The sequence below is a fragment of the Peromyscus eremicus genome, chromosome 15 (assembly GCF_949786415.1).
Source record: "Peromyscus eremicus chromosome 15, PerEre_H2_v1, whole genome shotgun sequence".
Taxonomy (NCBI): domain Eukaryota; kingdom Metazoa; phylum Chordata; class Mammalia; order Rodentia; family Cricetidae; genus Peromyscus; species Peromyscus eremicus.
Genome location: NC_081431.1, coordinates 29671837 through 29743925, shown reverse-complemented (window position 1 = coordinate 29743925; position 72089 = coordinate 29671837). Strand labels below are relative to the sequence as shown.

At 43.1% G+C, this 72089-nt stretch overlaps 1 long non-coding RNA gene across 1 annotated transcript; it reads right to left on the bottom strand.

The window, feature by feature from the left end:
- Positions 1-13746: 13746 nt before the first annotated feature.
- Positions 13747-65148, bottom strand: LOC131925476 (uncharacterized). The gene is made up of 3 exons (XR_009383261.1): positions 65011-65148; positions 31067-31153; positions 13747-13830 (listed from the first exon to the last, which is right to left on the bottom strand). It is a non-coding gene; the product is annotated as an uncharacterized LOC131925476 (long non-coding RNA).
- Between the last annotated feature and the right edge of the window lie 6941 nt (positions 65149-72089).

Genomic DNA, 72089 nt, shown 5'->3' with positions numbered 1-72089 from the left:
TGGCAAATCTCCCCCCAATGGAAGAAGTTCTAAGTAGAGACTAATTCCTCCTTGATATGCAGGCCACAGAGATGTGCAACATCTTTGGTTTCCAAAATACATCTGAGACTCCATGACACTGTTCTAGGACATTCTGTTTAGGTTTAGTAGCTGAATCATAATTGAATTTGTGCCATATTGTAAATATGGACCCACCCAGACCACTGATACTTGAGCATCTTATTTCTTCTTTCTCACATCAGTATAAGATGTGAGATGTCTCAAGAACACTTGCCCCTCTGTGGAGAACAACATATGAGCTGTTACTGTTCATATATGAATCTAAATGTGGTCTAAACAATCACAGAAAGGCAATGAAAAGCATTGAATATTGTTTCCATTTTCAAGTGTAAAGGCATGGTAGGTTCCAGAGCAACATAGTGTTCAGTTTGATCCAGCTCCCAGATAGTAAATAAATTATTCGTGGGTATTTAGAAAAATGAGCTCTGATTAGCATAAATAGATTAGATTCACTAAAAAAGTCACATTAACCTAGTTATATACTTCAAAGATTTTTCAGTATAGTATATAAATGTGGTTTTCAAAATGTCATATAGCCCTCAAAAGCAAGAATTTATAATGAAAATAGGAATGTTTGATTCATCTATTTTTCTTGCACTTTTATGTTGCTGTGATAAAATACCCTTACAAAACTAATTTAAGAGGAAGAGTTTTCATTTGGATCATAGTTTCAGTGTATAGTCCATCACTGGAGGGGCATTATAGTGGTAGGAGCTTGAAGAGGCAGCTGGTCATCACATCCTCAATCTAGAAGTGGAGGGAACGATGAATGCTTATGTGCAGCCCACTTTATTCTTTTTATAGAGCCCAGGATCCAAGGGAATGATCCACCCACAGTGGGCAGGTCTTTCCATCTCAATTACCTAACCTAAGTCAGGTAGTCACTCACAGGTAAGCCCAGAAATCCATCTTCCAGCTAATTCTGGAGCTCATCAAGTTGAAAAATCTCAATTTTCAACTTGAAAATCAATCTGGTCCTCAGCTCCAAAGAGAGAACTTCATTCAACTCTTCCAGCTATTTATTCTGCAATTATAACCACCTCTCCTTTTCTTTCATAGAATTAAATTTATACTGTTGTTTACCAATTTTAGTGAATTTAAGGCATCTATTGACTTGGTTTATAATTTTCTTTCCTTTTATCTTTTCTTGTAATTTTTCTTCATGCACATTGTCTTTCTAACAGAGAAATACAGATTGATTCAATAATTGCTTATGTTATTATGAGTTGTGAGCATTGGTTATAAGTCAAGTAATGTATAACTATTACGTTTCTTTGTCTGGGTTTTATTTTTCTCATATTTGTTTTGTTTTATTTTTTCTTTTGGATTCTTTTCTTTTTCTCTTGAGACAGCATCTCACTATGTAACCCAGGCAGTCCTTGAACACGCAACTCTTCTTCCTCAGCCTCCCAGATGCTAGGGTGACAGATATGTACCCCCATGCTCAGCAACTTGGAGAGATGTTATTTAGCCTAAAACCCTAGTACATTTTTTCTTTGTTTAATTAATCATTTTACCATGCATATAAGGTATCTTGATCAAATCCATCCCCATTCCTGCCCTTCTGATCCCCCTCCTGGGCCCCTACCACTTTTCCCTGTCAACTTCAAGTGCTCTCTCTCTTTTTAAAAAAAAAATCCACCAAGTCCACTGAGTACTGCCTGTACAGTTGTAGAGCCATCTATTGGGGTTCCTAATAGATCTTTCTTTTAAACTTCATGTGCCTTAATCTCTTGCAGCTAAGGCTGCACACAGCAGGTATCTAGTATGTGGAAGGTCCCTGCAGGCTTTACAGCCAACAGGGAAAACGAACCTGGTAAGGGAAGAATGAAACTCAGCTCATCCTGATTTTGTTACTGGTGCTGAACCATAACTTCTTGAGTCTGACACCAGATGGTTTACTTTATCCATATTCAAGCACAGCACATCTTTGGGGGGTGGGGAAGATTTTCTGATAACAATTAACTCAGTGAGTACTTAAGCAGAGCTTAAGACATGTTCACACTGAAATTCTTTACAAAGTACATCTTTCTTCTTTCACAAAGATGGTTACTGTTGACTCAGAGATGGTGCCCAAGATTTACAGTCTAGGGAGATTGGCTGAGATAAACATAATGCCTGTGAGTATCAGGATTGGCCTGGCCCTAAGATAGTGTAGGCTGCTGTAAAGTACAAGTGACATCACTCATAAGGATGGGTTTTATGGTCTAGAAAGAAGCAATGCTCAAGATTTAGGGGGAAAGGGTCTGGGATGAGTGAAATATAAATTCTGGAAGATGTCGGTGGAGCCTGGCTCATCAGACAGCAAAGGATCACCAAGTTGTAAATTACATCCATTCCCAGCATTCCAGGAGGAACAGGTTAAACATCTCTTTCTTTTGAAGGATGCCTGTAAGCTTAACTTCCCTGACTTTTCCGGTGCTTATCTCTGGGCACAAGGACGTTTCGCCCTCTACATACTGAATCACTCTTCTTCTGAGAGCCCTCTTCTCGGGTTATTTTAAGGCTTCCACTGCTGCTGTCTAGAGTCAAGCCCATTATTTCTTGGGGCCCACTTCTTCCTCCTTCTTAATTTATCTCTTTTGTTTTGTTGGAGCTTATCATCAAAAAGCTTTGTAAGAAAAGATTCATGAAGAGGAGGATGAAAAAAAAAAGATGTGTAGTAGCTAATTCTGAGTTCTTTTCATAGAGCATCTCTGGACTAGTGATGTAATAATTATATGCTGGGTAACAGTGCTCTGTGTGAAAAAAAGCAAAAGAAACTGTGGAGTGCTATTTGTCCCTTAAGCAATTTATTACCACGTATTACCACATGGCCACCATTCTAAGCTATCTATCTACTTTTCATATTTTTAGCATTTCTAAAACAGGAGTTAGTTTTATATTTACATTGAATGGAGGAGCATTTTTCCCCTAAAATATCCTATTAAATAGAAGCCATGGCATTGGTTTTAATTCAGAACAGAACAAAGGTGGTATTTTAATCAGACATTTGGACCCTTTGACATATAGAAGGGCTCTGAGAGTCTTCAGATCCCCCCATCATGCCAATCTCACAAGTTGCCACAGTAATGCAAACAGAAATCTGAGCTAGAAGAATGGGGAGCAGGGAAGAAGGAAAGAAGGAAGGAGGAGGGAGGGAGGGAAGGAGGAAGGGAGGGATGAAGGAAGGGAGGGAAGGAAGGAGGGAGAGAGGGAGGGAGGGAGGGAGGGAAAGAAAACACTTTGCTGGGGCAAAAAAAAAATTGGCTAAGAAGAGGCAAGGGTAGAATATAACGATCAGTGCTGATGAGGGTGCAATAATAGAAAACCTTGTAGAACTAGCCTTTAAAAGGAGTATGTTTGCTCACAGACACCCTAGGCATCTGCACCAGACAGAGAACCAGCTGATAGCAGGCCTGAAGCGATGTAGTGAGTCAGGCACTTTCTCTCTTCCCCCTTTCTCTTGCAGCAGAACAGCAGCAGCATCCTTTGCCTCACGAAGGAAGAACCACATAATATATCAGCTTCCATTCTGTGACTGAAGTCCCAGCCAGATTGGACTTGAATTTTTCTTGGGTCCACTCAGAAGTTCCTAGGAGCCAGAGAGAGTCCTGAATCAAATGCCCATTTCTGAACCAATCTGCTGCTGCCAGCAGAATGAGACTCCAACTGCTTAGCTCCAGGTCTTTGCTATTGTCAAATCTGTTTGCTAGTGCTATTACCTGGTCCACTCTGATAACCTTACCTGGTCCACTCTGATAACCTTACCTGGTCCACTCTGATGACCTTACCGGGTCCACTCTGATAACCTTACCTGGTCCACTCTGATAACCTTACTGGGTCCACTCTGATGACCTTACCTGGTCCACTCTGATGACCTTACCTGGTCCACTCTGATGACCTTACCTGGTCCACTCTGATGACCTTACCTGGTCCACTCTGATAACCTTACCTGCTCGCTTTCAGTTGTTGTCCTGCCTATGGACAACACATGAGACTGTTACTCAATGCCCAAGTTCATGACTCTTAGAGAAGTTGTCCCTTATCCCATTCAGCTCTTAATCGTGACTTATTATCTCCTTCCTTGTGGACAATCTAGGAACAGTTAAGTATTTCAAAGTTTGTGGCTATCTTCAGGAGGCAGCTGAGCATCCCTGCCATTTCTCTCACTCTTTATCAATATAATAATAATAATAATAATAATAATAATAATAATAATAATAATAATAAATAGTTCCTCTCAGCATCTAGGTTCTTTCTGGGGAATAATCTCATCAGCTCTCTTTCTCTCATTTGTTTCTGTATTTGGAATTTCTGAGTAACCACTAGTGGTAGGTTCAGAAGTACAGAGCATAAATTTTCCCCAGACAAAGCTCCCAGACCACTGATACTTCTGTCCCTCCATGACATTCAGATGCCTGAGGGCAGTGTGTTGTTTTCAGAGCCCACCTTCCAAAGCATTTCCTCTTCATGCTCAACAAAGAGGAAAGCAAAGAGCCGAAGAGGTGTATTAAGAGCACTAGCTGCTCTTCCAGAGGACCTGGGTTCAATTCCCAGCACCCACATGGTGGCTCACAGTTGTCTGTAACCCCGGTCCCAGGGGATCCAAGGGCATCAAGAACACAATGGAGACAAAACACCCACTTGCATAAGATAAATAAGTAAATGATTTTTAAAAGGTCAAAGCAGTACTTTCAATGGCCCTGCCTAGGCTAAAGTTTCCTCAGCTTAGCATGCAGCATGGCAGGAAGGTTGGTGACTCCCCCACTGACAGTCAGAGTGTTTGTGGTAGACCACCATAAAGCTGAGGTTGGGGGCGGGGTGTAGGGTGGAAATAGTTTCCGTTTTGAGTGGAGGAGAGCTAGAAGGGAAAACTCTAACCTGCTCCTTGGCCCCTGAGTTTCTCAGCGCTTCGTTGACTTAAGTCTTACTCATTACACTTTCCATGGTGGACTGCAGGGTTCCCAAGACCCTCTGTGGGACTAGCGTTTCCCCTGGGTGTGGGACCACCAGCACAGTCACTTAACTTGAAGGCTGGGGATGGGACGTGTGCCGAAGGTGGGCTTTCAAGAGAAACCAGGGGTCTGAGTGGAAAATCTGATCTCTGTTCCACTCACCACCATTCAAGGGTCACATTATGAATCTCTCTTCATGGAACTTCATTATATGGTGATGGGTTACAGCACTCTGATTCCATTTGTTTGCTAGGTAATGTATTATTTTATGGAGTGCTTATGGATAGTGACAAGAAACTCCTCTGATATTCATATGGCTTCCTGATGGATACTTTTAAAAAAAATACGATTTGTTATGTTTTTTAAATTAAATTATAATTACATCATTTCCCCAATCTCTTTCCTCTCTCCAACCTTATAACACCCCTACCCCATCCCACCCCTCTGTGTGTGTGTGTGTGTGTGTCTTTCTCAAATTCATGGCCTCTTTTTTAATTTGTGTGTGTGTGACTTGCTTAATCTGTATAATCTCACTTGTATGCATATGATTTCAGAACTGACCACTTGGTTTTGGATAAAACCAGTTGGAGGGCTTCTCCCTGGGAAGGACTGCCTCTCCCACTCTCAGAATTCCTTGGTTATCTATAGTTATTGTTTAGGGTTGGGACTCCCTTCCATGTTAGCACGTCTACTGGTGTCTTGTTCAGGTCTTGTTTAGGCAGCCATGTTTTTGAGACCTCCCTGTCATTTCTAGGAACCATATCTCACAGGAACTTCCTGTTCCTCTGGCACTTAAAATACTCTCACCCCTCTTCTGCGCTGTTTCCCTGAGCCTCGGGCGCAGCCGTTGTGTTGTGGACGGAGCAGGTGGGGCCTGGCACCACGCCATCTCTTGTTCTCTGCGTGGGATGTGCTGTGGGTTTTGGTAATGGTCTCCACCTGTCACAGTTACAAAGGGAAGTTTCTTTGGTGAGGGGCGAGAGCTACGTTTGTCCGTAGGTATAAGGACAAATGGTCAGAATGCAGTTAGGAATGATGCTGACTTAGGAGAGTGGCGGTTGTAAGTTCTCCTCCAGGTTTCCAGAACCAGCCATGAGTTCCCTCTTGCTGAGTGGGCCTTCAGTCTGACTGAAGAGCTGTTGACTACCAAGCTGGCTGCTTTTGTGTGGCCCTGAAACTGTTGCTAAAGCACCTCAGAGCTCCACTCTGAGAATATTCTTGACATACTCTTAGTACCAGGTGAGTTATGATGCTCCTTCAATCATTCAAACGACCCTGCTCTTCCCAAAGTGTACAAAGGGCTCGGGGGTCAGTGTGAGAGCCGAGGCTGTGTTTCCGGAGCTGCTGCATATTCACTGTGTGTTAAGTTCCATCCTTCACGCCACAGGCTGCATAGGCCATTGAAAGTGTGGTGTTAATCACTGTCCCACAGCTTACAATTCACTCACTCCTGGAATCAACGTTTTGTTGAGCACTTAACAGTTTTAAGCCCTGGGGCATCCCTCGGGACAAGAGATGAATCAAAACAGAACAATTTAGAAACTGCAAAAAGCAAAGAGTTTAGAGGGATAACAGAGAAGAGGCATCTCCCCGAGGAAGGATAGGATGGGAAAGGAAAGATCTTAAAGGACTGACTATTCAGACTAGTGTCAAAGGCTGGGGCAGGATTATCCAGATAAAGAAGGGAAGGGAGCACCAGGGCTCCAGATAAAGGAAGACACAAGAGCAAAGGGGGGATGGGGAGGTGACAGGTGCAGATATCGGTGGACAAACAGAACAGAGGTGGGAAGGGCTTGGGTGACAAAGGGCACCACCATCTTTTAAAGGAAGGCACAGGGAGCCAGCAGGGGTGGCATCTTAACTGTAATCCCGGGGCTCAGTAAACTGAGGCGGGGAGATCTTGAGTTCAAAACCAATCTGGGCTACATAGTAAGATCCTGACTCAAAGAAATAAAACAGAGAGGAAGGGAGGAAGAGTGAAAGCAAGAGGGGGAGAGAAAACCAACAGGTGTGCATTTTAACCTCAAAGTGTCTAGAAGCCACAGCTGACGTCTGTAAACAAAGTAGTGAAAGCAGAGGCCTGGGTAAGTGATGCTGTCACTCATCCCACCAAAACTGAGGCTCACTCCAGCTCCCTTATATCCCCCTGAGCATCAGGCTTGTGACAGAAGCCTTGTGGTGACTTGTTGATTTAAATGATTCCTGTTTGAAGGTTCAGCTTCTTTGGGCACTCCCAAAGCTTGAACATCTCGTCATCTCACTTTGTATAGAAGATTTTTAAAAGTGCTTGGACTTCTCTGTGATTCCACACATCTCCATGGTCTCTGTTAACACCTTCCCAATGGTAGGAGAAAGTGTGTTAGAAGGCAGGGCAGCTTGAACCCAGCCAGGAACATCAGCGCTGCAAAGAGCAGAGAGCAGGTTACATGATGCATGAAGGCTCCCTGCCACAGAACACATTCTCTAAAAGAGAGTTGGCAAGGGGGACCAGAAATAAAGTGTTCGATGCACTTCTACCTCATTGTCTCATCTTAGACAGATCACAACAAAGAAGTCTCAGCCTCCTTCTAAATGCTGGGAAGAATAATGTCCATGCTGCCCACCAAATGTGATTTCAAAAAGAAATGCTGCCTGAGAAAGTGCTTTGTATGCAATAAGAGATGATAAAAGGCAGCGTATGACTGTAGTTGTTTGTGGCTCTGCGTTTATAGTCAATTAAAACTGCTCATGCATGCTATAATCATATTCTGCCATCCGTAGCTTCCTTTACGAATGCTAGGCTTATCCTACCCACCCCGCAATCTGAGAGTAATGGATAGCAAATGTTCCAGACTGGCGAAAAGCACACAAACCAGGGTTAATATCACATAACCGTTCTTCCTAGTGAAACTGATTTTCCTTGTCATGGTATCAGGATTATGCATATATTGAATATTCATACAGGTTCCAACAACTCAGAGAGGTGTGTGTGTGTGTGTGTGTGTGTGTGTGTGTGTGTGTGTGTGTGTGTGACATTCTCCTCTAACAGTGGAGATCAGAATTCAGAGAGCTTTTTGTGACTAGCAGAGTCACACGGTTGTTAAATTATAACTGTTTTCACCGAGTCTATAGCAACAATTCACTGGATGTTCAAATGGGCACTTAGTAACTAGCTAAAACAGACAACTATGATGACTGCTGTTCTTTATGTCAGTGAAAACTCTGTTAGCTAAAGATTGCAATGGTTCTAATGGCTATGAATGGCAAAATTTATTCAACTTAAGAGGATAACAGAATACTTGTAAAAATGTATCTTTGGAAATGACAGGGTGGGCTAGAGTTCTGAGAAATGCTTTATCTTTACCTGTAACTTAGTTCCACCATTTTCACCATGAATATTAATTGAGGCCCATAGCATGTCATCTACTGTTTTTAAGAACAAAATGACTCCATAGCTAAATAAAACAAATCCTTTGCTGAGCAAGCATTCTGTTGGGAAGGAAAGGGAACAGGCAGGCCTGAATATAAAATATATCGGATGCCACAAAGTAGTTAAGTATTGAGGAGAAAAGATGAAGAGTGGAAGAGGAAAAATGTTGGGGAAGGAGTAAGTGAGACTTTAGATAGGCTACTTAGAAAAATAAGACTTGGCTGGAGAGATGGCTGGGTGGTTGAGAGCACTGGCTGTTCTTTCAAAGAACCCAAGTTTGATTCCAGGCACCCACACGGCAGCTCACAACTGTCTGTAACTCCAGGTCTGGGAGATTTGACGCCCTCTTCTGGCTTCCGTGAGCACTTTAAAAATGTGGCACACAGACATGCACTCAGGCACACACAGATGCACAGACATATATAAAGAAAAAAAGCCTCGTGGAGAACCCTTGCAGGGAAAAACAACTGTAGAAATGGCAGCGCTGTGCACACAGACACACACAGACAGGCTGGGGAAGAGCAATCCAGGCAGACAAAGGGAAGATACACAGGGCTCCCCTAGCAAGAGTGTACCTAGCCAGATAGCCAAAGTGGCTGGTTTGAGAAATCAAAGGAGAAGGTGATAGAAGATCAATTCAGAGAGGTGACATGGATCAAAACCTTTCTGAGCCTTAGAGACTGAGGTCAAATCATTGGCCTTTTGTCTGAGAAAGAAATCAGATCGTGGGAATGTGTCGTGATCTGACCTAGGCTTCAACAGGTCACTCTGGCTGCTAGGCAGTGCATGGATTGCAAGGTGATCAAAATAAACCCAGAAGACCATGTGGGAGACTACTGCAATAATCCCTGTGGGAGACAACAGTGGATTGGAGCAGAGTGGTACTGAGGGTTGGTGAGAAAGGATCGAGAGTTAGTTCTCTCTCAAACATAAAACTTAGGCAATGTGTGGGGAAACTGGGTGCACCATAGATATGAGAACAGCAAAGGTTTGTTATCAACGCTTTGTTTGGAGTCCCCAGAACAGTATTGCTGTTAACTGAGGTAGACAGGGAAGTATTGGAGTTTCTGGCTTGGGAGGTATGAACTCAGTTTATGACATGTTAAGTGTGAGATGATTAGTAGACACCCAAATGGGAATGTCAAGTAGGTACCTTTGGATCAGGAGTCCAGGGGAAATGTTTGGGTTAGCCATGGTCCCTTCAGAGTCTTCAGAATATGCATGGCTCTTAAAGCCATGTTATTGGGCAAAACTCATAGGTCATGAGAGGTGACAGAAAAAAGAATCCGAAAGAGAGATCTCAGGATTCTCTGAAGTCCCATGTTGGAAGCTGAGGAAGAAGCAGCAAGGGAAGAGAAGGGTAGTTAGGAGTTAGGTGGAAAACCAGCCTGGTGTGGTGTGCCGGAGACTGAGATAAGGGAATGCAGAACTGGAGTGAGCAGCTCTCTCAAATGATGTGGGGTGTCAGAAAACAGGGACTCCGAAATGACGGCTGACTTCAGCAAGGTGGGAATCACAAATGACTCAAGAGCAGGGGGTACGCTAGATTCCGGGGAGCAGAAAGCTTCGTGAAGAGGGTGCGGGAAGGAAGGCTTGGGAGACTTAGTGACAGCGTAGGCAACTGTTTGAAGGGAATATTCTAGACCAAACTCATCTTGTGTCACTGTAGAGGCTTAGAGATACAGGACCGCAGCCGAAGGAGAAAGTGGAGTCAACCAGAGGGCACTTTGATTTTTAGGTAGTGGAAATAGCGTCGAGTTTGTACACTTGTGGGGCTGGTCCAATGGGAAACTTGATAGTCAATGTCACACTTGGCACATTGACCATACCCACTGATTATCTTTCCAATGATGTGAATTCACAAATGCTTGTCCCTCAGAAAATTGTTATGTGTTCCTGGTTCTTAATACTTCCAGTCATATTACTTCTACCTAACTATTCATACAAGCAATTTGGTTTATGGTTACATTTTTTTCCTTGTATGAACAAGAGAAACAAATAACATCTTGGTAGCATCTGTAATAGTTACTGCTTCTTCAGTTAAAGTACGACTTCATTTAAGGTACCTCACAAACAGACAAGAACAGCAATTATCTACTCCTGCATTTTAACAATTGGAGGAATCACTGTTGATTCCAAAACCAAAAGGAAACTCTCCTCTGGGCGAGACTGAGTCTTCTCTACCCATTTTCAGCTGCTGCTGTTGGGTATCTGACTTGACCCTGGGTGTTCATGCAAGGAGCCATGGCTGTGGAGCTGACTTCTCGAAGCCACACACGACCATGCTTCTCCTAACGGGAGGGGCTTTAGCTTCCGAGGTGACTTAAAGCAGTGGCTCCCCTCCCCAGCAGTCACTTTCGCCAACATTAGCACTGCTGCTTGCGCACCGTGGTACCTTAGCCAATTCCTTCCAGCAACTGTCCTCTTCAAAGTCGTGGTTCCCTGCCGCTTTGCGACACAGACATAATAAACCACCCTGCAACTCTTCCTTGCTATTTCTTCCGCCTTTGTCCCAAGTCAAAAGTAGTCAAGACTCTGCTGAGTATCTGCTACTGAGTTTCCCTCTCAAGTCACGAGCCCTGCTTTCCCTCCAGGTGTCGTTACTTAGGTCACAAAGGTTTCGTGATTCTCACTCGAAGCTCTTTACTTCCTTTCTATTAAATACTCAGTACCACGCCAGTTTGCTCTTTGTACCATTGCCTCCTTGTACCCTTTTTATAGCCATTCCAGTTCCCTTTCTTAGTGAGTCTATCTCCCCTCCTGCCTGTGAGCTTTTAAAAATAATTATGCGTTTTGAACAGGAAAAAAAAAGGAATAATGTTGAACTAAGTTGCCTCACAAGGGTGAGATGCTGTCTGATAAAGGAAACTTTCCTCTCTGCCTTTCACTTACAGGTACCTATACAAGCATACCCATTTTCATGTGTTGAGCTCGGCAAACAGCTTAAAACTGCTCATGACCGTAGCTGCTTTTCTAAGCGCTCACACAGTATCTGGCAGTCTGTTGGCACCGCTGTGCATTGCCTGACTGAATTCCTCGTCGTATTACAGACAATCGGGAATGAAGGGGTGAAGGCATCTGCCCAAGGTTACACAGCTAATAAACAACTGACAGGGGTTCGAAAACAGCTGATCTGACTTCAGTGCTCCCAGAATTGACTACTCAGACAAGAGAGAGCCTCAGGGGAAATATGTAAGGGCAACACTCCCCAAACTTCTCTAGCCCAGCTTCAAAGGCAAAGAAAGTTCTTTCAAAGGTGAGATCTTGGTGGGAGAGAGTTAAAATATATCAGTGTGCAATTCTTTGAAGTCTCACAAATTACCTTAAAATTCATGACAATTTTGCATCTGTTCCATAGTATGTCCATATTACTTTCTATCAAAGGAATAGTTAATTCTCCCAAAGGATACAAACGGCATTTATGAAATAGATGACGCACGTTATAAAGAATCCACTTTCCTCCAGGTGGATATAATTTCTATGAAAAATATCCAAAGACTTTTGAGAGAAAATTTTCTGCCTCTTTCCTCCCACCAGGAATATCCAGTGAAGCAGTATGACGAAGGGTCCTGCAGAACACTGGGTTGTCTCAACTCTAGACGTTAAAGAAAGCTTGTCCAGTAAAGGAAGCATTGGACAGGTGTTTATTTGTGGAACAGTCAGAGGCATACATCTACTCTCCATCCTAAGCACCCATGTCCATCCATAAAGACCCCACTCAAAAGCTGAAGGACCAGAGAAGAGAAAGCCAGTCTCCCTTTTCCTTCCATGAAGAGGCTTGGCTTGCACATGAAGACACTTTAAGAGTTTCACTCTAGTCTCTCTCTCTCTCTCTCTCTCTCTCTCTCTCTCTCTCTCTCTCTCTCTCTGAGAAACCTAGCTCCTGTTGCTTTCATGTTTTGTATTTATTTGTTTAAATGTGATCCTATGAGAGAGACCCTAGAATTAAGAGGAAAGCCTGAGCATAGCTACATGGTGCTTGGGGGGGTATATTCTTATAGTATCGAGAACTTGGCCAGTTGTCTAGTGATGGTTTACTACAGAGCCCTTCGGCACCACAACCACTCCACTCATAGGATGCTCCCTAGAGTAATGGAAGATAAAGTGGGTATGTGTCCATTTGTTTATGAAGAGACTGGGATGGAGGCAGGATAAAGCAACTTGCCTGAATTAGTCGCTGTGGCGAAGCTATGCCTCCATGCAGGCCATCATCACCACCTCATTGATATAACACACACACACACACACACACACACACACACACACACACGGATCCTATCAGGTTGCCAGGAGGTGCTTCTATCTGCGTCAGACTGCGCAACACTAAGGGATGATCACGTGTGGCTCATTAGCTGTGGAAGAACAGCAGTGCTGCCGAGTTCTCTGAAATGCTAAAGGAATGAGAACATCAGGGAGGCCTGATGTAGTTGATGTAATTCCTAACACATTTTATACCACTTAAATTCTATCAGCGGTCTGAATCTGGACTCATTCCACCATTGGCCATCTGTGAGGCAATCAATACAGCAGAACACAAAGGGCAGGGGATGGGAAGTCTAAAGAACTAGGAAGCTATGTCCTCTAGAAAGCTGAGTTCACCTCTCCAGACACTGCCTTCTTCACCTACAAGATAAGTAAGCAGAATAATATCCAGTGTTCCATGAAGTTCTAAATTGCAAAGTCCTTTTTTACACATGGCAAATTAGATGGCTAAACATTGTGCTTTCTAAAATCCGTTCTTGTCCTAACATTTCAAAGTTTCATAAACATATTTTCTGAGTCATTTCTCTCTTAAGCTAAACATATGGTCCCTAGTTTTCCAAGAGGTCCTGTGCAGTAAACATAAGCCCCGTGGGTTGCACTGAATTGGGAGAGTGTTGTGGTCAGCAATGCCATCTGTCAGTTTCTTTCACCTTCGTGCAAATTTTAAAGTGCCGTCTCTGGACAAATTGAAGCAGGATGCCCTCCCAAAGTCCTGTAGACAGAGGGTTGACATAATAACTCCCTTACTTAATACCAGCTTCCATTTCTCTTCTCAGCTGGATACAGATACCCAGTGTTCAAGCTGACCTATGAAACAACAGTCCTGGGAAATAAAAAACAAATAAAAAGAATTTGTTTCAAGCCAAAGCCACACTTTCTGAGGAAAATACTTAAGGTCGACTCTGGTGACACACAATCTCTAAGCTATCTGAGCTGGACAAAGACCGTCCTAGGAATGGAAGGATTCCATGCTCCCAATACACACCTGCCTCTGATGGACTGTATAACACCATCAGCCTCTGGTCTGCTGCACACAATTATAAAATTGCAATCTCCGTGGTCCATGTTGTCTACAACAGTAAGCTCACCTTTAAAAGACCATGAGCTCCTCCAGGGAGTTGATGAGTGTCTCTTTCATTTTTATAGTTCCGGAACTGACCACTGTTGGGTACAAAAGAGGCATAGGTTAGATAGAAAATTATCAGTTGAAGTTGATTTGATTCAATGACCCCAAGGCTAGAAACGATGGGTATAAATGACATGGTGACGTTAATGTGGCATTGGGAAAAGTCACCCTGCAGTCCTGGTTCTCCCTGCGTTTTCTCTTTTAGACGCTGATGGCTTGTCACAGCCTTCCCTGCTCTGTGCCTCATCCCATCACATGAGGGACTTCAAAGGGCTGAAATTCTCTAAACATTAAAAGTTAAAAAGAGGCTGGGAATATAGTTTAGTGGTAGAGTACTTGCCTAACAAGCTAAAGATTCTAGGTTCAATTCTCCCCACATCCCTCAAAATTATCAGATCAGTAACTTTACACCCCCAACCCACAGTCTCCCATGAGTCACTCTTGCTCTCTGCTTGGTTCCCTCATTCTGTTCTTTATTATGGGGCCTAGAAGTTAGAGAGAACATTTTGTTGCATGAGCATGAAGCCACACCCTCCAAATCCAGGCAGTTTGTCAAAGTGTTTCTTCCAAACAAACACAGCACTCTCTCTAAAAAGAAAATTTGGCGAATGAAGTCTTTGTCTTCGGTTCATTGCACCCATATGTATGACTGATGTGGAGACAGAGTCTGAATATACAATGGAAGAGTCTTTGATAGAAGTGATTAACCCAGCCATTAATGTTCGGCTCGGCGACATTGGCGTTCCCCCTTCATATCAACATGAAAGATGGAAAAAAAAGAGAGCCCACATCATTCCATATGGAAAATCAAGAAATAGACATTATGAAGAGTGGGTTTCTTTTAAGCAAGTAAGCAACATGGTTTCCAGCCCCACTACCCCTCAGTGTTGAGGGGGTTCACAACCTGCATCATTCATCCTACCTTATTAAATAAAAGCCTTGCCCATAAAATGTCCTAAAAGGTCAACGGAAGAGAATGAGAGAGAGGCCAGCGAGAGCGTGGTGACATTTACAAGTGGCCCAAAGGCTGGGACAGTATAAAATTAGAAGCGGTTAGATGGTGTGAGAGGGAAACCCACCATGTATGGCACTGTTCCCCCCGCCCCGACTCCACTGAGATGACACACCCTGACACATGTGTACCCATTCACTCGGTTACACTCACAGCTGCCTGCTTGAAAGCCACAGAGCCTTTCACTGCAACACCTCCTGACTTCCTACACATGTTCCCTCGGTGAAGAAAGACTGGGGGGCTGTGACGTGGGACTGCTGCTAGGCTGGCACAGTAGCATCAGAAGATGAAAGCTCAGGAGGCAGTGTGAGATACAAGGGAAGGGTCACCATGCAAGATCATGTCTGTCCCCTGCCTTTGCCACAAACTTTTCATTTCTGTCCTCCTCCGGGCTTCCTGTATGGTCACCTGATCTGCTTTACCCAAGAAGCTGATAATGAAACGGTGCAGCCATAGGAAATCACACCTTTAAGGTGTGTTCCTGTGAAATATCTGCAGTCTGGAGGTTTGGAACTCATTTTACAGATAAGCTCAGATATTACATGTGTTGAGATAATATATGGTGAGAAAATTAAGTGTAACAAGTGAGAAGAAGGATAATAAAGAAGGGACAGGCTCTTGTCCCAGAAATGACTGCCTTCTTTCCTCTGCTACCTGTCCCAATCATCATGTCTCATGTGATTTTCCAAACTCCCTAAGACCAGGAGCCATGGAAGAAGAGGAGAGGGGCCACATCTATCTTTGGATGCATGGCCAGAAACAGCTTTACAAACCTTTCTTTTTAGATATGAAGCTAGTGAGTTAAGAACTTGAAGAAGAGAAGGTGGACATAAACTAGAACATGAGGATAGCTCTCAGCTTCTGGGGATGTAAGATAGTGTGACATTGATGGAGGAATGGGGAAACAGGAGTGCCGGGAACCAAGTGAACCTCTACCCAACAAGGCATTGCTGACCCACAGAGGAAGACAACACAGAATGCCACGCAGGACTCTGGCACTGCTCCTGTTTCCTGTCAAACTCTTTGAACTCCCAAAGAGGAACTTGTAATAGGTAATGTTTAAAAAATTAGATCGCATTCCAAAACTACTGAGAGTGAGGAAGAGATAAATACGTGCATGGTCACATTATCTTTAATGTTCTCATGAGCTTCATCTCAATGACTGCATCATGGAATCAGAGAGCAAAGGAGGATAGAACCCAAATTTTTAGTTTTGACTTAATGGATCTAAGAGTTTGAGTTTTTGGCTTGTGGATTTTTGAATAAAGTTGATCTATATGATATTTGGTCAGCATGGCCTCTATGATGAACTAAAATTTCAAAAATACTTCCAGGACTCTCAGCAAATAATGTTCATACTTAGACTATTATTTCTAGTAACTGCAAGAAGGAAGAGAAGGGGGAATCTAAAGCGAGCATCATTGTTTCACAAGGCAGAGAAGCAATTTATTGAAATGTTAATAAGCTGCACAAAATAGGATTAAGAATAGTTTTATACACAGCCCACTGTTCCCAAAAGTCCACTGTGTTAATCGTCCCTAGTTGTCATATAGACAAACAGGGTGCTCTAACACCCTCAACACACTTGATTAAAAGTCAAGATAATCTTGCTGCAGGAACTTTCCAAGAGGATTCTTTGACCATGAATCAGCAGCCTCAGCCAGATGCCTTGAAACTCTGCAGCTGATTATCTCTTTTCATTTATTCTGTTAGCTTTCTAGAGTGAGCACTTTCCTATACTACGGAATATTCCTTAAAAGTCACACTTACGACTCTATAGTGTTCTTCATAGTGAGGTAGGATAGAGAGACAGGAAAAATTAAGAAGATAGTCAGAGGAAAAGACTCCATCACTTCCCTGGATCTGGTTTAGGTCTCTTACTGGCTGAAAATTTCACAAACAAAAACTCCCATGAATCATATTTAGAGTCAAGTCCTGTCCTGACCGTGTGGGACATGTGCATAGAAAGAATTCCTTTGACCTATTTTTGCCTGTGTCTTGCCGTTATCAGCACTCCTTTCCTATCTGTGCAATGACTATAATATTTTAAACTCTGATACAGATTACATCCCTTGAACAATTCTCCTGCTGTAGGTGACGCAAATAGTGTGACATAACAAATGTTCCTCCATGTGGGGACAATTTGATGATTTTTGTCATCTTTCTATATCAAAGAAAGCCACTATTATTTTTCTTTCTTTTATGTCTTTTGATGATAGACATCAGAACATTTTTGAAAAGTATGTCACCAATATAATTGATAAGGGCAGCAATTAATTCACACATTATTTCATTCAACAAACAACTAATATGTGTTATAATATGTCATTAACTGTTTAGGTGTTGCAGATAAAGCCTTAAAGTAGAGGAGAGAGAAAACAAAGAGATATATAGTGTTAAGGAATAAAGAAAAACAGAATCAGAAGGATAGAGGGGGCTTATAAGGGATAATAGTAATGGTGGTTGTGGTGGTTTGAAAGAAAATGGCCTCCAATGGGAGGGGCACTATTAGGAGGTGTGGCCTTATTGAAGTAGGTGTGGCCTTATTGGGGGAAGTGTGTCACTGTGGGGGTGGGCTTTGAGGTCTCTTTTGCTCAAGTTTCACTCAGTGTGACGCTCAGTACACTTTCCTGTTGCCTTCTGATCAAGATGTAGCCAGCACCATGTCTGCTTGCATGGCGCCATGTTCCACCATGATGATAATGGACTGAACCTCTAAATGGTAAGCTGCCACCTCAATTAAATGTTTTCCTTTATAAGAGTTGCCATGGTCATGGTGTCTCTTCACAACAATAAAAACCCTAACTAAGACAGTGATCTTGTTGGACTTAGGGAAGGCTATCAGGGAATATCCTAAAATGAAGTTTGAACAGAGAAGTTATAAAATGACGCCATGGGGAAACACAAGTGAAGAAAATCCCAGGAGGAAATACCAAAATGAAAAGACACTGAGGTAGAATAGAAACATAATCAATGGACTTGACAAGCAGGCCACTATGGCTGTGACTAAGTGAGCACAGAATGGGGTGCTGGGTGATGACATCAGAGAAGAAAGCAGACTTATTCCTGGGTAGCCTCACAGGCCATCACAAGAATGTCTGTGACTGTTGCGAGGGGCAAGGTAGGAGGCAAAAGACAAGTCAGTAGGTGGCCAAAATGGAGTGCATGAAGTCGTAGGGTGTCCTCTACTATAGAAATGTTAGAGAGGATAGAATAGATGGTAGAACAGATGAGGTAGGTGATGGCACACATATGCAGTTCTAAAGGCAGAGAGAGGATTGGCACAAATTTGAGGCCTGCCTGAGCTGTGTGGTGACACTCTGTCTAAAAGAAATAAAAAGTAAAGACAAGAAAGTTGATGGGATCTTTGAACCTGAAATGAATATCAACATTGAAGACCAGCCTTCAAAGACGTAAAAGAAAGAAGGAAAGGAAAGAGGAGAGTGTGGAGCTACCTCTCACTCATTACAGGAAAGAAAATGGTGCCCCCAGAGGCCGGAGAAGGCAGCAATACTAGCTCAAAAGGGAGATTCCCTGTATTGAGTGAGATAGATTAAGGGAAATAAAATTGAGAGTTGACCATGGGGTTTGGAACACAGTAAGTGGTTGATAGCATGGTGATATCATTGCCCAAATCAACAGGGTTTTTTGTTTTGTTTTGGTTTGGTTTTTTTTTGTGAAGCCTAAAGCTTTTGGTGATTAAAATACAACCAAGTGTTGGGTACAAGCTTTGACTAATCTGAGCAAGGAGAAAAAAAAATTTTTTTCACCCTAGTAACTGCTGACCTTGACAAAAGCAGGTCAGCCTTTCATTTCGTTTTGTTTTCTGAGTGATGAAGGGAAAAGAAACTTGATAGTGGTGCATTCAGGAGACAGGGTGATAAGAGGAAATGAAGATAGTTAGAGATAACCCCTTTGAAGAATGCAGCCACAAAGGTGAGCAGAGAAAAGAACCAGAAGTTCAAGGGACATGGGCCTTCAAATGAGACTTCTTCTAGACAGGAGGCAGCAGTTTGTGCTGAGATGCTGATTGGAAAATCCAGAAAAGATACTAAAGAGGCAGAAATCAAGTTAGAATGAGCTTCTTGGTAGTATTAGGGGTGAAGAGACATTTTTCCTCCAAGTTCCTGCCAATCACAACCATGGTAATCTTATTTCTGTGTTCCCAATGGAGAAGAGTTCACATCAGGCCTGGTACAGTGAACCAGTAACTAAGATTCTTCAGCAGCCAAGAAAGCAAAAACAGAAAGTACGTTAGCTCTCAAGACTGGAAGGCACACAGCTCTGAACAGCAACAATCAAGGGCCACCTCCACCATCTGTACTGGCAAGGCTTGGACTACCGTTCTTCCAACTTTTGCATACTCTTGGGTGGTCTGTGGTGTTCTCTTTCCTGAAATCAGCAAAGGCTTTCCTAGAGCTGTCCTTACCCACATTAAATCTGTTACAATCAAATGCACTAGATACCAAATTTTGTACAAAGGTATAACTACCCATAAAGTTGGGTTTACTCCTCAGTGAAAAGACAGTAGAGCATTGGGTATGCTTAGGTGGGCTGGGTCTTCATGAGAGCCAGTTAGAAACTACAAGAACTCACTCTGGTTGTTTAATTTGTTTGTTTGTTTGTTTGTTTGTTTTTTCAGAGCCCTGCCCTTGTCTAGTAGCTTGGCTATCTCACACTCAACCACAGGCCGCCAATGTTCTTGATCTTTCCATTTTAACTCTCACGTTCACTTTAACTCGAACATTCATTTTGTAACAGTGCAGTGGAGAGCATGGATCCTGCAGGAGCTTGCTTCGGGAAAAGCAGACTTTGGTGCATAAAGGGGGAGGTTGATGGAGAGAAGAAGCGTCAAGATGTGTGGACTTTCTCCTTTGGTTGTTTTTATGTTCTTGGTGGCTCCAGAAACCAAGTCAACAATTCAGCCGAGTAGAAAGCATTCCTACTTCACAATACAGACTCAGGCAACCCAGGCTAAACTGCTTTTTTACACTCCAGCTAGTTCAACTCCATTGGAACCTCCTAACACCAACAGACATAATGCATCTTAAGGGTGAAGAGACCACTTTGGGTGGCTGATTTTGTCAACTGGGTATGATGAAGATACTCTTAGTGGATTGATGAAGCAGTCCTTTCTCTCTCTCTCTCTCTCTCTCTCTCTCTCTCTCTCTCTCTCTCTCTGTCTCTCTCTCTGTCTCTGTCTCTCTCTCTCTCTCTTTGTGTGTGTGTGTGTGTGTGTGTGTGTGTGTGTGTGTGTGTGTATGTGTAATAGTTTCTAGATAATTAGATCATGAGGGTTCTGACCTAATCAATGGATTAATTCCCCTCAATGGATTCACAATACAAAGGCATTATTCACTATTAGGAGGTGGTAAATGGCAAGCAATGGGGTCTAGTTAAAGGAAGTATGGCACTGGGATCATGCGTTTGCAGACTGTCTGTCTTGGCCTGTTCCTAGATTCCCTTCTCTCTCTGCTTCCTGGTCCATCATGTCCTAAACTGTTCCACTTCGCCATGCTCTTTCCTGCCAAGGTGGACTGACACCTTTTAAACTATAAGCCAAATAAATAATTCCTCCCATTAAGGAGCTTATGTGACAGACCATGTACCAGACATTAAAAAGGTTACTTGCTGTGGGATGTTCTGTATGGCAAATGTGTTGCTCTGATTGGTCAATAAATAAAACACTGATTGGCTATTGGCTAGGCAGGAAGTATAGGCGGGACAAGGAGGAAAATAAAGCTGGGAAGTGGAAGGCTGAGTCAGAGAGACACTGCCAGCTGCCACGATGACAAACAGCATGTGAAGATGCTGGTAAGCCAAGAGCCACGTGGCAAGGTATAGATTAATGGAAATGGATTAATTTAAGCTGTAAGAACAGTTAGCAAGAAGCCTGCCACGGCCATACAGTTTGTAACCAATATAAGTCTCTGTGTTTACTTGGTTGGGTCGGAGCGGCTGTGGGACTGGCAGGTGAGAGAGATTTGCTCTGACCATGGGCCAGGCAGGAAAACTCTAGCTACAGTTACTAATATATATCCCTCTAGTCAGGCCATTATGCAAACAGGAGAAGACATTTGGGTGGCCCATGAAATGACTCCTAGAAGGATAAACTGTAGACATGGGGTGATTTCTCTGTGTCAAAAAGAGAAGAAACAGTAGGGAGTGACACCCTTCATCTCACAAGAGGCTGGATGCATCACTCTAAGGACAAAGGTTTTCAAGCATCCTGTGTTGTGTTACATCTGGAAATGTCAAAGGAGAGACCCAGCTGTCCCACTCTCCCCTGGCCTTCTGGAGGCCTCACACAAGGAGAGAAACAGAAAGAAATAGGGGAGTCAATTGTTTGATGGAGATGAAGGTGCAAGTAGATGAAATTTAGTTAAATGTGAGTTGAGAAGACTTCATATCAAAGCAAGGACCAGGCAGAGGTTAGAGTCCCAAGGCACTCAGGTCTACACACAGCACTCCCTCATATTAAGGAGTGAACCCCACAACATCCTCTCCTCTCCCTGCTCACAACACACTTTGTATCAGCCTCCATTCTGCATACTCTCTGTGCTCAGGCCCTTTCTAAACTCTCTTAGCTACGACAGGAAACAGCTGCCCCCAAGTATACTCCATCCTCGTGTGACTCTGGGGTTCCTTTGTGTTTGACAGTACCTTAATTTTAAAATAAGAACAGAACCATCTGGCTTGCATTAGCTACCACATAAATTTTCCTCCTCTTTCCAAAGTCCAGACCCGCTTAGATGCCATGGGCATTACCTGGGATAGCCAGATGCTGACCATTGTGGTTTGAATTTAGTGTGTAGCTCATGTTGAAATGTATTTCTTATTATGAGATATTAAGAAATTGGACCAGTGAATGCCTTTAGAAGGTAATCTGCCCTCATGACTATGCCAATTCATTCACAAGATTAATGGATTGATTTATTCTTCCTGGAGAGGTTGTGATATAAAAGCCATTTTGGCTAATTCTGTCATGTTCCATTCCAGTCTCTTACCATGTGCTGACCTGTTATACACGTGAACTCTGAAAGCAAAAAGACCCATCAAGGGATGGACCACAATAGTCCTTTTTTTGTTGATAAATTAGCCAGCCTGGCATTGTATTATTAGCGACAGAGGACATAGGAAAATGCTGCTGCATCCAAATGTCACAGATATATGACACTGAAAATCCTTCAGTAGCTGAAGAATGTTTGAAGGTGCTGGGAGCCCTTATCCTGGAGCTTTAACATTGTTCTCATTTTAGTGTCTTTAGTACCTTTAGTGTCTTCCTTGACATTTAAGCTCTCATGACAATTTACCTTCCTCTCCTCTTTACTTCCTGGTACTTAGTTCTCCCACACCTCAGACAGAGGAGATGACTGCTACAAGATACTGAGACATAGATGTAGTTGTGTACACCCAGGTAAAATACAGTTCCACCAAATGGCACCAGCAAACTGTACAGGAGCCCTCAGATGGCCCGCTGGAAATAAAAGCTCAGGAGTTGATTGATGGCTCTGCCCATGTAAATCTGTCAGATGGTGATGTTTGTTTGTTTGCTTGCTTGTTTGTTTGTTTGTTTGTTTGGGTTGGGTTTGGGTTTGGGTTTTTTAAGACAGGGTTTCATCTCTGTGTAACAGCCCTGGCTGTCCTGCAACTCACTCTATAGACCAGGCTGGCCTCAAACTCACCAGAGATTCATCCACCTCTGCCTCCTGAGTGCTGGAATTAAAGGCATAACCACCACCGCCCGGCATGGGAGGTAACTTTTAACTGCAGATGGCACCTGGAAGAACTGGCTGAAGCTAAGTGTACGTAGCCAGAGAGCTTGCAGATGTCTAGGACAGTGATGGGATTTTCCACACTTTTCTAAACTTCCAAAGTAGAACAAGAAAAATTCTCAGAAATAGAAGTAATGCCACAGTTTACCATATCAGGAGTAGAAGAAGAGCAGTAACTAAAATGTGCTAACCCAGGTCATTTCCACTTAGTAGAGGCTCTAAAGATCCACCACATTAATACTTTTCACTGCCTACCCTGAGCTCTAGACTTACAGCTGGTCAGGACTGCCCAGGCTCCCACTGGGATCCACCACCTACTTACTAGTTTTCTAACTATCGGTCAATACGCTCAGTTCCTTTCTCTTCTAGTTCCACACCTTTAAGATAGAAATAAAAGCAGAGCATACACTATACACAAGTGGAAAGAACACACACAGTAACGTGTGCACAGACTGGGCCTGGCTGGATATAGCACTGGGTATGTATTAGCTGATATTATTGGTCATATGGCCAGAAGATCAAAGTCAATGTGATCAAAACTCAAATTGAGTTTACAGTTAAAGCTGACAAAAAAAATCACAATTAAATAAGTTGTCTTCACTCAAAGTGATATTTAAGATTCCTCTGTAATTTTTTTTAATATTTTAATAAAATAAACAAACCAAACAAATGAATAGAAGTTTGTTCAGGTCAACAGAATTCCTGATGTTAACTTTGTATTGTAACAGAAAAGCCTCTCCCTTCCTTGTGCATTTAAAATCACGGGATGAAGAACTCCAGCTCCTCAGCTGACTTCTGTACTGTGATCCTCACCCTGCATTTCCTAGCAACAGCTTTTAAAACCTCTGAGAAAGACCTGGGCAGATCATAACAGAACACAGCTAAGAGCTGATGCTTTGGATCATCAGAATCCCAGGATTAAACCCCAGCTCAGCTCATCAGACACAATGTGAGTTTAGAAAAATGTCTTGCCTTCCAAAGGCTCAGTTTCTCTGACTGTTGATGATCACCGACTTACTTCTCGGGCTGCTCTGCCATGGTACAATGGGTGTACTCAATGTTCCCAGAGACAATTAGCACAGTCTAAGTAATCCTTCCAACATTTACCAGCTCCATGGCTGCTGACAGGGTAGGTGTATCTCCAAGTACCCCAGTGTCCTTATCTATGAAACAAAGGACTCGAATAAGAGGACCCGAGTCCTCTCTGGCCCTGATGTACTCCAAACCATGATCCTAGTATCTACAGTGCTCAGCAGCTATGATTTTACTAACAACATTCTCTCCTCCCTAAATGTTCTTCATTCCCTCTACCAATTTCCAGCTCTTCATATCCTCTCAGTCCGTAAGAGAAAGAAAGAGTTCTCATTCTTCAAGAGCTGTTCTCAAAGGGTTAAGTAATCTGTACACTGGAGAAAAGTTTGACAACACTGCTTTAAGAAGTTATCAGACCACCCCTGACTCCATAATGAAAAGAAACCATAGCCTTCACCTGCATGCTCCACACAACCCCCTGCTAGACTGACGAATTATTTTATTTATAGTCCTTGTAATTGACACATGCGAACCAGGTCTACCATTACCATCTCTCCGTGAGCATCTTGGTGCTCTGCTGGCTCACTGTGCACGGTGTCTTACTTCTGGTACACTATTCTACTACTGCTGTAAGTCACTTGGAGTAGCGTCTCAGTTATTTCAGCCCCTTCTCTCAGTCAGTTTAAGGGAATATTTACTTCTTTTAAAGGCCAGTTCTTACTGTGTATACCTGGATATCCTGGAACTAACTCAGTAGACCAGGCTAGCCTCAAACTCAGAGATCTGGCTGCTTCTGCCTTCTGAATGCTGAGATTAAAGGCATGCACCACCATGCTAAGCTTGGGAAATATTTATTTAATATTTACATTCATTCAGCAAACACCTATTAAACCACGTCCGGTCATGAGTTATGACAGAAAATGGAACAGATGTCATTCCTGTCTTTGTGGAACACAAGAGTCTAGATAAGAGTGAGCTGTTAGACAAATGTAGAATAACTATAGTAATAAGCACTAGAAGGAAAATCACAGCTTGTGATAAATAGTTCATTTAATATGAAGGAAACTAAAATACAGAGGAAAATCTGAATACATTCAGTTTGTCACTTTGGTCTGTGGCCCAAGTCAAATTCCACATGTGTGGCTGCCCCATGACATTGTCCCCTCATAGATCTTGACTATGATATGCTCCTCTCCAGCCACACATCAAATCACATGACCCAGCTTCCTCCTCTGCCCATCACTCCTCAACACACTGCAGAGAGATGAAGTCACCTCACTCCCAGAGATCATCTCACCACTGACGCCTCCTGTTTCCTCTGCCCATGTTCCCTCTCTTCAACTACCTGCTCCAATACTTCACACATCACTCACCTCCTTGATAGTGAGTTTGGATCCTTGTCCCACTGTTCCAATTCAGCACTGCCACCATTATCCTTAATTTTATTCCCAACCCACATAGCCATCTGATACGAGAAATGGCTTTGCAGTGGCTTCCCTGTCTGGGATGTGTTAATCAATGGGCAATGCCAAGACTCTCCCAGCCCAGTCCTATCTCATCACTGGTTTTAGAAACGCCCTTCCTCATCTGCAGAACTCAAGGCAGGCTTGAGGTCAAGGATGCAGCAGGCTGTAGAGGTCAAATATACCTAGCTCGGCTGTGGAGCCGAATTCTTTCAGAGCTCTGCAGAGAAATCAAACCACTGAGGTCCTAGGGTTTTCTAGAAGGATGTGGGGCAGTTACCCTTTCTGCAACCATACTAACACCTGAGAAGCGGACTTTCCCTTGCAATGAGTCACCGCTGCACAGTGCTTGGAGGAGGATGTGGGTTAGCCTGAGACTACCTTGTTCTGACTGGACTCTGCAGAATATAAAAAACTAATACTGTAACTAATGCAGTAACTAACTTTAGCACAGCAAGGGAAAAAAACTAATATTGTATGCAACCCAAGAGAAATGATCCTTAATACACTTCAACACTGTGGTTTCCGGGCTGATAATTTTAGGCAGCACCAAGACAGACTATCTGCCACAGCTCTTAGAGGAAACAGAATAGATCACTTGGAATTGCCCAGGGAGAGAGTTTAGAAAGACACAAATTAGTGCTGCATGCATTGTCTTCCTCTTTTGTTGTTTTTGTTTTTTTTTTGTTTTTCGAGACAGGGTTTTTCTGTAGCTTTGGTGCCTGTCCTGAACTAGCTCTGTAGCCCAGGCTGGCCTCGAACTCACAGAGATCCACCTGGCTCTGCCTCCCGAGTGCTGGGATTACAGGTGTGCGCCACCACCGCCCGGCGCATTGTCTTCCTCTTGAGTAACCATTTACATCATAAAACAAGATCAAATGCCACTGACCTCTTCACAAATCAAAGTATGGTCATAACGTCTTTGGGGACTAATTGACCAGAGTGGCGAATTTCTAATCATAAATGATTTATGAACCTCATGGGCTACATCTTTTTTTTTCTGCTCACTTATTCATTACATTATTTCTATTTTATAGGAAATTAGTATACATAGATTAATTTTCATGTAGACTAGTTTATCTTCATAGACTAAATGCCTTCGGAGTGGAGATTAAGTATCACTAATGCAGTGTTCCAAATGGTGCAGCTTTGGAGGCAGATTAAATGTCTGAAATTGGCTTTTTAACAGTTAGAACTCCCCAGGAGCTAGGAAACAAGAGAGGTAAGGTAGCAGTGAGGACAGCCACTGCTTCCAGCTTCGGGCCAGAATAAGTCACAACACTAGTGTGACTGCCTCGGAAGCCTCTTGCCATTCCACACACCCAGGCAGAGATGGAGAAGCCCAGGCTGATAGAACTTTGAACTTCACTCCCTCAAGTTACTGAAACTAATGTCTTCAGTTGTGAGGAGTTTCAACCAGGGCTTCCAGCTCTGACCGACACGCCGAGCCTTCCCCTGAACTCAAGCTGGCCTCTTTCTTGAGCCAAAAACACTGAGTGGAAACAAAAATCCCTGCAGCGTTGTGGCTGGAAAGAATCTAAATTAATCTTACCAATCCCTTTGCTTTATAGATTAGGGAACCGAGGTAAAGACCTCTTATTAGCCGAAGTGCCCAGAGTTTTGGTCTGGTAAAGAATTAGAACTATTTGCCAGGCCTCTGGATTCAAGTCTAAAGACTAGAATTAGATCCATGACCTTACACTCCAGCAATGCTGCAAAGCAGAGACCTCTCCACAATTCTGAACAACGCATTCAGTGAGAAACTGTGTTTGAAATGAGCCTTTCTTGAGTTACAAGAAAATCCTCTTGCCTCTCATCATCAGTTCTGAAGCAATAATCAGCTAACAACTAACGTTTCTTCAGTGTGCTACCTACATCATTACATCCAGCCCTACTGATAATCTGATAGATGGGGATCATTGCTACCCACACTTTACTGAAAAGGAATCTGAGACATCAAAAAATAATTTGCCCTTGTCCTTACAGCAAGAGGTCTATGGTAATAAGATTTAAATCTAGGCCATCTACCTTCCTGGCCCAGCACTTAGTCACTGTTATGCTAACAATAGAATAACAAAAATATAGTCCAAATTTAACCAAGATGAACAAGGAGAATGGACCTCTCCTTTCTTTATTCAGGATTTGCTTTGTCCCCTGGGCTACTCAACATCTAAAATTCCAACCCTCTAAACTACATCTGTCACCACGGGGGAAAAAGTTCAACTGTCTTCTCTGCCACTAGCAATCCTCGTGAGCCTCTGGGATTCTGGTGAAGCTGAGGAATCCCAGTGTCCTGAAACCTCTGTCACCGTGGGCTTCTGCGTGGCTTCTGTTCAGGATGCAGGGTGCATCAAGACTCCAGGATGCAATTAGCATCTGCTCTCCCCCCACACTCTGCTCTCCAGTATTCTGCAAATGAGAGCTTTAGGACATGTAAGCAATCCTAAACGTTCTCTTAAGAAGTGTGTGTGTGTGTGTGTGTGTGTGTGTGTGTGTGTGTGTGTGTGTGTGTGTAGGGAGGGAGGGAGGGAGTGACACAAACCACAAACCAGGCCTGTGTAGGCCTCAGGATAGAGGATCTAAGAAAATGTTGTATGTACATTGCTTGGATGAAAGTGTATTGATTTTTTTTTTTAGTCTGTTATGGGTAGGCTTATCAAACTGCTGTGCATGTATAATGGTACTAGGAGGGTCTATTTCAGTGTAATATAACAGCTCTTCTGGGGAATCTCTGGTTCTCCTTGTGTCTCCTTATGAACCCCTGTGGTCAGGAAATGAGTACATTTCCCAATCATCTCCCACGTGTATTAAGGTGCATGTGCTAATATGCATCAGCTCTCTGTGAGCAGAGATCTGTTAGTCTACAATTAAAAGATAAGGCTTCTACTGCTGAGGTCAACTTCTTTCCAGAAGAAACTTATGTGGGGGAAGGAGGAGAAGAAAGGCTCTTGAATTGGACACAGAAGGGGACATGGGAAGACACAGAGAAAGTTTTGTTAAGGATTCTATATTGTCTATGATGTTCTACAGTGAGGGCTAAAGAACTTGGGATCAGCGGGAGCCGGGGTTGGTGATAAAGCTAGAGGAAGGGTAAATTGTGCTGTAAGTAGCATGGTGTTATTTTCCTACCGGGCACAAAAGCAAGGCAGGTTCTTCCCATACAGGCCCATAGAGGCCCAGGCCAGCCCTGGGAGGAAGGTCCTTTAAGGGTTGCCCGGAATGATCTTACAGGATGCGCCAGCTGAGGGAGCCAGTGGAGGCTCAAATCAAGTTCACATTCAGCTTGCCAAGCTTCAGTCCCACAGGCCAAAAGTATTGAATTTCTAACTCACACAGAAGCGCTACATGAGCTAGCTGAAGCTCTGGATTTTATTGTCCTTGTTTACTGGTGGAAAACTAAGACTGTAGATAGTAAGCCATTTGCCTAGGGTCACCACAGAACAGTTTCTGGTGACAAAGTCTGTCTGCTCCCTCACTGTGTTCCTTCTGCTAGATTGTCTTCATGTTTGGTGAAATGGGAGAAAAAAAGGAAGTAAGGAACATCACTGTAAGCACCTAGTGAAGTACTTCTGAAATAAACAGAAAGTTCTAGAACAACACCAGTTATAAGAAGACACAATGGCAGTCGGGCATGCACATTCCCTGCAATAGTCATCTATCAAACATTAACCAGCCAAGTGCCAACCGAAGATCTTGGTCTTCAACCAAGAAAGGAAGAAGGCAACAGCTCTGTGCTTACGGAGTCTGTGACCGACCCTAGCAGTCACACACAAAGCTGGAAATCAAGCAGCACAAAGCAGTTGATCAGACAGTGCGGAGATCCTTTGTGTTAGAGGAACAGGGAAACTCCACAGAGACGCCCTAGAACTTGAACTTGGCCTTTAGAGTTGAGAAAAATCTTTCTCTGTGGCATTTCCTTAAGAAGTCATAAAACCCAGAGAAGTAAGCCTCCAGCCTAGGTCCTGTGAGCACCACTCACTGTGCCGAGCAGTGCCGTGAGCTAGGTGGAGATGACTGTGCCTCACTTTGGTCTATGCCGGGCTTTCCAGCTGAAAAGACCCAGGTCACTACCCCTGCCTACAATCTCTTTGCTGCTGAAGGTGTTGCAAGTCGAACAGAAAGGGAAATGGCTGAAGGGGGTAAGAATGTACTGCGACTTAACATGTGGGATTTTCCAGGCACTGCAGTTCTGTCTTTTTTTTTTTTTTTTTATTATTTTCTTCCTTTGAGACAGAGTTTCTCTGTATAGCTCTGGCTGTCCTGGAACTCACTCTATAGCCCAGGCTGGCCTCAAATTCAGAGGTCCACCTGCCTCTGCCTCCCGAGTGCTAGGATTACAGTAGTGTTCACCATACCGGGCTTTGGCAGCACAGTCTTGAATTGGTTGTGGGGCGCGGGGGGTGGGGGTAGGGAGTGGGGGAGGGGGGGCGTGTGGAAAAATGCCAGCTCTTCCCCGGAAGTGACTTGGGCACAGCTGTGGTGCTGTGGTAAGGAGCTGGGGCCAGTTATTTGTCCCTGGTACATTTGAGAGAGGTCATTTCTGCTGGGGTCACTGTCCGAAAGATAATAACCAGATGACACCCCAAAAGCTAAAGATGGGCCTCTCAGGGACTGTGGCAAGCCTTCTAATGTCCTCCCGTATCCTGTCCTGTGGAGCAGGGAGAATGAGCAGCAAGCACACTACAATACACACATTTCTCATTCCATCCTTCTGGAACGGTGTTCAGGAAGGATTTGCCTACCCTGCTTAAGAGACAATAAATAAAGGCGCCAACAGTTTATACTTCACTAAGGTCATATGAGCCCTAAGAAACAAAGCCAGAATCTTAACCTAACTTTCAAAGCAGACGTTCATTTTGTTTAATAAAACAGCTTAGTGAGTGGATACAGAACACAGGGGCAGGTATCTGGCTGCCAGGGTTTGAGACCTAGTCTTGCTGGCTGGGAGACTCTGAGAAGTTCTTTAAAGGAATACCATCTGAGTTTCTTCAAACGGAGTGTGCAGTATATATAACAGCAAGGGTTATGTGTGTAACTGGAGATACCAATAGAATTGTGCCTGACCTATAGTAAGTATTCTAAAAAAAATAACTATGTCTCCATTTACTAAAAGAAGGCTTTTTTGATGGTTTTGGGGTTTTTTTTAGGGGGGTTGTTTTGTTTGTTTTTTTTTTTATTATCTGAAAACTAGAAAAGAAGGGAATAGGAAACTTAGGGGCTGAAGAGATAGATCAGTCAGTAAAGTGTTGGCCATGCAAGCATGAAGACCAGAGTTTGATGGCCATCACCTAAAACGTCCTGGATAATTTTTATTGTCATCTTGGCACAACCTAGACTCACCTGGGAAGAGGGAATCTTAGTTGAAGAATTGCCTCAATCAAATTGACCTGTGGGCATGTCTGTGAGGTGTTTTCTCAGTTGATAGTTGTTGTAGGAGAGCCCAGCCCACTATGGGCGGTATCAACCCTAGGCAAGAGGTCCTGGGCTGTATGGGAAAGGCAGCTGAGCAGAAGACAGAGAACAAGACATTAAACAGTGCTTTTCCATGGCTTCTGCTTCAGGTCTGTAACCTGGAAGTGTAAGTCAAATATACCCTTTTCTCTCCTAAGTTGCTTTTGTCACAGCATCAGAAGGAAACTGGAACACCACGTCAAAGAAGAAAAGACAGGATGTGACAGCACGCACCTATGTTCCCAACACTGGGAAGGCAAAGACAGGAGGGTCACCAGGGCTTGTTGGCCTACCTGTCTAGCCAAATCAGTGAGCTCCAGATTCAGTAAGAAATTATGTCTTAAAATAGAGAGTTATTGAGAAAACTCTCAACATCACCTCTGGCCTCCACACATTCATGTACACACGTACATACACATGGACATATACATATGTACACACTGAACATGTACATACAAATAAAGAAAAAGATAAAAGGAACAACATTAGAAAAACCATTCACTCATCTTTCAGCTGTGCCTGGGACCTTGAACCTTACCTATACGGTTGTCACTCTAGGAAACAGGTTATAGACAACCCAGCCCTTGAAACTCCTGGAGCTGTTCCGTGTATGATAGGCAAGTAGCTAGAAACACATATGGACAGATAAAATGGATAGATTAGATGGTGAAGTAAACAGACTTCTAAAAAATCCTCTGACCATGAGTAGAGATTCCCCTACCACCGAAAAGACCACTTAAGTTGGATATTTATGCCGCTTCTGCTCTTCTCTTCCCCAGAGTTCAACAAATGGGCCATCATTAGCTTGCAGCTCACCTTCAAAGTCTGCAAAGCTGTAAGTACTTGTCATAGAATGAGCATCCTGATTTTGGGGCTGCCAGTTCCATACTCTGAGCATCAATGGGCTCTTCCCCCAGGAGGAGGAGCACTTGATAGCCATTGAGAACAGTAATCATGGTTCACAGAGTCACATGTAGCTCCTAATACAGCTAGCAAGAGACATTTGAAGGTTACAATGACAATAATGACAGGAAATTACCCTGACTGTTGGGGATTCACCATGGGCATTAGAAAGAAATAGAAACTTGAGGTCAGAGGTCCAGGGGCCAGAGCTCTGGAGCATCACTATATGAGTCACAGCCCTGTGACTCACAGAACTCACTTCATCACCCTTAATGTCACCTACAGAATGAGGAGAATACTTTTATTATCCTCATCATCATCATTAATAATAATAATAATAATACTTTTACTACCCACTATTATTTAATAAACAATTTCCCTCATCTTCATCCACTGGCTGCCGGGAAAGATCCTTATGAACTCTTAGAATTGCCTGAAGGTCAAGTTTTCCTAGTCGGCCCCTGAACCACATCCAAGCCCATTCAGAAAAGATGACTCAGGAAGAGGGTGTGGGCACCAAGAAAGGCCAGCCATGTGATTAACTTTGAACTAATGTTCAAAGTTTTGAACTTATGTCTAGAAATCAAATTTGGCTATGTGGCCAATGAGTCAATCAGCCATGCCTATCTAGTGAAACCTCAGTAAAAACCCTACACTGTGAGGCTCAGGTGAGCTTCCTGATGATGAATGCTCTCCAACTCCATGAGGAAGGAACACCGTGTCGTGACCCCAGCCCAGCTTTGAAGTCCTCTTCAGTCTACTAGGTCCTGATCTACGTCAGGTACAATTGCAATTATGGCTCTTTCCTTGGTTCTGTCAATCATTGCAGAAAGAATCAAGCCTGAGGATGGGCCAGGAACCTCCAAACATAGCAAATTAAAGACTTTCCAAATGATCGCTGAGGTAGGGACCAGCATCTGAAGTTAGGTCATTCTTGTTAGAGACTCTCTTTTAAAGATTTCTTTATCTTTATTTTGAGTGGATGGGTGTTTTGCCTGCATGTATATGTACCACATGCATGCAGTGCCCACAGAGGCCAGAAGAGTGGAGTTATTAGCTACTCTGTGAGTGCCGGGATTTAAACCAAGGTCCTCTAGAAGAGCAGCCAGTGCTCTTAACCACAGAGCAATCTCTCCAGCCCCCTTGCTAGACTCTGATCTCATAGAGTCCCTGATAAATCTAAATGGTTAATGTCAGCATTACATCACATTATGTGGGGTTCCAGAGGTTCTTAGAGGTAAGAAATGTCATCACATAGAGAAAAACCTGTGAATTGTGAAATCTTAAAAATATTAGTGACATGATAAAACAAGGCTATGGTATTAATAAATAATCAACAGAGACCTTGGGGGAAAGGGATGTTGAAACAGAGTCTATGTTGACCAGGCTAGCTTCAAACGTAACATCTTCTTGTTTTTGCTTTCCAACTGTTAGGATTATATCATATACATACATACATATATATCACATATGCATACATATAGCTGGAACATTTTCTAGCATTTCAGATGATATTTGTTTTTTCTAATAGTCTCTTGCTGACCCTCTTTGTAGCTAAACTTACTACTTACATATAATTTGATAAGGACATTATACGTTCAAGAGCCTGCACTAGGTATAGAATAAGTAGGGGAAATGAGACTAACATGAGAAAAGAAAGCAGGCCTTCCTTCAATAAATACAGAAACCAACAGTCAAGATAAGGCAATAAATCCTGGAACAAAGCAGAAAGTTCATACAACAGAGATGATCTGAGGGAGCCAAACAGAACTTGTGGAGGAAACGGTGTGTGAAGCATCCTTAAGGAATGCCCAAGACAGAGAAAGAAAAAGAAAGAACACTCCAGTCTGAGGGAAGAGCAAAGCAAAGGCACAAAGGCAGAAGGACACGGGCATCCATGGAGAGAAGCACCCATACCAACTTGTCACAGAGGTGCAAGATGCACCGGAGCTAAGTTACCCGGGTATCGAACATGAAATGAAAGAGTTCACAACATCCTGTGAGCAAAAGGGAACTGGCGAACAACCTGGAGTAATTCAATGTACAATCTAAAGTATTCTTTGTGTGTCAGCCTTCCAGTAAAGGACAGCTTGTTGAGAAGATTGAGATCACTGCCTAGCTCCCTCATTTTAGACTTAGACAATGTGGACGAGCCAGTGAGAGGCAGCATCACAAACTTCTAACTCTAACTCAGTACTTCCCAAAGATGCTGTCTCTCACTTAAGGCAACAGTTTCGAATTTGAGTGAATGAGAAGTTAATGGCCTGCCTCTCAGACTGGACTAGTCGTTCCCAGTTTCTCCTCTGCTTATTTACTCCTGAAACAACAACACCCAGGAAAACAGCACAAGACGAGGATGGACAAGAGCAGGCTGGAGTGCACTGCTCGTGGAGAAAGAATCCATGTTCCTGGTGTAAAGCCGGCTCACCAGAACTGAGCCCACTATACTGGCTCCACTGACACCAGCCAGCGGCAGAGTTGAATGATGTCTGCAAAGAGATCCCGTGTCTGTGTGATGTCAACTAAAAATAGCAACAGGACTGTTCAACAAAAACATGAGCCATGGCCTCCTAAAACAGCTGGATCGTATGACAGGTGAAGTCAAACACTGCATTCCTCTGTGGCTGAGGAGAGCCTGAGCTTAAACAGTAACTTATCTGTTCTCTCTGTTGTCTCTGTCTCTGTCTGTCTCTCCTTCTCTCTCTCTCTCTCTCTCTCTCTCCCCCTATCTGTTTCCCTCTCTCTGTCCCTCTCTCTGTCTCTGTGTGTCTCTCTGTCTCTGTATCTTTGTCTCTATGTGTATGTATCTCCCTATCTCCCTCCCTCCTTCTTTTCCTCCCTCCTCCTTTCTCCCTCACCATCCCCCCTCCCTCTCTCCCTCTCCCCCCTCCCTCTCTGCTGTGCTGCGCCTCAAGCCCTCACTCACTCTAGGCAAGCTCTCTACTATGAGCTACAACCTTTTCCACATCACCTCTGTGCTGTACCTCTACTGCACTCTCCCCACATTTTCTTGGTCCTTCTACAACATCTAAATTCATCAATTCTATAGTATTGGGAAATTCCTGGACTTGTAAAGGACTGCCAGGGAGACAAGAGCCCATTTGCCTTCTTCACCACCTCCATTACCAACACATCACACTCCCCAGACAGAAAGGAAAAACACTCTGGTTGTAGTGAGATACTGATGTGAGGATGTCTGGGTTTTACTAACTATCAGCATTATGTGATTCTTTAAAGTCTAGAAATAACAGGTCAATGCTAACTTCATAAAAATAAAGGAAAGAATCCAGACTTACGACCTCCTTCAGAGTGCAGAAATGTGGCTTCAGAACATAGACTCACTGAGTAACCCAGGCTGTTTGGGAGGAATGGTGTACTGGCCTGTGATCAATGGTTAAAGCCAGTAGGAGCTGGGGAGCTGGGGAGCTTTCTCCTAAAGGGCTTCAGATTCACAACCTTGCACTCAGCTTAAAGGAGCCTCCCACACTCCCCTCTAAGCCACAACTTGTAGCTTATTTTTTTACATATCTCTAAACATATTGTGGACATAATATGCAGGGATGCATCACTTAATAACAGGGATAAAAGATATAACACGGGATACTATTTTAGGACAAACTAGTTTTTTAGTAAATAGAAGCATAGTAAAACTAATGATAAAAGTAAATGTGTGATCCAAAATCAAGTATTACGCAGTGCACAATAATTACCTGTATTATGTCCATATGACTGCCAGCAAAGCATCACCACAGATGCTTGAGTGATGGGTTGCACTAAGACATCACTTGCTGACAAGACTTTCTAAGTTCACTATAATCTTATGGAGTACATTCCTTATAGAGTCACATCATTGACCAATTGTGTGGTATATTGCCTAGGTTACAGCCAGCTATTTGTAAATTAAGAATGTCCCTTTAAGGATAGTTTGTTTCCTAGTGAGACTGTCTTGGAGAAGAACAAATTTTCATTTGAAGTCGTTATCAATTGGAGATAGCTTCTGGGTTAGGGCCATGTGTCCACTTCTCCTTTCAGCTCTAGGACCCCATCTGGTGCAGACCCATGCAGGCTCTGTGCATGCTGCCTCAGTCTCTGTAATTTTATACGTGCATCTTAGAAGGCCTTGTTGGGGTCGATCCTCCATCCCTTCTGGCTCTTACACTATTTCTGCCTCCTCTTCCACAGAGTTCCCTGAGCCCGAGGGAAAGGATTTGATGGAGATATCCTGTTTAGGGCTGAATGTTCCAATGTCTCTCACTCTCTGCACATTCTCTGGCTGTGGGTCTCTGTATTTGTTCCCATCTGCTACAAGAGAGAGTTTCTCTGATGATATCTGAGCAAGGTGCTGATCTATGAGCATAATAGAATGTAAGTAGGAGTCATTTTACTGCTGTGTTCATTTAGTAGAACAGTGGTATTTGCTTTTCCCCCTAGATCCTTAGGCTCTCCGGTCTCAGATTCTTATTATTCTTATTATCCAAGCTGTGTCAGGTATGGGTTCCATTTTATGGAGTGGACCTTAAATCAAATCCGTTATTGGTGGTTGGTTAGTCCCACAGGTTTTGAGCCACCATTTCATTAGCATATCTTGTAGACAGGACACCACTGCAGATTGAAGGGTTGTATCTGGATTAGTGTTTACCTTTCTCTTTTGGTGGTGTGTGAGTACCTTCTGGTACCAAGAACACTAGCCAGGATGAAGGGTCTACTCTTAAGGGTAGGCCACATGTCCAGTAGTAGAGGGCCAACAGAAAATGAGCTCAAAGCATCCTGGAGGCTTCTTGTCTCATAACATTGGGGGGGGGGGTTTCCTTTCTTTTTCTTTTTTCTTTTGTTAATTTGGCCTATTCTATTTTTATTTTTTATCCATTTTTTCTCTCTTTTTATCCTACAGGTCCTTTGCATATCTATTACGGCTTCCAGTTTTGTGTTTTCATGGGATTCCTGAGTGTGCAAACAAGGGGGTCTCTGAGTCTGTATCAGTTTCTCGAACATTTTCTTGAGCTCTTTTCCTTCTGTTTCTTTTGTTCTATTCCTGGTGTATTTGTTTTTGTTTTATCTCTTTATATCTTACTTTATTTTATTTTATTATTATCTCTTAGAAACCTGTTTGCTTTCTAATGAGAGACAGAAAGTGGTAGATTGGATGGAAGGGGAGGTGGGGAGGAACCTGGAGGAGTAGAGGGAGGGGAAACTGTAATCAGGATATATTGTATGAAAAAAACTATATATATATATATATATATATATAAAGAATCTTTTTAGTCCTGCTTGTAGAAAAATTCTCATTTATTCTTAAAACATAGGCAAGAAGCCATAACAAGTCTTTCTTGGGGTTCTCCAATCAGAATTCTATTTTTTTAATCTAATAAAAAGTATGTGGTTCCCTGGGCTTATACAACACACAGCATCCATTTATGTGTTCAAGAAATGTTTATTGTGTCGTCTACTGTTTCAGTGACCAGGGATCAAACGATGAAATCAAGTCTCTCCTGTCCTCAGCCTAAGCAGAGAAGAGCAGTGAAGAATGTTCGGGAGCACAAGCAGGTGGACACGCTTTGTCCAGTAGTGGTAAGTTCTGGGTAGAAAACCAAATAAAGGAGAGGGCGAAGAATGCATGCTGGTACAGCTCCACTTAGGTCCATGTCAGCTTCTCCTACAGAATGAATTGAGCTATAATCCAGCCCTGCAAATCTGCTCACCCTTTCCAGTGGAGAAGTCTAATTTTTCTGTGGGACAATCTTACTATAATCTGAAGTCTGGGAAGTGAAGCAATTTTCTTAATTGAATGCAAAGGCATGCGCTCTGTGAGATTGGATTCTTCTAGAATTGGGTTTGTAGCAGGAAGATATGGATTTATGGCCAATACATGACCAATGAAATTATAAAGGGCACTAGATCTACTCAAAATGCCAAGTAAATGGTCTTTCTGACTCATGGTCACCCTGGTGCTTCTGAAATTGCCCTTCTTAGAAATAGGAAAAAAACAAAAGTTGCACTTACACGATTTTGCCTAAACCAAGACACAGTCTGAACTGTTTTTGAAGAAAGCATAACAAGAATAATAAGTGTAAACTTCTAACAGCAATTTCTGTGTTTTTTCCTTCCTTTTTCAAATAAATTATAAAAATGTAACAATTTGTTGTTAAAGAGCATGATGAATGGAGAAATGGTCACTGGGTGTACGAATTACTTTTTTTACCACACTGTGACAGAATGCTTGATATAGTCAATCTGTGGAAGAAAACATAAATTTGCTCACAGATTCAGCAATTTCAGTCCAGAGGCCTTAACTACTGATTCTGGCTGGGCCCCTAATGAGGCACAACATCATAGGGGCAGAGACAAGGAGAGGAGGAGGCTGTTGATCTCCTGATGAGCAGGAAGTAGAGGACAAGGCAGAGAAGTTCCAAAACAAGACACAACCCCTCCCCAAGTTCATCCTCTAGTAAGCCTGTCTCCTAAGGTCTCCACCTCCGCCCCCGCCCCTCCCTCCCTGGCCCACACCACCAGCTGGGGACTGAGCATCAACATATCCACCTGTGGAGAACATTGCATATTCAACCCTAACAGCACAGACATGGTACCTGACATAAAACAGAGCAGAAACAAGAGGAGAGAAATAGTTTTCCCTTCCCTGAGCCCTGGGAAACAAAGAGACTGTTGGCGACAGTGAGGATGTTGACTACTTTTCTGAGACTGTTTCATTTCTCTTGGAAATCATGGAACCCAAAGTGATTTAGTGGGTGGCTTTCGTGGACAGAGCTGTTTTCCAGAATCTAATCTCCAAAAGGCACTAATTCAAGAGAAGACCCACCTGGTTATAAAGTGTCTGAATGGCAAATGCTCTCTGAAAGGCACACTTTAATTATTTGCTCACACGTGTAAAAGTTTGAGGCTGGTAAGTGAGAGTCCTTAGGGAAACTTCTTTAATGAGTAGAGATAATTTGTAAGTAGTAATTATTAACATACTACAAACTTGAAAATGTGTTTCTCTTAAAGTCGCCTTACTCCATCCTGCTTTCCTCACTAATATCTTAAATTATGTAACAGTTTAAACAACTATAATTCCTGATCCAAAGAGCTCAATGTATCATCACTAACGTTCTGGATCTCCTTTTCCTGGTCATCAAAGATACACAAAGAAGACGAAAACCATGGTGAACAGAGGGCTTTGGAAATAGGAGAGGAAAGGGAGAAATGATGTAAGTATTTTAATTTTTTTTAATGAAAAAAATGTGCAACCTAATTGATTTCACTCAACAAATGATCAAATAAAGAACTCCCCTACCCATTAAATCAGATCAAAGAAAGAGCCCGATTAACATATAAATATCTTAAATTACTCTCTACTATGACAAAACCGTCATAATATCATTTTCCCTCCAGCTCTTTTTTCCCCAGAAAGTTCTTGACCTGATTTGAGCAATTTAGCACTACAAGAACTTCAACATTTATGACGCCAAACCTAAATTTTCCACCATCAGTGGCCAAGGGATTTCTGTGATTTTTTTCAGCACTAAATATAGAAATTAGATTTATGTTACCATTTGGATTATTTTTCCATTTTTTATTAGTACTAAGCTTTAAAACCACTTTAAATGCCTCTTAATATTTTATGAGCAGCATTTAGTGCCTGAAAGTGCTGTCTTAGGTGTTCATGCGACTGGTCTGACCTATATTTTAGAACTGTTGGAGCATGGCTTCCAAGGGTATTTCTGCAAATGGCCACCTTGAGTGTTGTTTTAGACTTCTTCCCTTCCACTGGTTTCATAATGGCAGATTCGTTCCAGGATAATCTGTTACCAAGGGAATGGATAAATATCAAAAGGAAAGGAACATCATCTCTGCTAAGTCCCTTGTCCTTCAAGTTTACAAAAACTCTTTATATGGTTGAAACAATTGAGACTTGGACAAAAAATGATTTTGGGTAATAAATAATAAAATGTATGGTTTGAGGAGGAGACTGGCATTCTGTATGAGGCTCCTCCGTGGTAGTGTGTTTCATTTGCTTTGAGCCTGAACATAGTGCTTTGTTTTTCATGCTTTTAAAGGAAAACAATAAAACAGATAAAGAAGAGACAAGCCTTCCTGAAAGAGAAAAGTAACTACTGAAGTGGAAGGAAGCAAGCTGCATGCGTTGGTGTTCTGGGATGAAAACAATGACCATCCTCTGTCTGAAAGTACTGGAAAGGCTGATGGTGAGGTGCTGTGTGACTAACAACCCCCAAGACAGGAAGCAGATTACCTAGGCTGGCCACTACCTTGGGAACCTGAAGCTTAGATGCTTCTACAAGATCACAACCACTTTATATTAGGAATAGGACCACAGCCTAGAACCCATGAAATGTCCTCAAATTATTCAAGTAAACCAAAGGCAAAGAAAGATACATTGGAGCATTGAACCTCAAAAAGACATCAAGGTGGCTGGGGAGATGCCCCAGCAAGTAAACTGCTTCTCTTTCAAGTATAAGGACCTGAGTTTGATCCCCACATCTATAAAAAAGCCGGGTGTGGTGGTGGAGACTTGTATTCCCAGTACTGGGAAGGCAGAAACAGGTGTCTCTTTGGGCATTACTAATCAAACAGCCCCAAGCTTCTTGGCAGTCTCCAGGCCAGTGAGATGCTGTTTTAGTCAAAAAAGTGAAAAAAGACCTGAGGGATGTCCTAACCCAAGTATACATGTACACACACATGCATTCACACACACACACACACACACACACACACACACACACACACGCACACAAAATGTAAAGGTATTATATCAAAGACAAAAAAATATAAAGAAGTAAAGTAAGATTAATGTGAACGCCTGGCAGACAGATAATAATAACAGTAAGGAAACTAGAGATTGTTAAACCCAGACTTATTCCCTCACTGTAAGTTTGTTGTCAGGGACTGTCTGTTAGCCCACAAACAATACCTTGAGCCAGTATAGTTGACCTGGCTGAAACATAAGTGCATCTGCCTTCTGGAGACCTGAGACTCTTGAGTATTGAGAAGATGCCAGCTATAAGAACAAGGGTCACTTGAGACGTCCCAAAGGCAGCTTGGTGGAATGTCATGTAGTCCTGGGTTGAAGACGTTTATGTGCATGGCTTATGGAAAGAAAAGGGCATTTCAGTCTGCTCTAAATCCAGAAATCTTGTCTTTGAACCTATGAGCAAGCTATTTAAGTTTCAAGTGCCAGATCAAGAAGGCAGCCATAGGCCAGCAAGTTATGTATGTGAAGAGGTGTAGCAACCTCCATGATTCTAAGTATCGATTCAACATGATGGTATATATCACTTATTCACTGTCTATTCTGACAGCTGTTTGGGAATTCTGTAATGAACAAGACAGTCATACCTCTGTTGAGTAACTGTTTCCTCTGAGATTAAAACATTCCGTCCTTCAGGAAGTTCCTTAAGCGGGAAGAGAAATAACTCAAAATAGCTTCAGGAAGTCCCTGAAAATGACCAGATTCACTAGGCTCCTCCCGGACAGAGTAAACAATAAAAGCTGAGAGTTCCCTCTCAGACAGGAGGAAGCCAGGCCACAAAGAAGACTCTCAGACAGGACAAGCTGCAAAGAAGACACTGAAACCAGACCAGCTTCCTGGAAGAAGCAGAAACCAGCTGAGCTCCCTGAAAGTGGTTTACACCGACCGAGGCGACTGAAAAGGACACTCTCCACCCGCTGAGCTGCCCACAGGCTGTGTGCAGTGTGCTCCAGATTCCCAGCTTTGTAGGCTGCCACTCACACTGGGGTGGGGCCTTGGCGATACAACTGTCTTTGAGTCATTTCTGCTCCTATAAGTAACCCCTGACCCATATTCCTGTAACTCCAATAAAACTCACTGGTTCACCAAGTTTGACTTGGGTGTTATCTATACTCTGGTCTGTCATGGGTTCCCTGTCTGGGGTGAGTAGATGTGTGGGTTGCATCTCCCTAGAAAAATTTTATCACACAACAATCCTAACTTTTCACTGTCTACAGAGGGATACAGACAAACAGATAAATTCAGTATGATATGGTAAGTACTGTCATAAATATGAAAATCAAGATCAGTACAAATTACAAAGAAAATTTTATTGCAAGAGATGATTGAAAGACAGATACTATAATAAAATAAAACATAGGACGGTGGAAAAGCATAGAAGAAGAAGGTTATATGAGCCATTACTTAAGAAGGAAGCTAGGTGTTATAATGCATGCTTGTAATACCAGCAGTTGCAATGTGGAGGCAAGAGAATTAAGAGTTCAAGGTCATCCTTGGTATGAGCAAATTTGAGGCCAGTATGAGCTATGTGAGACACTATCTCAAAAAATTGATGATAGATAAATAATAGATAAGTAGATAGATGATAGATAGATAGATAGATAGATAGATAGATAGATAGATAGATAGATAGATAGGTAGGTAGATAGATAGATAAATAGATAGATAGGTAGATGATAGACAGATAGATAGATGATAGACAGACAGACAGATAAAATTTGAGCATGAAATAGGGTTTATCGCAAGAGTACTTTGTTTAGCTATCCATTATTAGTTATTAGATTTTATTAGCTACCTAGAATTATTGTCTACAACCACAAAAAAGACTAGAAAACAAAACACAGTAGAGCAATGCAAGAAGAATCCAACCAATAAGATTATCTAGTCTTCTGATTGATGCTTATCTAACAACACACATTTCATTGAACTTGTCCCCAAATGTGATTTCCAGATTAAACTTAGATCATTTCTGCAATGCACAAATGTTAGTAAGGTTATATGGGGAAAATGTGTGTGTGTGTGTGTGTGTGTGTGTGTGTGTGTGTGTGTGCGTTTTATGCTAAGCAGATGACAGGAAATAGAATAAATTCAGTAAAATCATATGCAAAAGTATGTTGCATTGCAATCATTTTGAGCGAAATGAGATTTCAATAAAAATACCTGTCACCTGACTTTGTCCAGCAGAGGATTTGTAACCCTGGTGCTGGCAGAACCACATGGAGAAGGAAGTGTTACATCACTCCCCACTCTATTTTCCACCAGAATAAAGTGCCTTTATATTCAGAGGCTCATCCTGTATTTATTGGCATCTTGAAGACCTTTCCTAAATATGTTAGCTATAAAACCTTACTGCTTCTGGATTACTTCTTATGTCAGGCATCAGATTCATTGAGGCAAAGCAGGAAGCAACTATCTGTTACATTACATCTCGAATTACTTCATTTCTGGTTAATAATCAAATTTCCCCCAATTATATTCATTATTGCTTCAACTTTCTCCATATGTGATTGTTATGCATTTATTACTACTGGGACATTTATTCCAATCATTCTTTGGAATTACAGTAAACCTCTATTAGCTGGATCTTTTGAGAATATGATATGATCTAATAGAGCCTTCTGATTTCCTAAATGATATCCTACAGACACATGACCATTCGGGGGGGGGGGGGCGGGTAAACAAATGTTCTAATACAGGAGAAGAAACAGGAGAAAGAAAACAAAAAGTAAGGGGAAAAGGTTGAGTGGAAGGATATTTTTCTCACTCCGATAAATTTGAAAAGTATTCTAAACTCAGGACTTCAATAATGGGCTTCTTCAACACAAGAATATGCATTGTAAGTCTTTAAGAAAACAAATTGCCATTTTAAAAACTCACACGGCCAAAATATGTTTTTCTTGATGTCGCCCAGCATTGTAAATTATTTCACTCAATGGCTACTTTTAAGAAACCATCTTCTAGGCTTAAGCCAGAAGCAGTAGACACCTCTGTGTCCTGTGTTTGAACACATTTCACTGGAGTGTAAAATATGCTACAGGAGATTGGCCCCACTAGGCACTAGAGCTCTCCTCCATCAGACAAGCCTTTTGGAGTACCGAGGAGAAAGGAGAGACTCAGCACACAAAGTGGGTATGCAATAAATGTTCGTTGAACTAATAAACACTTGGTATGGTAAATTAATTAAATTTTAATGAGGGTTTTTGTGGCCCCGAACCTCCTCCTCTGTAGATGGAGGTTTGTCTAGTGTCTCTCGGGTCCTCACACCCCTAATCCTTTGATTCTGACTTCAAGGTGGCTCAGGAACACCATGCTGGTTGCTCCTTGTTCCACAGAATTATAAGAGGACCATTGACGAGCCTAATTATTAGGACTAGCCTTCTAGAGCAAAAAGGTGCCCTATAATGTCTCCTCAACACAAATACTGAATAGAGTTTTATTCTTTCTCCTCTCCTTCCCAAAAGCAAAATGCAGACATGTTCTGAGTAACCAATGGTTATGTTTTCTTCCCTGCTAAGTAGTTGGGTTGTGCTATAAAATGTCGTCTGTTTTGGTGATGGAAGTCATATGTCTATCCTAACAAAAAGAACTTGGGGAACATGCTGATATTTAGTTGTTTACAGTAATTTTCTGCTAGGAATTGCCAACTCAAAAGCTTTACTGATTTTTTTTCTAATAAAATATTACCCTTCAAGCCATTGAAATATTTCATATGTTGGTGTTCTTGTAATCCTGATTCTCATGCCATATTATATAACTGTTGAGGATTTTCATTGCTGTTTCTAAAACAAGAGAAGAACATGATTTCTGCAGATGGACACCTGGGGAAAACACACTATGCTCTCACAGCACAGGATATGGTGTGGCCCATCCATCGGTGCCCAACAGAGAGCCACTGGTGTCCTCTACTTCAACCCAGTTCTGACCATAGTTACCTGGAGATAGCATCAGACCCCACAGATTGAGGGCTCTGTTCCAAGACTGCCTCTACCCTGGGATGACATTTACAAGCCCTCCTTAAGTTTTGCCTGTGTTTCTCATAACTTCTTCTCCTGGATTAATTTTCTCAAGCTACTCAAAGAACTTGAGAAAATGCTCATTTTTACCAGTTGCTTACAAAGGACATTTGTAAGTTTACATTTACCAGTTGCTTATAAAGGACATTTTTAAGTTTACATTTACCAGTTGCTTATAAAGGATATTTATAAGTTTACATTTACTGGTTGCTTACAAAGGGCATTTCAGGGGACACAGAGAAAGCAATACATAGGGTAATGTGCATGGGACAGGGTACTGCGTTCCAGTGCCCTCTCTGCAAACACTATCCTCCAGAACTTCTACCTGTTCAGCTGTCCAGAAGCTCTGCCACCCCTGTCCTTTGGGGTTCTTTTTTATAGACTTCCTGACATAGACTGATAGCAGAAGAACCTAGCAGGTGTCTATTCAGACTCTTCTTGGTCTCTTTGTGAAACACTGCTCTGTCAGGGTTTGGGGGAGGACCCATAAAGAATTCAGAGGGTCTTATGTCCAATTATCAGACCAGGTTAGTTTGAAGAATTCCTTTATGGCCAGGTTCAAGACAGACAAATAAGGGGAAATTAAGGGTTTTGTAACCGGCTTTAGGGAGGGTGTTTTGAGCCACTAACTGTGAACAAAACCCAAAACACTATATATGATAATTTCACAGGATGACAAAGTGCCTGTCCTACTTAGATCCAATGGTGCTAGAGATCTCATTTGTAAAATATAAATAACAGTATGAATATTCCGTATCCAGACAACACATCATCAGAGGTCTCATGATTTATAAGGTTTCCTATTACTGTTTTCAACAGAGCATCTCCACTAAGTGGCGAAGTTACTTTTTAAGCATCCTCCCTATTAATCACATCTCCCTAGGAAAGAAATGGTTTGAATACGCCATTGCCCTGATTTCACAATGGTAGAGAAAAAAAGTTGCAGGATCAAAGGGTTTTTTTTTCCCAAGGTTACCTAAGATCCTACTGTGTCAGTGGTTTGAAAAGAAAGAAATCCCTGGCTTCCAGTCAGTCAGAAGAGTCTGTTCTTTCCAATTCAAAATTTCATCCAGAATATGAGACAGCAGGCAATTTATTACCTAGGGTTGCCAGTGTGCATCAAGCATGTGATAGAAAGTACAGCCACATTAATATGCAAATACACAAATATGAAATGACTTTCTTTACTAAGCATGGCGCCTCCCACTTCTCAGAAAAATTTATGTCTATTTGAAAAGAGAATAGAACTGAGAAGGATAGCAAGCCACCCAATTTATTTTCATGAGTATATGAGGGAGTGCATGCAGCTATAACCCACTGTTGGGAATAACTCTCAGAGTTTGGGGAGAAAGAAGAAATTCACTGCCCTTGTGGGTGTACTGTGCCAGTATGCTCTCTCCAAATATTAGCTCTCTAAAGGGATTTAAAGCTCTAAGAAAAAATTCAAATAAATGCCTGAAAGACTGACGCTGCAACACCTAAGTAATTAACGCTGTGTCGTTTTCCTGTCCTCACTCACTTGCACTGAAAGCGTTGTTAGTGCTGAGCAGATGGGTCCCTTTGGAAGCCAGGGAGGAGAAACAGATCCTTGATGCACCACGCTCAGTTGAAACCATGCACAGCTTTAGACCACTCTGCCGGTGTCCAGAGAGAAATGGAGTCGGGAAATGGAGTTGGCGCCCGTTCTCCCCAGTGCACAGTGTAGTCTGTGTCTCCCCACCCACCCCTACACCCCTGTGTACAGCAAATGAAAGCAACATCAGGAAACAGTTCCTGGAGCTCTTAGGAAAAGACAAGGAGAGAAACAAAAGATCTGGCTTTATTTGATTGTTTGACTTGATTAGTTTTAAATTATGAATAATGGCAAGCATATGGAGTAGAGAGAACAGTGTTATGTACCTCCTGAATTTCACAATACAGGTTGCTAGACATAGACTTGTTGTTGTTGTTTGCTTTGGTTTTTTTCAGCCTGTTGGCCATTTAATTTCTCAAAAAGGGAAGATTAGTTCAAGGTGTCTGCAAGTCGAAACTCCACACCAATGTCTCCAGCGCGGGGATGAACCCCAATCATTCTAACAAATGGAAAGCAACACGTCAATAGCCCTTACTCTAGAAAATGGCCTGTTTTCATTATCAACTTGATGGTATTTAAGATCACCGTGGAAACACATCTTTGAGCATGTCCATGAGGATGTTTCCATAAAAGGTTAAGTGGAAAGGGAAGAGGCGTACTGAATGTAGATGGCACCATCCTGTGAGCAGGGGTCATAAACTGAATTAAAAAGAGAAAGCAAGGGTGGGAGGAGGGGGGGTCTGTGGATAGCATGTGGAGTGAATAGAAAATTTCTTAATAAAGAAAAATGAAAAAAAAGAATTATGGAACACACTAATAACTCCAGCTCGTGGGAAGCAATGAGAGTCCCGAGAGCAAGGAGTCAGTGTGCTCTAACTACAAGTGAGAGACCTTGCTTCAATACACAGTGTGGAAAGTGATCCAGAAAGACACCTGACATCAACCACGAGAGTCTACTTAGCATCGAATCATGATGTGCTTTACAGCCACACACTTGTCCTTGTCTTGGTGAACACAAGTTGCCATAAGGAAGCTGCATTTAAGATTCTGCAAGGTTGGTTGACTGATTTAAAGTTGCATTGATGTTTGGACTGTTGTAAACCCAGAGAAAAACTTCCTGGGGCAACCTTATCTCTTTTGATGACTATTTATTGCCCTTTTCTGTACCTGCCCTAACATCTTCGTGACCATTAAATAAATCCTTTGGAATATACACAGAACTGGTTTCCAACCAACCAAATAGCTAAGAATGTCGTCAGATTCTTATGCACTCATGCACACACACATTCCACATTTATACATGGGCACACCTATGTGAGCATGCATAGACTCACACATACTGCACATACATACACACATGGTAAACAAAACTCTATATGCAGGAGACTGATTGTCTGATGTTAAATAAATACAATTTCAATTTATAATTATGAGAGAGAGAGAGAGAGAGAGAGAGAGAGAGAGAGAGAGCGCAAGGTGAGTGCCTGCAGCACTCATCTCTCTCCTGTTTGTGACTGTGACCAGATGCCTCCTGCTCCTGCCACCGTGGAGTGCCTTCCCTGCCATGATGAGTTGGAGTCCCTTGAACTTAAGTCAAAATAAACCTTTCCTTCCTTAATTTGCTTCTTATCAGTTACTTGATCAGAAATAAGAAACATAAAAGATAAAATGCATCCACTAAAATTCACTTTTCTCCAACATTATCACATAATTTATACTCCAGTGTCCCCAACAATGAGTATGACTTTCTCATTTTACATATGCAATTTTTTTTTACATAAAATGAACAAACAAGCTCAAAGACACATGGATGATTTAGAGAATGAATCCAAAAGCATCTTATTTCTGGGCCCAATCCTCATTTTGAAACAGAGTTCATCAAAAATACTTAATCAGAACAAATATAAGAAACCCACTCAGGATTCTATAACCCCTGAGCAGAGCATGAAGGTTACCCTTCACTGTCAGCATGTCTGGACTTAGCATCACCAAGGAGATGCCTCTAGGTTGGTCCATAAAGGGTTTACAGAGAGGCTTAACTGGGGAGGATGACATCATCCCACATGGCAGGATCCTGCAGTGAATAAAAATGAAGGGGAAAGGGGGAGGAAGGCGAGCTGAGTGCTATCGTTCATCTTTTTTTTAACTTCTTGACTGGAATGCAATTTCAGTCTCCTCACGCTGTCACCACTGAACCTTTCTCAACGTGACAGGTTCCACCCTTTCAAGCCGCAAGCCAAAATAAACCCACCTGTACTCAAATCACTTCTTGAGGAGTATTTGGTCACAGCAATGAGTCAAGTAACCAGTATACCAAGAGCATCTTTACAAAACCTCAAATAAATATCTACTGTAATTGGGATTAAGTTACTAATAAGTTATCCGGTTGTATTGGAGGCCCATTGGTATTTTGTTTTAATCTCTCACAACTCACCTCTCTTATTCCTAGTAAACTCTGGTCACTACCACTCTTGTGTACAAGGGAGGTTGACTGAGTACCTCAGTTACATTAACCAGGCCCTGTGTCTGCTTATTTCCATCCATAAAGCTAGAGAGCAAATACTGAGAAGACCCACAGGGTTCCCCTGAGAGTGGTTATAGTTACTGATCCTGTATTTCCCCATCTATATCACCATGGGGGTAATATAGAAATGAAAGTATTTTGCCTTGTTGGATCTTAGTATAAATTATATAGATGCCATGATTCTTGAAGCTTCATAAGCACTCACAGTACATTTTTGCACAGCTCAAAAGTATTCATTCAAGCCCTCCCCATTCACATGGACATCTTCTCTCAAATTCAACCACTCCCTTCCCTTCCCCTCAGCTAGTACGCATAATCAGGGAGAACTTGGCTGCTCCTCAGGCTCACCTCATACCCAGAAACTTTCACAGTTTCTTCTTCTAAGTTCTTGGCATCTTTTGACAACACCTGCCAATGACTATTGAAAATGTTCCAGATGGACATAGGCATGCTTCAGATCTCAACAGCAAAAGCATCGTGTAGATCTACTCACTTAGCTTAAATGACTCAGGCAAACACACACACACACACACACACACACACACACACACACACACACACACACTATATCTATAATCTTGTACATCACTCAGAGGAAAGAAAGTAAAACATACTAAGAAAAAAAAAAAAAACAAACCAAGATCTAGTCATTCTCAGGCAACTCTGGAAACATGAGACAGCAAAACAACATCTACTTCTCCCGTCCTGCAGGCCAAAAAAGGAGAGACTGCTGCAGAGCAGATCCGATGCCAGAACCCAGCAAGTTAGGCAGAATCCAAGTGTGTATACGCGCGCGCGCGCGCATGTGTGTATGCATGTGCGTGTGCGTGTGCTTGTGCGTGTGCGTGTGTGTGTGTGTGTGTGTGTGTGTGTGTGTGTGTTATCCAACCTGCAAACAGACTAAAGGCATTTTTCCCACACTTTACAGATAAAATGATAGCTAAGGAATTTGTCCCTTGTCACAAACTTAGTAGGTAAAATTTTGAGTCCAGGTCTCTCTGATAAGAGAGATCCACGTGAAATTCTGTCTCTATACGGATAACATTTATATATGCTGAGTTATTTAGAGGCTTTCCTGTTGTTCTGTTGATTTGTCTTGGTATTTACAAACTAGTGTTGAAAATGTTTCATTGTATTTTATGGCAAAATGTCCCATTCCCTTCACTGCTCTTTTTAAAAAATTCCCAATTCTTGCATTCTTATGTATTCTAGGACTATTCCTTATAGAATGTTATTTAGCTGTAAAAGGGAAAGAATGTAATTCTGCCATTTGCGACAATATGCATGAGCCTACATGACACCATGCTAAGTGAACAAGCTTGACATGGAAAGAGATGCCGTATGATCCCACTTCTGTGTGTAATCTCACAATGTTGCACTCACAGACACAGAGGAACATGGAGAAATGTTGGCTGTAGGATAAGACTCTTTGTTAGTCTTCTCTTGTTTCCATGACAAAATGTAGGAAGTGTCCAACTCAGAGTCAAGATTTATTTTGGCTCGATTTCAGAGCTTTCAGTCCATAGTTCACATGCCCCACTGCTTTTGAGCCTGTGGTGAGGCAGCAGAGCAGGAAAGCAGGCATCACCCCATGGCATCTAGGGGAGAGAGAGAGAGAGAGAGAGAGAGAGAGAGAGAGAGAGAGAGAGAGAGAGCGCTGGACTCCCAATATCCTCTGCAAAGGCACCCCTTCACTGTCCCAATATCTTCTTCAAAGGCACACTTCCACTGACCCAACTTCCTTTCATTAGGCCCCACCCCTTAAAGATTCCACCACCCCATAATAGTCCGATAGGCTGGCAACCAAGCTTTTGACACTTAAGTAAATTGTGTTATAAGATGAATAAGTTCTGACAATCTAGGGTACAACATGGGTGGTGATGGCTGTCATAATTAATTTAACTGTAGCGATCATTACACAATGAGTACATATCAAATCACCACACTGTACAACTTGAATGCAAACCATCTTTATGTGTCAAACATTTGTCTAAAAAAAATAGTAGGACTATTACTTGGGTAGCAATTTGGAGGATGAACTGGAGGAAGACAAGATCATCTTTAAGACGGATTCAAAATGAAGATGGGAATGGCAGTACCAGGGACAAGAGAGAACCCTCTCCCCACCGTAACTTCTGTCACAGTGTCCCTGCTCCCAGGCTTGGCTTATTGACAGCCATTAGGGAGGAGACTAGGGCAGAACTCAAGAGCTAGAGATCAGCATGATTTGGTCATCTATCAGATAGTGAGAGAGCAAGAGCCATTCAGATTACCAGCCCCAGTGAGTACATGAATGCGGTGTCCCCAGCACCACACAGGAAAGGAAGCCAGTTGAGGCCCCAAGCTATGGAAATGAGTTAGAGAGTGTAGAAGTTACCCCAGGACAGGGCTCCAGAAGCATGCACAATCTGAAGAAGATGCAGGCCTTGAGGGCTGGACCTTTCCGCTTTCTCTAGAGAGTGAAGCAGGACTCAAGGCTGTCAGAAAGAGATCATTGGAGGGATGGATGCCTTGAGAACTGTCACTCACTCACTGGCCTCCATCTAGTTCAGGTCAGTGATCATCAGCCTGGAACTCCATGAGACTCCATGAGACATAAAGAACCAACACTAGTCAGAGAGAAAAGGCTAACCTAGAATAGGTTGGGAAGAGAAACCTGCTAGAAGGAGACAACTCCATGATGAAATAGGCTATGTTATTTACTTTAAGGCAACACATGAAGCCTGAACTCAATTCTGCAGCTGAATCAGGTGGGCAGCCTTGAACCAGCCATGCAAACCATGAACACGTGTGAAGCACAAACACATATAACATGATCGTACTGAACACTTATCAAATATGCCAGACATTGTTCTATGTGCTTTAACATATTAACTTATTTCATCCTTAGTACAACCCAGTGAGGTCAATGCTATTTCCTCTCCCCACAGTGGAGATGGAAAATCAGGTATCTTGTGCAGACAGGCTGACTCTGAAGCCTGGGCCCTAGACCCTTGCACAGCACTGCCCTCCACAGCGAGGTGCTGAGATCAGGTTTAGAGAGAGCCTGGAGTGACTCCTGCTGGCCCCAGCTGTCACTGCAGGTCAGGTTGCAGTTGGTGGAAGCTTCCTCCTCCACCTAAGAGGAATGCCTGGGGCTCGCCTCTTGCTGGACCTGGAGACAGATCTGTCTAGTATTCAGCAGGGCCCGAGTCATCTTTGAAATCAATATGTATGGTTGGAGCTATTAACAGCTCGAAGAGGAAGTGCCACACACTAATGACAGGCCAGGGGAGAAAACGTGTTAAAATACCGAGTCTCTACAGTTTACTTTCCCAGAGAGTGCATTCAAAATGCTGTCATTTGCAAGTGTTTCCCTTTCTTCTCAGCGTAATGAAAATTTCTGGCGGCAGCAGATCAGGTAAGACACCAGGCTGGCCATAGCTTGACAGAGAAAGAATACAAATCAAATCAACTTGGTTTTATCAAAAAGAAACTGAGATCTCCTCCCTTGTTTAGGTGACTTATCCCACATGAAGCAAGAACCAAAGGTCATGAATCTTATTTCTTCTGGGCACATATCACCACTAAGATATCTTTGTTTTTACAAAGGACATTCCATATTCCCAAAGAGAAGGCAAACACTTACAGAACTCAGTTCACTTACTATATCTGGAATTTTGTGAGTCTACACTTACAGCCAACAGTCTTTCCCTTGTAACAGCTTAGTCATAGTTGAGGCCAACCAGATCATCTGTTACTCTACAATTACCAGCAATGCTCATTGGCTTCCACCCCAAAGCTCAAAGCATGGCTGGCAGACAGGATAGCCGAAGTACCACCGTTCTCTATACCTTCTTATTCATTTACACTGCATCCCTTCCTAGCCATCCCTTCTCCTTAAAGGGCTAAAGCAAAACTATAAGTTGGGAAATAAATTCCTAATGTACGAAGCTGAAAAGCTAAGTAGGGCCCAGGACCAAACCCAGAAATGAGGCAGCTCCATACATGCATTCTGCTAAAGAGGAAAGGTAAGAGCGGGTAACCCATGGTTGCACTTCACCCTCTGTTTCTTTTATTTACTCACAACCTATGTACCAAGCATCAGCTACTATATGACAGGTGCTATGCTAGGTGCTAAGAGTTTGGTGATAAGACTTAGTCCCTGGGCAAAGGTTTGGTCACTGAGTTTATAATACCCTGTCTCCTTTCCCAGAAGTTGTCCTTCCCATCTTCCCTAAAAGATATCATTCTTACCATCCAGTCTGACAGACTAGCCCAGATAAAATATTGCTAATGGAGCCCCAGACTGTTGAGAATCTCCATATTGAAAAAAAAAAAAAACAGGAAATGATTTGGCCAGGTACAATAGGCACCACTCTAGAACTGGCCTTTGGTTAATGACTTAATTCAGAGTGTCTGCAGTCTGTAGACTCATCCTATTTGGAAAGATCTCATGGCTTCTTGTACGCAGATATTATCAGGTCCCTCCCCATCATGTTTTCTTTCAGTAAATGCTGTTCTTTCAAGCTTAGCCAATAGAGAGGATCGTGTTCTGGACATTCTCCTCATGACGGCCATCCAGGCGGGGATGCCCTCAGGCTTTCCTCCACTTTCACTTAATGATTGGAGAACTAAATTACAGGTAGATTAGGAGGTTTCTATATTATCTCTAGGCAGCTTTGAGAACTGGAAATCTGAATATTTGATCTCTAAGACAGTATGACTGAGATAGATGATCTTACTGGAGATGTCTGGGATGAAGGCAGACCCCTCACAGCCTGGAAAAGGAACCAGGATGTATGCATTTCCTCCTAACAGAGCCAACTCTAAGCAAATGCGAAAATCCATGAAAGCTACTAACAAACACCCAGCACCCAATTTCTCTTTTGTAAAACTTCTTCTGCTTTCGATAACTCCTTCATTTCCCAGACCTCATATAACTAAGTTGTGTCAAGAAGAACTTCACATAGCCACTAAAAATCATGTTGAGGAAAATATTTTACAGTGAAAAGATATTTGGGGATTCCCACTTGAGCTCCTAATTCATAAGGTGTGAAAAGTATCAAATTTTATCCTGGCCACTGTTTCCTGAGCTTGCAAAGCCACATTATTTCCTGTACCAAGTCAAGGTTTATGGTCTTAGTTCTAAGAATAGGTTTGTAAGTAATGAGGCAGACTATTTCCTGTTAGACTACATTGACAAGAAAGAAATGGGCTTTTTCTGGCCCATTACTCTGATAAACGGTGACATGGATGTTTACCTAGCCTCAAAAATGCAAACCTTTCACTGGAGTTTCAAGGGAATCTATTGGGAAGTGAATATTAGTTAAGACTACTGTTGTGAAACAAGACATGAACTCTGGGGCATCACATTATGACTGGAGGGTGTTTAACATGAAACTTAATTTCCATGGAGTTCAGTTTCCACATTCACAACTATGAGACATCAATAGTACCTACTTTTTGGCTTTAAATGAAAGACTCGGTAAAACAGCATGATGGTAGGTTCCTAATAGGTATTTGTTATTGTTCCAACTGCCCTGCCTCACTGTTGTCTTTCTGCTTGTAGTTAATAAGGGGGGATACTGGAGAAAACTGTTGGGAGGGTCTCATCTTCCACTGTAAGAGCCCAGCACAGGCACCACTAGGGTCTCCAGGTGTCCTAAAGGGATGTTACCAATTGAACACCAGCTCTTATGAGCCTTATTCATTTTTTGTCCCAGTATCTCTCTCCAGTGACAGCCAGTAGAGATGTCACCACTTTCCTCCGAGAGGACAGGAAAGTGAGACTGTGGAGAACTGTTACTTGCTCTGAGCTCCATTTTATTTTTTATTTTTATTTATTTATTTATTGATTTATTGATTGATTTAATGCCAAATGTCATTCATTGAAGGAGGGAGGAGGTCTTAAATACAGGCTTACAGCACAATGGGAGAACCCCGGAGGGCAGAAGTTCACTACCGATGTTTTACAATCTTGCATCTAAGCTGTTAACGCCCATTATGCAGGATACACAGACAAGGAACTTCCCTTAAGCATTCAGGAGGGTGGAACTCGGCAGGGAATTAGCATAGGGAGGATATCAAGATCAGGGTCAGCAAGCAAGGCAACAATTACCCAAAACGGGGGCCAGGACCCTACAGGTCCCCCTTTTACTAAAAAATGGAGCTCTATTTTTTTTTTAAGTATAAGAAGAACCAAGAGCTATGAGGGGACATGGTCTAAAAGAGACAAGAAAACCGGCTGAACCCTTAGGGCTGTGACAGCAGCATAAAGAAAGGACTACCTGGAGTGGGGACAGGGTGGGCAAAGGGGAGCCTTAGGGGTAAGTGGTAAGAGACCAAAATATAATTCTTGTGGTACTCCAACTCTTCCTCACTGGGAAGCCTAAACTATCCTTGGATTTTACTTCTTTATCTCTGCCCCCCAAGAAAGCAAACTTAATTCAAACAAATGGAAATATTTAGAGTGCTCTCAAAATGAGGTTGTCTGCTACCGTAAGTGAGCAAGAAACCCCAACATGAGATGCACCCACAGCTACTCTGATGACATATCTCAAGAAGAATAAGGTACGCTAGGGCATGGGAGACGCAGCCCCCAGGGCCTGACCAAGAAATGTGAGGCTGGGCAAAAGGCTTGTGCAGTGGAAAACAGGATGCTAGCAAGGAGGAGGGATGAGAACTGTCACAGGATCTACAGCAAGCACACCGCTCCGAGGTAGCTGGCAGGTCCTGGGCTATCTGCCAGTTGACCATCACCTGCTCAGAAACCACAGTGGAAAGCAATTTCCCTCCCTGAGATTCTGTCAGCCTGTTCTTCTGCCCACTCATTTCACCTCCCTTAGTACTTTCCAAAAAATGATGTCCCTGAACCCAATTGAAATGGGGATCATCTCTTTCCAACTGATTAGCGGGGCACTTCAGAGATGTCTGGATGATGACAGCCCACCAGAGCCTGGGGATGTGGTGTTTATTTCTGGCGAGCTTTGTCCTCTACTCTGAAATGTGGCCCTCGCTGTGAACAGGGGGAGAATTCATCCACCTCCCTGTTGTTTTCAACCCACACTTTCCCTCAGAAGTCTGCATTCCTACTCCTGAGATCAGGCTTTTTCGGGTCACAAAGATAAGACACACATTCATCAGGACTAGATTATGTATTTGTTCTGAGAATGGGCACAATTTCTCATTGCCCTTCTGGAGGAGGCTGGCTGAAGTCTTATGACACCCTCCCATTGTGGTGTCCTGGGAAATGGATATCAGGCCGGGAAGCTTCGCTGGAGCAGAGGGTGGATGAGAACTGGATTGCATATATCAGTTGCACATATCAGTATTCACTCATTCATCTAAATTGGTATCAGTGGAATGTCTAATAACATGGCAAAGGATATAAGGAAAACAATTTAAGTCTCTTTGCCCAAGACAACCAGTCTGCAGCCAAAAGGGCATGATAGTACAGTATGGTCAGTGCCGACATGAGAAAGCCAATGGGGAACAAAGTCACAGACGGGACAAAGGGTTAACTCCAAGTCATGGGCTAAGGGAACTTTTTGGAAAGGAGGAAGAGCCATGCTTAAATAATCTATCAAGCCCTTGCTACACAAAAGCATCTTAGATAAATCTTTGCTTGCTACAAATAGATGAGAGGGAAGGAAGGGAAAAGAGCAGTCATTATGCAGAACTGTGGCCTCCAAGCCATTTCAGACAGTGAATTTCTTGTGACCTTGCAAGGACAGGAAGTTGCTGGTAAATACCCTATGTCTCACAGACTTCTCATAAGCAGAAAGCAAACTTGGGCTGATGGACCAGAGATGGAATTTGAAGAAAGAAAAGAAAAAAAAAAAAAAAAGGAGCCACTTCCTTAATATTGCAGAGTCTCTCCAGTAAGGGGAGGGGGGAAATGTCAAAAGTACCTATCAAATTAGTGGAATTCAGAAAAACAGGCATAATTCCCTAGATCCTAATGCCAATTAGTGTTCTCTTACAATATCACTTTGTATGAGGGTGTCAATGGAAGTTCTCGAACATCTGTAAACAACTGGCCTTGATCTTGATGGTTTGAGTCCAGTAGTCTTCCCCATATTCTTCTCCTCCTCTGGAGCCACCATCCTTTGACCTGAGCATCCCCTTAGCTGCCATGTCAGCGCCTCGTACAGGAGTTCCCCGCTCTAATTTTTCCCTGGAGGATCCTCAAACTGCAGAAGAGGTAGCCATGCATGGTGGTGAGAGACCATGCCACACACAAAACAAGGAGGGAGGGAGGGAGGGAGAGAGAGAAAGGAAAAAAGAAAAGCAGAAGAGAGCAACCTAGAGCGAGAGGACCACAGACCCAAGTCAAATTGTGGCCCTAGGAAGGGGGCAGACCAGGTCAAGGGGAGCCTCCCATCACGGGGTTGCAGTATTTCACTTCCCAGCCAGAGAGACAAGCTGTGGCTTTCACTGACTTGCAGTAGGAGATAAAAGGAAAGGCAGCCTTTGTGTCTGGCTCGTTTTAGCATTCCCATTCCACTCTCAGTCTGCTAACAATGTTTGTGATATATTTGGCTTTGTCTCTTAAGTACAACCTAGAAGATACTCCAAGGGGGCACAAATGCGTCTTCCAATTACTGGGTGAAGAGCAAAAATTGGCAAGAGAAAAGGCAGAGACAAAGGGGGGCTCATAGACTTTGCCGACAGCTGTCATGCCATCATTGACACAATACAGAGAGGACACTGAAGTCCCAGTAATTAAATGTTCCCTGCAAAAGACACCTCTGCCATCTATATATGATCCCAAAGCCTCCCCGTCATGGACCACTTTGACAACGTCTATTATCTGTATCCCAAAGCCCCATCCTCCACCCCCACATGGACCACTTTGCCAACCTCTACCACCATGATCTGAAGCCTTCCCCTAATGGACCACTTGCCAACCTCCGCCATCCACTCATGATCATGAAGCCTCTCCTCGTGGACTATTTTATTACACCATCTGAGAAACTCTTCTGTCATTCTACATATTGAAATCATGATTCCATGCAATTTTATTTACCCCTTTTATGACATTTTACAATGTCTGTCTTGACACCTTACCTTGACATGAGCTTCAAGGTAATATTTCTGGGATAAGAAACCCTCAATTGTGACTTTAAATTTTTGTTCCTATAATAGTTATCTAATATAACTATTTTATGTTGAAGACTATGTAATTCAGATACTTCTTATGTTGAAGACTATGTAATTCAGACATTTTCAATAACCAAGAAGAATTTGCTACTACTGAAAATTTATATCACTATCCTTAAACTTTTTTGATCATCCACCCATGAGTAAAAGTTCTGATCATGTGCCCCAAGGTATATTCACTTGTAAATTTTATGTGTAAATAATTATCCATATGTACAGCAAATATTTTTAGCATCAATTTATTTATTATTCATAGACCTAGAAATTCCAGTTTTTACTCCTATACCACAGCAGATTTTCTTCCATAAAGGATGCTTGTACCCATTTTGGAGGCTATAATTGAAAAATAAGAATGCCGTATCGGTCCCTTGTCCTATTGAGGTGAATGAACGAATATCTAGTAAGAAGCAACCCAGGGGAAGAAAGATTTGCTTTGCCTCCTGGTTTGAGTCCATCTTGGTGGGGAGGACATGTAGCAGGGCAGCTCCACCGCAATGGGGGCAGGGAGCAGCTTGACCACCTCTCAGCGGCTGAGAAGAGAGAGTCTAGGGCTGGAAGCAGGTCCTAGCCTTCAAAGCTCACCTCTCGGCAACTTACTTCCTCCAGCCAAGCCCTGCTTCCTGGAGATTGCTGTGGATATCGGCTCTGTGTAAATAAAGTGCTGATTGGCCAGTAGCCAGGCAGGAAGTATAGGCGGGACAAGCAGAGAGGAGAATTCTGGGAACAAGAAGGCTGAGTCAGAGAGACGCCGCCAGACACCGCCATGAGAAGTTAAGATACCGGTAAGCCACGAGCCACGTGGCAACTTATAGATAAATAGAAATGGATTGATTTAAGATATAAGAAGCCTGCCACGGTCATACAGTTTGAAAGCAATATAAGTCTCTGTGTGTTTACTTGGTTGGGTCTGAGTGGCTGTAGGACTAGGGGGTAAGAGAGATTTGTTCTGACTGTGGGCCAGGCAGGAAAACTCTAGCTACAGGAGATCTCCATCCTCTCAAACCACATCACCGACTGAGAGCCAAGTGATGAAGTGCAGGAGCCTGAGTGCTATTTCATGTCCGAACCAGATGAGACGCCTTGATGATTCCCACAGCCACAGTAACAGCGTCCTGTCCCACTCAACAGAATCTGATCTGAACAGATGCTTGTTCAGGGTTCGCTCAGCCAATAGAACAGAACTCTGCAGCTAACTTAATGAGAGCTGTGCTCAAGTGATTTTCCTAGCCACTCATTGCAGCCTCCCCTTCCTCCAGCACGTGCTTTCTGCACACTGCCCAGCTGCAGCCATGTTGACATGCCTGATGGCTGCCTCTCTTTGGTCCCTTTATGGGAATGCCAAGGAGCAATCAAATGGTCAAACTCGTAGGGGGAAAACGCAAGTGTTCCCAAACTAAGCAGCTGTTTTAAAATCATCAGCAGGAGACAGGGGAGTCATTGTTCTGTTCCACAACCTAAGACCCAAGTGTGTGGCCCCTGGGCGTCATGTCACATTCAGGTTGGTCTGTTCAGAAGAAGAAAAGGTAGATGAAATGGCCTGTTTAGATGAGAGAAGGAAAAGACTATTTCCCTCTAACTCTGATGGAGACTTTTTCTGTAAGTTGTGAATGCAGGAGGGAGAAGGGAAAAAAAAGAAAGAAAGAAAATATGGCCTTTAAGCGCCCTCCCTGCAGGTTCTCAACCAACTTTTTAACTTTGATCTGTAGAGATCCACCCGGACGTTCTGACTTCACACTCCTCAAGCATAGTGCATCAGCTGAAACACAAAAGTGAATGGAACAAAACAAGAAGGAAGCTGCTAACAGGCAGGGGCCGCATACACCGCTGAGGCTGTCCAATCTCACTCTCCCTGCTAAAACCACCTCCAGAATCAGCCACACTCACCTCTCTCCGTGTGTTGAAGGGAGGGGGAAAGAGACTTACTTTGAAGGACTGCGGGGATGGGTAGGGCCCAACCCCACCCCCAAGGTGCTCACAGACTATGAGGCTTGTGAAAGAAGAGACCTCTCTCTCTCTCTCTCTCTCTCTCTCTCTCTCTCTCTCTCTCTCTCTCTCTCCTCTCTCTCTCCCCTCCCTCCTTTCTCCCCCCCCCCCCGTCCTTTCTTCTGCTCTCTTTTCTTTTTTGACTTTTTGGGACAGGGTTTCTCTATGTAGCTCTGGCTGGCTTGGAACTCATGCTGTAGACCAGGCTGGCCTCAAACTCAGAGATCCGCCTGCCTCTTCCTCCCAAGTGCTGGGATTAAAGGTGGGAGCCACCACCGCCGGGCAGAGAGTTCTTAAATGGTTCATTTGCAGTCTGGACTCAGAAGCAGCCTCTGATGTAGGGAAGGAGGGTAGCAGCCATGTGGATCTTATATAAGCTGGAGGAACTAAGCCACATTTCATGTCACTTCGGCTTCCCTGGGCTAATTATTAGTGGCCTGGAAAAGAGATGATGCAAAAGACTACGCCATGAAGCCCTCATCTGAGAGAGGAAGGGAGCAATATCCTGAGGCACTTAGAAATTAGGGTGTACAATTACCACGGTAACCCTCTTATAGTCTGGCAAGTGTCCTTCAATGAAAATCTTTTTTTCTTAACTTTTTATTGATTTTGATTCTTTGTGGATTTTACATCATGCATCCTAATACCATTCATCTCCCCGTCCCCTTGTGATCTCCCCCCAAAACAAAAATTAAAAATACAGCCTAAAAACAAAACAACACCAACAATAAAAAAAGAAACATTGACGAAAATCTTGAAGACAAATGCCAAATATTGCCACGCACTACTGTAAGCCCTGTCATTTATAATGTGGACCTTGTCATTTAACAGCTGTTGGAATAAGAACTTCATAGGATGTGACCTCACAAGAAGCTCAGAGGGACATCCTTCACTTTCTTATCCATAGCAACTCTTGGACATCATGTATTCTGGTTCTCATATAAGGACCCACTCCAAGCAAACTGTGTTCTTCCCAGTGAACAGTGTTTAAGCTTTGAACACGCATTTATCAGGCAGTGTCTGTCACTATCCTCTGTCTGAGGGACACAGACATGAGCAAAGTAGGAAGTCCCAGGCTACATGGAGCAAGTGCTCCAGGGAAAGGTAATGTGGGGGTAGACAGCAAGGAGGAGATGTGGCTTGAAGGTAGTTCACTGATCCCTACAGACACCCTTAAGGGGGTTGGGTCTACGGCTGCAGGATGACCCAGGGATCCTGGAAGTCCATGATGATGCACGTCAAGTTGGTCAAGTCAGATGCAGTGGCTTCAGTATTATAGTGAAGCAGTGTATGTTTGGGAAGAGGGAACAAGGGTCTCTGCAGAGGAACACACTTATGGCCCCTCTCTCCTTATTCCAGTGATAACTGCCTCAGAACTCGGAAGTTTCACCCAGCAGACATGAGGCCTTAGCTCTCACTCCATTCCTGTAAAAAGATAATGGATGGTGGGAGGGTTCCTTAGTGTAAATTAAATGGAAAACATATTTTTCCACACTTTTCACTATTTGGGGAACATTATTTTTCACTATTTCTTTAAGTAACGAATTTCCATCCCGAAGCATAGCTAGGTCTAAGGAAATGTTTAATCTTTCTTTGTTCCTTTCTGACCTTGCGTTGGCTCTAGACAGTAACTGAGCTGTCGTGAGATACACCAACATCTAGCAATCAGTGCTGAAGATTATCTAAATACATGAGGGTTAACCTTCATTGTTAACCTAACTAAATTTAGCATCACCTCAGAGACGTATCTTAAGTGTGTCTGTGAAGACATTTCCAAAGAGGTTTAACTGGGAAGGGAAAACACACACTAAATATTGGTAGCGCCCAGGGACTACAGTCCCAAAATGAATGGAGGGGGCACTGCCTTCCTCTCTCTGCCTCCTGACTGTAGGTACAGTGTAAAGAACAGTTTCACCCCCTCACCATGGTGATTGTCCATCATAATGGACCATATGCCCTCTTAAATCAGGAGCCAAAATACATCTTTCTTCTCTTCAGTTGCTTCTGCCAGGCATTCCATCTTTTATCACTAGCAACAAGAAAAATAACTAATACATCCCTCCTACCTTCACTACAGATCTGTAAGATGAATTACTAAATGGTCTTATTAATTAAAAAAAAAAAAAACCCAGAGCCAGATACTGAGGTGAAAACTGAGAGATCAGAGGAATAGGACGAGCCACAGCCAACCTCACCTTACCGACTCCTCAGCCTCCAAAGAGACCTACTTCCTGTATACTCACACCTACATCCTTTTTGTGCCCTGCCATCTCACTTCCTCTCTCCGCCCAGCTACATCACTTCCTCTTTCTGCCTGCCCAGCTCTGTCACTTCCTATCTGTCTGTACAGACCTCCAGACCTTTGTGGTTAACTAGTGTTGGAATTGAAAGGCGTGTGCCCTGTTCCCAGTGTGGCCTTGAACTCACAGAGATCTGGATGAATCTCAGCCTCCCAGATGCTAGGATTAAAGGCATGTGCCTGATTTCTATGTTTAATACAGTGGCTGGCTTTTTCCTCTGATCCTCAGATAAGCTTTATTGGGGTACACAGATAAAATATCACCACACAGATCTCTCTCAAAATTCACAGATAATTAGTATCAAGACCTCCAGTTCCCTTATGAATATTATGTCCATGTACCCTATGTAAAATCAACTAGTATTTGCCTATAAACTATTTTCATCCTTCTGTGTGTCTTAAATAATACCTAAATTAACATCTAACACAATGCAAATGTCATGTAAAAATTGTTACATTGCATTGCTTAGGAAATAATGACAAGGAAAGGGGTCTTTGTGTGTTCTGTACAGACACAATTTTAAAAATATTTCCCATTATGCACTCAAAACCCATGGACACAGAAGGATAGCTGTGGTTACCATCCACCTCTTGAGCATCTATATATTTATTCATGGTTGCAACAAAAATATTTCCCCGAGGAGCCCTATTCACTATGGTGGAGCTGTGAACTGGTACAGACACTGGAGAAATCAGGGTTTCTCAAAACCCTAAAAATAGAATTACCATATGACCCAGCAAAGTAACCCCTGGGCATATATCAAAACCCTGAAAGAATTACCATATGACCCAGAAAAGCAACCCCTGGACATACACCCTAAAGGACTATATAACCTACCACAGAAATATGCGTACACCCATGTTTATTACTGCTCTGCTTATAATAGCCAGGAAATGGAAACAGCCTAGCTGTCCATCAACTGGTGAATGGATAATGAAAATGAGAGACATTTACATATTGGAATTTTACTCAGCTATAAAGAAAATTAAAGCTGTGGAATTTGAAGGTAAATGGGTGGAACTGGAAAAAAGTATTGAATATTACAGATTATACTGATCCCGTCTGCTTGACAGCTCTAGGGAGACTTTGAAGACAAATCTCTGGGTCAAATTCCTGACAAAAACAGTCTAAGAGGAAAGGAAAGATTATTATCATCGTTACTGTTGCTGTTACTGTCGGTGGTGTGTGTGAGCATGGATATGGGAAGACAACATTATGGAGTCGACTCTATCCTTTCACCTTGACGCAATTCCAAAGATCGAACCAAGGTTGTCAGGCTTGTGGGCCAGGCATCTTTACCCACTGAGCCATCCTGCTGAGCCCCAGGAAGGTTGATTTTGGTTCACAGTTTCAGGTGTTGGAGTCCACCATGGACAGGGAAGGGGACATAACGGAGCCTCTCCATCCACCCGTGACTGAAACGTGAAGCAGCCGCCATTCCCACCGTGGCAGACGAGGAAGACGAGCCCAAGCTATAACCGTCGAAGGCTCACCTTTAGAGCCCTGTTCTACCAGCAGGTCCCACATCCTAAAGTCCCCACAGTCCCCCATCCCCCACCAAAAGCCACCAGTTCAGAAGAAATGCTCAAAATATGAGCCAGTGAGAGACGCTTCAGATTTAAACCACACCACTTCCACCCATCTTTCATTATTCTCCTCTTCTCCTGGGCCCAATTCTGTTTCAGTGCCCTGGGGGGGGGGGGGGGGGGGGAGCTGGGGGAGGTAAAATTTCACATGCAGCGAAATCATCCTAAAAATAAAACCCAGAGGCCTTTGAAACGCCGTCCTACCTCACTGACTCACACTGTACTGCATCCCTCACCCCCATTCTACTCCTTCGCCTGCCGCTTGCTTCCCCTTCAAATTTCCCAATGCTCCTGTGAGTCCTTTGATGGTTTCCACACTGATCTCTGCCTGCTTTCCTTAAGGGACCTGATGGGTTGGCAACTCCTTGGAAGACAACTACTTTGACTATTGTATTGAAATGCTAATTTATTGCTTCGGATTTTTTTTTTCAAAGCACTGATCACCACTTGGTATTTAACAGCTTTGTGGTCTGACCACCCCCATAAGAAATACATTTTCTCAAAGACAAGAATTCTGTTTCCACCCTGCTATACTCCAAGCCCACAGGGTCCAAGGCTGGCCTACAACAGGAATTTCCTCAATCCTCTTTCCCTTCCAAAAACAACATAAAATCTGTTTTCATAGCCTGTCAAAGAGCAACAAAAAAAAAAAAAGGAAATTTATAGACTTTTGAGTAAAAATAAGGTTTGCAAAGAACCAGTAAATCCCTGAAAATTGCTGAGAAATCCTCTTCAGAGTTTTCATATGCCTCTTATCCCTTTTTAATTAAAAGTGTTGTTCCTCAAAGACTTTCACTCAAAATAAACATGGTTTAATTTAATTTCTTTCTGTCTTCTTTTGTTTAATCTCTGGCCTCATACCCTTGTGACCATAAACTATTTTAAATGCACATTATTTTAGTTGTATTTTGAGTTATACTTCAGCTGGGTAGCTAATTATTAGTAAGTACACCATTTTATGTGGAAATGTTCCTGGTAAGTTCCAACACTCAGATTGAAAAATTACATTTTTAATATTAATCCTTCTGCAAATTGGGAATCCAGTTTAAATGGCTTCTAAAAAATCTTTAGAATCCCAAGTTAATTTTGCTTTTCCCTCTATTTGGAGGAGCAAGCAATAAAACGCCCACAGCAAACACAGCAAGGAGAGATAGACTTGGCCCAAATAAACTGTTAGTTCTACGCAAAATGGTTTTAGATACATTGCTACCTACCATATTTCTGGGGAGATGGAATCATAGAAGTAAGCTATTCCTGTTCAGGGACCAGACAAAAGGACAAGGTGCCTCAAATTTCTACAGTAAGGAACTGTGAGGCCATATCACACCTCGTGTGCAGCTTGCCCTATGGAGACCTTTCTGCTGGTCCAGTAGACAAAATGTAGCCAGGCGGAGGTCTGTAGATTATGCTTGTCAGTTAGATGGTGGCGGTCATCTGTGGCCAGCTCTTGTCCTGTCGGTATGCACAGGTGGTGTCGCTCACCGGTCAGACTCAGAGTCTGCCTTCTCTGATTTGCAGAGCCCAGGGGTCCCCTTGCCGACTTACTCCCACACCAGCCCTCACCAGCACCGCAAGGCTCTCTGAAGCCTGCAGGGTCTGGGACCTGTGATGGCATTTGGTCTGGAAAGCAGACAATCTGCTGTCCAGCCTGAACTACGGAGTCCTCAGTCCACAGCATGACCACCTACTGCTCACCTCCGTCACCAGGAAAGGACCAAATATCAGGATTCTTCTCACTCTGCCAACAGCAAAAGACCCAGGGAAGCTGGACTAGAGGTCTCATGTGGGAGACACCAGGAAACTTCAGACGTGAAGTCCCTCCCCATTGTGATGCTCCAACGAACACTCCTTTCCTGAGAGCCTGGTAGTGTTGGGTTCCAGACAACACAGTGTGAAGCCACCTGGTTGGTGAGGCTCATTCAGGAGGAAGACAGAGTAGTGTGAGTCAGTGACCACCAGCCCTGGACATCAGAGAAGGGGATGTGAACAAAGTGTAGAAGTCAGTTGGTCACAGAAGGGAAAGGAAATACAAACAAAAGAAAAACACTCAAATGCAGAGGGACACAGAATATCTGTAACACTCAGGACCTCAAGTCATGTAAGGTGACTCAGTGTAGAGACGGGCTGGACCTGTGGTCAGAGGGCAAACTTCTGAGCACCTTACGGCTTGGTACGAAAGGACAGTATCAGTGCGTGTTTAAGAAAGATCCCTTTGGCTTCAGTGCACACAGAGTGCAGAGGGTAGAGGCTGGGAGAAAAGAACGATTGCAGCATCTGAAACTTTCTGCTTTGTGCCATGTACACATTTACCCCTCGCAACAGCCCTGTGAGGCAGACACGAGTGTCCTATTACAGAAAGAGACTGGAGCTGGGAGCCCCTTCAACATCCATCTGCTGTGTGAGGACTCCAGAGCCCCAGGCTGTTGCAACAATCCTGGGAAGGACACTAGTGGCTTCAACTTCAGCAGGGCACCAAGGGTCATAGGAGGCAGAATAGTATTACCGCCACCAAATGCGTGCCACTCCATCCCCGGGAAATGTGGCTGTGTTGGGGCTTGTTGCAAAGGGAGACTAAGTTTGCAAATGAAACCCTTCAACTCGCTTCAAAATAGGGAGATTGCTATCAGGGTGGACCAATGACGTCACTGGGGTCCTTAAAAATGGCGGAAGGGAGCAGAGTGGATGAGTCAGAGAAACAAATGGGACAGTAACGCAGAGGGAAGAGCAGCGACCCGGCTGGCTTTGAAGATGGGGGCGGGCATCAGCTAAGGGCAGTAAAAAACAGCCTGTGGAAGCTGGAGAAGGCAAAGAAAGAAATTCTCTCTTAGAATCTCCAGAAAGACAACCTGATGGTTGACCCCAGGTGAGTTGACGCTGGTGAGCTGACCCAGCCAGATGCACGTGAGACGGCTCCCTGCGGAATTGTGGACCAAGGCGCCTGGCGTATTTTAAGCCCATAGGCTGGTGGTGACAACAGCTGTTGAAAACTACTTAGGAGTGGAGAAGAAACCACAAATCGAAACGCTGTGGATAGGGGAAGTTCCCAGAATTCAGAGATTCAGAAGGGAACCAGTGCTCTGCTTGTTGGAACTGGTTTCAGAGTAATGTAGAAGCCACAGAAAGGAATGCTAAAGAGATACTAGAGGTTCCACCTGGTTCTCATGACCTAAACTCACTTAACGGAGACACCTCGATTCTCCTGGTGCACAGCCTGGCCCTTTGACCCGTACTTTTCTACACAGTCATCTGACTTCTCGCCTTCTGCTTTCCTATTTGCATCAACCACCTCACCAGAAATTCTGAGCTCTTTTTTAATGCATAAAAATGTATTCAAAATATCATCGTTTCTATTTAAAGCCTGCTTGGGACTACCACTGCTATTTGATCCCTTCGTTTATTATTTTTCATTAGCATGAAAAGTAACAGGTTTCCTTCTGGCATTTTCATACATACTTAGTTTTGGCTGACTCTCCAGCCTTTCTCCCCTGTGTCCCTGTCCCCATCCCTATTATACCCTCCCTGTCCCTTCCACTTTATAGCTCTTATGTTCAATTACTCACCCCACTCCCTCCCTCAAAGCCCTGAAGACCTCCCAGACTTGTCTCCTCTTTGTTCTCCTTCCGTGATTACCAGATATAGAGCCTCAGCAGACAGGAAAAGTATCACATAATCTTTGCCTCCTTCTACCAATTCCTGGTACATTTTCAGTCTTCTCTGTACACTTTGCATAGGATATTACGTGCTGGAGTTTGGACATTGCTCAAGGGACTTGCATTCCTGGAGAGCACAGAGGAGCAAATTGTAACAGTGAAGTGAGACATGGTGGGGACCCCTTATGTGCCTGGGGAGGAAGAAGAGGAGGCCCCAGGAAAACACACTTCTGGGTTTATGATCTGAGAAAGCAATTCCCTATCACACATCTCTCAGCTTTTCCCCCTTTTGACTTTGCAAGCAGTAAGGCATCCAACGTAGCAGCAGTGAACCCATCTCAGGTGGACAGAATGGGAAAAATACAGTCATCACATGAGATGACCGTGACAGGACCTTTCACTTGTCCTGTCAAAGGAAAAGACATGTGGGGAAGCTATTGAGTTTCTCCTATTTAAATATGATTCATAATAGAAATAAAATTTCTTATTTAATGAGAATAGACAATGAATTTAAAGTCATAAACGTATTATGAGGGGTTTAGTGTCTGTTCCTTTTATTTGGCTGTATGTTTTCTATGTACAGAACTACTGTACCTACTGAGCTGAGCACTGTGACAATGGCATGGGACCTGACCACTTAAGACATACAATCTGCTTGAGAGAACAAAGTACTCAGCCTCGGGCACCATGATGGCAGCCACAATCATGTTTGTTTGTTTATCCGTTCTCATCTTTGATTTCACCTGGAGCTAAATTCCTTATTTGCCCTGGAGCAAATAAACCAGGAGAACTTCAGAGGTGGGAGGTGGAATGAGCCCAGAGCCCGCCATGGAAGGAAAGAGGAGGGCTGGCTTAGGTCGGGGGAGGGTTAGTTTAGCCAGGCTGTGAGGATGGATGTCAAGTGGAAGAGCATCTTAAGCAAAGACAGAGACACAAACGTTCCTGCTGACTGATGGGGAGGGGACAGTCAATAGACCCACTGGGCCCGAGTGAATTTTAACAGAGGACATACCCACACCGCTGGAGAGCAGCCTTGCTGGGAACATCAGAAATCACACAGAACCACTGCTCACTGCTCTCAAGTCAACACCAATCTTCTCTGAGGCTTTGGAAAGTTAAATCTTTTCGCTGGTTTTGCACAGTGTTTTCAAAGAAATACATGTGTTAGTATTGTCATGCAAAAAGATAAACATTTGCATGCATTTTTAAGACACCACTTGTAAGGATGTTGACCCTAGTAGCAAGACCTCAAGCCTGAATGCTTCTCCCTAGACTCCTCTTCACTGCCAACCCCAGTCAATTTATGAAGTCAGCCAAGTGTAACAACTATTATCTCCGGGCAGACTCCAATCTGCTCCCTGCCTCTGCCTCTGCTCAGGCCCTTAACACGTCTCACTCGGGTTATCACTCAGCTCGTCCCTGGCCGATCCTGTTGTCTCTGCTCAATTCTTCTTGCTCCTATTCTTCAACATATCTCAGCTTACCTTTCTAAAGAGAAAGTGGAGTGCCCCACCACTCACCCCTTCCAGCCTTTTTTCCCCTGGGCTGGGCTGCACCAAGCCCCCCTCACACCACGAAAGCCCGTGCTGGGCCTCACCTCTTCTCCACACTCTGTCGTTTTCCATCCAACCCATACTTTACCTTTTGAGGAAACACCACACAATCCTTAGAGAAACCCAAACATAATAAATTCTCCTGAAGGAACCTTGATTTTTTTTTTTCTATTTGGGGAATAATTTATCCTCTATATTTTCAGCCCAGATTCCTTGAGAATCAACAGGAATATATCAGTATTTTATGATCTGAAAAAAATTATTTTGCTAGGGTTGAAGGAGTAGCTTAGTGGTTAAGGCATTTGTTGCTCTTGGAGAGGACCAGAGTTCAGTTCCCAGAACCCGGGTCAGGTGGCACACGGCCACCTGTACTTATAGCTCCAGGGGATCTGATGCCCTCTTCTGGCCTCTGAGCACAACTGCACACATGTGTCATACACTCATTCAGAAACACACACATACACATTAATAAAAATAAATCTTTTTAAAATTATTTTGCTGATACCCACACCTACAATCACAGAAGGTTGATGCAGTAGTACTACCATGAATCTGATGCCAGCCTGGGATAATGAGTCCTTTCTAGTCAAGGCTGCAGAATGAGACCCTCTCTCAAAAGACCAAAAATAATTAAATAATTACTTGATTTTTAAATTTTTAATAAGAACTGATTCAGAGGCAGCAGAGCTCAGGTACCATTTTTTAAAGCTCATGTACCTCTGACATGGCCAGTCACCAAGTACAGTTGCCTAAAATGGCTCAATAAGCACACATCATTGACTTGCCGGTATGGTCGGCATTTGTTCAGGTGCCAAGGATGAAGAGGTGAGGGAGATACAATTTGCTCTGAAGAAACCACAATTTCATGAAGTATGCGTCTCCTGTCCATTCCCAAGGCCTGTTCTTGGCTATGGGGGGAAATATGGTTGTCACTCTGTTGGCAATTATACCAGGAAATAGACTTATGGAACCCCAACGAGACGGATGCTCAGAACACCTTCCTGCACAGAGACAAGTCTCCACCGTGAGAACAAGACATGAGGTGGCTTCTCTGTGAAATAGCATGACTCTGGGCCCGCAGGCTTCTCTATAGTCTGCAGCAACGTGGCACACAAAGTCTGCAGAACAGATATATGGAATTCAAAGCCAGCATTTCCTTTTCTGAACAGAGACTTTGGGATATAATATATATCATATGGAATATAATATATAACATACATATGCTATATTGATCATTGTAATTCAACCTTCACTATTCCCTTTAGCCTGGGCCCAGTTAGTACAGCTGTGAGTTACCTCTAGCAAGCCCTGTCTCTGCTCAGGTTTTATTGACCCATTCTTGCTCACCCTTAACCACCTCATTCATCCCTTTAATTCTTTTATTCCCAAGGACCTGCACCAGAGCTGTCTCTTGAAGGTCTGAGTAGTTAGTTTCTTCCTGATTGACTGTAGTTAACCTTCTCCATAGATACTTGAACCCTTTTTGAGTTGCATCTCAGGTTCTGTCCCGGAGACTTTCTGTACTTGTTAATTACTTTCCTGGCATTCTGCCAAAGGAATTTTGCCTAAGAACACATCCTCACCAAATCTTATTCGCCTTATGGTTTTTAAGCTTCTCTTATATCTCTGCCACCTGGATGACATAAATAAGGTCCCTGGTACAGATCCAAACACTAACTGCACAAAACAGAAGTAGAGATAGAGTATCAGTCTGCACAGAGAAACACTGGAGGAGAGGAGACACTGGAAACTCTAAATTGTCTTCACAACTGCCTGAAAAATAGATGAAACCTTGGGAGCTGGGTCAGAGATTCTGAACATGTGTGTTTCTGGAAGCATCAGCTCTCCCAACCCAGATGCAAAGAAGTTTCACCTGCTTTGTGGGAGAAGTTGTCCACACAACTTCCCAAGATCATCCACCACCCCCGACCAGCCCCACCGCATACATGTGTCTGGGTGGCAAAAAGATCCATGGATTCCTTGACTCAAGTCCGCTCACTAAGACTAAGAAGGGTCAACCTTCACTACTCCACATCATTCCTCTCTTTTTTCCCACTTACTTTTCTAATAGCTCCCAGACTGATTAATTCGCCAAATAACTACAAGCAGACTTACTGCAAACGAGCAAAACCAAGTTTAACAATCTCTGTTTTCTCCAGCATGCTGTGGCCTGAGACAGACAGGCCACCTAAAACTGCTTCTATTCCATTACCCACAGTTCCACTTGCCAGCCCTGCAAGGACTTGGGTGGACCCTCAGCCTTCTCAGCAAGCCCCTCCATGGTCTCCATAGCTACTTAAACAAGTGTGTCAGCACGTTTCAGCTAATGGGGACTGTGGGTGGATGGAGATTTGTTCTGAGCTCTTTATATTGTTGTAGTAACACGATTTAGCCCCTCGCGATGCATCACCCTTTGTTACTTTCCGGTCATTGTGGACACCTCTGCCTTCCAAACACCAGAACACTATGTGGTCAAGAGCTCTGACACTGAACAGACATGGGTCCAATCCCCAGCTCCTCAACTTATAGCAGAATGAACCTGAAATAACAGACCTACTGTGGTTTATTTTTACAGTGCTACTGTAAGATTATAGGCATTAATATACGTGGAATGCACGAGAGTGAGACTCCATAACACTCCCCATGTGGACAACGGCCACCTCGTGTGTCTCATTTTCCCTTATTATCTATGTACATGCAGTTCCCAGGGGATTAATACACACATGCTGACTGATTTCTCCAGAGTGGTTGAATCCTCTACATCTGTGTTTTGTTTTTAATGCCAGCCCCCAAACTGGCGCACACCCTACTTACAGTGGCTATTGAGGATCATATCTGAGAATATCACCCCTTTGCCTTCCTGGTGTCACCTATTCTTTTTAAACAACAAAGAACTTCCCCCTTGCTGTTCTAGTTGCTAAAGGCAACATGGCCACAGAGATGAGTCAGCAACTCGCAGGCAGCCTGCAGCTCAGAACTGGCCCAGGCCTGCTGGGCTGGTGTGTCTTGAAGTAGTGCCCAGGGACCCTCAGCAGCATCCACCCGAGGTGCTGCAGCTGCATCAGACACATGCTTCAGTGCAGCTTGGAGCCTTTGCAGCCTGGTTACTGCTGAGTGCATTTCATTTAGCTGCCTTTATGCTTTTGGTCATGTCTGATCGCCAAAGCCTTCAGTTCAGGAATCAGAGTACATTCCTGCCGAACAGAATCCTCAACAGGATGCCCTGGACACCGTGTAAATGCCAGGGCAAAGCCAATTTAATGTTCTGTTCCTCAGTATGAAAATCATCCTTTTCATGATTGACTGTGCCTGGCAAAACCTTAAGAAGTATGGTGGGGGCCAGGAAGATGGCACGGCAGGAAAAGGTGCTTCTCAGGGATCCACATGATAGAAGAAAGGAACTGACTCCCACCTCTGTGTATGCGCGATCTCTCTCTCTCCCTCTCTCTCTCTCTCTCTCTCTCTCTCTCTCTCTATATATATATATATATATATATATATATATATATATATATATATATATATATAAGTGCAGTGGAAGAGGTGGGCACCCCTGTGAGCTGTATTTGCT